This window comes from Schistocerca cancellata, chromosome 1 (genome assembly GCF_023864275.1).
Source record: "Schistocerca cancellata isolate TAMUIC-IGC-003103 chromosome 1, iqSchCanc2.1, whole genome shotgun sequence".
NCBI lineage: Eukaryota > Metazoa > Arthropoda > Insecta > Orthoptera > Acrididae > Schistocerca > Schistocerca cancellata.
Genome location: NC_064626.1, coordinates 1,065,201,407 through 1,065,273,495, shown reverse-complemented (window position 1 = coordinate 1,065,273,495; position 72,089 = coordinate 1,065,201,407).

Here is a 72,089-nt window from a genome sequence, read left to right as displayed (position 1 = left end):
GAAATCCTTGGGTAACAGAAGAAATATTGAATTTAATTGATGAAAGGAGAAAATATAAAAATGCAGTAAGTGAAGCAGGCAAAAAGGAATACAAACGTCTCAAAAATGAGATCGACAGGAAGTGCAAAATGGCTAAGCAGGCATGGCTAGAGAACAAATGTAAGGATGTGGAGGCTTATCTCACTAGGGGTAAGATAGATACTGTCTACAGGAAAATTAAAGAGACCTTTGGAGATAAGAGAACCACTTGTATGAACATCAAGAGCTCAGATGTAAACCCAGTTCTAAGCAAAGAAGGGAAAGCAGAAAGGTGGAAGGAGTATATAGAGGGTCTATACAAGGGCGATGCACTTGAGGACAATATTATGGTAATGGAAGAGGATGTAGATGAAGATGAAATGGGAGATACGATACTGCGTGAAGAGTTTGACAGAGCACTGAAAGACCTGAGTCGAAACAAGGCCCCCGGAGTAGACAACATTCCATTGGAACTACTGACGGCCTTGGGAGAGCCAGTCCTGACAAAACTCTACCATCTGGTGAGCAAGATGTATGAAACAGGCTAAATACCCTCAGACTTCAAGAAGAATATAATAATTCCAATCCCAAAGAAAGCAGGTGTAGACAGATGTGAAAATTACCGAACAATCAGTTTAATAAGCCACAGCTGCAAAATACTAACACGAATTCTTTACAGACGAATGGAAAAACTAGTAGAAGCCGACCTCGGGGAAGATCAGTTTGGATTCCGTAGAAATACTGGAACACGTGAGGCAATACTGACCTTACGATTTATCTTAGAAGAAAGATTAAGGAAAGGCAAACCTACGTTCCTAGCATTTGTAGACTTAGAGAAAGCTTTTGACAATGTTGACCGGAATACTCTCTTTCAAATTCTAAAGGTGGCAGGGGTAAAATACAGGGAGCGAAAGGCTATTTACAATTTGTATAGAAACCAGATGGCAGTTATAAGAGTCGAGGGGCATGAAAGAGAAGCAGTGGTTGGGAAGCGAGTAAGACAGGGTTGTAGCCTCTCCCCGATGCTATTCAATCTGTATATTGAGCAAGCAGTAAAGGAAACAAAAGAAAAATTCGGAGTAGGTATTAAAATCCATGGAGAAGAAATAAAAACGTTGAGGTTCGCCGATGACATTGTAATTCTGTCAGAGACAGCAAAGGACTTGGAAGAGCAGTTGAACGGAATGGATAGTGTCTTGAAGGGAGGATATAAGATGAACATCAACAAAAGCAAAACGAGGATAATGGAATGTAGTCGAATTAAGTCGGGTGATGTTGAGGGTATTAGATTAGGAAATGAGACACTTAAAGTAGTAAAGGAGTTTTGCTATTTGGGGAGCAAAACAACTGATGAAGGTCGAAGTAGAGAAGATATAAAATGTAGACTGGCAATGGCAAGGAAAGCGTTTCTGAAGAAGAGAAATTTGTTAACATCGAGTATAGATTTAAGTGTCAGGAAGTCGTTTCTGAAAGTATTTGTATGGAGTGTAGCCATGTATGGAAGCGAAACATGGACGGTAAATAGTTTGGACAAGAAGAGAATAGAAGCTTTCGAAATGTGGTGCTACAGAAGAATGCTGAAGATTAGATGGGTAGATCACATAACTAATGAGGAAGTATTGAATAGGATTGGGGAGAAGAGAAGTTTGTGGCACAACTTGACCAGAAGAAGGGATCGGTTGGTAGGACATGTTCTGAGGCATCAAGGGATCACCAATTTCGTATTGGAGGGCAGCGTGGAGGGTAAAAATCGTAGGGGGAGACCAAGAGATGAATACACTAAGCAGATTCAGAAAGATGTAGGTTGCAGTAGGTACTGGGAGATGAAGAAGCTTGCACAGGATAGAGTAGCATGGAGAGCTGCATCAAACCAGTCTCAGGACTGAAGACCACAACAACAACAATGTGTATAAAAGTTACAGTTTTTGTAATGGACTAAAGCTGTTTGTACGACCATACGCTTTTTATCTAAAACCAACTGTTGACTTAGTTTTGTTCTTACATTAACGTGATCTGGAATATTGGTAAAGGTAGATCTACCTTTACCAATATTTAAGATATTATTCAAAAAAGTGACTGGTTGCAGTTTTATGTAACTTATTAAGAGGTAACAATTTTCTTTTAGGCCTACCTAAGAGGCAGTCTCAACTCCTTCCAATCTGAATATGTAAGCGTGGACCAGATGTGGTTTAAATTCAAAGAAATAGTATTGACGCCTATTCAGAGACATATACCAAATAAATTAATAAGAGATGGTGCTGATCCCCTGTAGTACACTAGACAGCTCAGAAAACTATTGCAGAAGCAACGAAGGAAACGTGCCAAATTTAAAAGTACGCGAAAACCTCAAGATTGTCGAAGTTTTACACAAGTTCTAAATGTAGCTCGAACTTCAGTGCGAGATGTTTTAATGCTTTCCACAAAGAAACTCTGTCTCGAAATCTGGCAGAAAATCTAAAGAGATTTTCATCGTATGTAAGGTACACCAGCGGAATGAGAATTAATACCTTCACTGCGCGATAACAATGGCGATGTTACTGATGACAGTGCCACTAAAGCAGAGTTACTAAACACGGTTTTCCGAAGTTCATTCACCAAAGAAGACGAAGTACATATTTCTGAGTTCGATTCAAGAACAACTGCCAACACGAGTAATTTAGTAGTAGATATGAACGGTGTAGCAAAGCAGCTTAAATCACTTAATAAAGGCAAGGCATTTGGTAATTATTGTATACCAGTCAGGTTCCACTCAGAGTATGCCGATACAATAGTTCCAAATCTAGAAATCACATACAGCCGATCGCTCGTTGAGAGATCCGTACCTAAAGACAGGAAAGTCGCACAAGTCACTCCAATAAAAGAAATAGGAGTAATCGTCTCAATTACAGACCCATATCGCTAACGTATACTGTGTTCGAACATTATGAGTTATCTCGAAGAAAATGAATTATTGATAAACAGCCAACACGGATTCAGAAAGTATCGTTCTTGTGAAATACAACAATCTCTTTATTCTCACAAAGTAACGAGTGCCACTGTCAGGGCAAATAAGATTGTTTCCCTATTTTTAGATTTCCACAAGGCTTTTGACACCGTGCCTCACCAGCCGCTTTTAATCAAACTGCATGCCTACGGACTATCGTCGCAGTTGTGCAACTGGATTCGTGAGTTCCTGTCGGAAAGGTTGCAGTTCGTAGTAACTGACGGAAATTTATCGAGTAAGACAGAAGTAATATCTGGCGTCCCCCAAGGAAGTGTCATAGACGCTCTGCTATTCCTGATCCAGATAAACGAATTAGGAGACAAACTGAATAGTACTCATAGATTGTTTGCGTATGATGCTGGCATTTACCGTTTTATAAAATCATCTGATGATCAGAACAAACTGCAAAACAAGATTGTGAGAAAAGTAGCAATTGACTCTAAATAATGAAAAGTGTAAAGTCACCCACAAGAGTGCCAAAAGGAATCCGCTAAATTTCGGTTACACGATAAATCAAACAAATCTAAAAGCTGTAAATTCAACTAAATATTTAGGGATTACAGTTACGAATAACTTGTGTTGGAATGATTACATAGATAATACAGTGGGAAAAGCAAACTAAAGACTGAGATTTATTGGCAGAACACTTCGAAAATGTAACAGGTTTACTAAAGAGACTGCTTACACTACGCTTGTCCGCCTTCTTCTGGAGTACTGCAGTGCGGTGTGGGATCCGAATCAGATAGCACTGACGGAGAAGACTGAAAAAGTTTAAAGAAGGGCAGATGGTTGTATAACCGCAAAACAGGGTAGAGAGTACCTTGGACGTAATGAATGAACTGGGATGGCAGTCATTGAAACAAAGGCGTTACTCTTTGTGGCAGAATCTTCTCATGAAATTTTAATCACTAACTTTGTCTTCAGAGTGTGAAAATATTTTGTTGGCGCCCACATACATCGCATCGAATGATCATCGTAATAAAATAAGAGAAATCAGCGCTCGCACAGAAATGTTTAAGTGTTCGTTTTTCTCACTCGCTGTTCGAGAGTGGAACGCTACAAAAATAGCTTGAAGGTGGTTGGATGAACTATTTACCAGACACTTAATTGTGAATTCCAGAGTATTCATGTAGATCTAGATGAACAATGAAATCAAACTGACAATCTATCAAAAATTACCATAATTGTCACTGGTCTTGACATTGGTTGAAAATAAACTGCATCCGATGAAGAACAATCGACATCGATGTGCCCAGAATCGTTTTTGCCAACAAAAAGCTTTCGATTCCAACTATGCTAAAAATGTACCTTGAACAAACATGTTATCTTTCCAAATGCTTCTTTATCCACGTTGACAACGAATATCAACTATCCAAATATTTTTCTGATTTGTATTCCGGCGGCTGTTTTGAATTTACCTGTTCTGAAAATACACTGGTAAGATTCGGGTCTGCTGCGCAGCCGCACGTTCAGTAACGTACGTTGAACGGTGTGGTTCGCAACCAGGACTGGTTCGATAACATTTTTCGCATAAGCAACATATCATTTAGCACCTCCCACCTCGCCCCCTTACCCTTAGCTGCACTTCCTTTATTCATAACGTTGAGCTTTTTGTAGCCTTTATGTTAGTACATTCCAAACATCCTTCATGAGAAATTGTTAACCTAAGGCACATCTTTATTAGCTTCAGTTTTGAAAACCTCCTTGCCCGCATCTCGTGGTCGTGCGGTAGCGTTCTCGCTTCCCACGTCCGGGTTCCCGGGTTCGATTCCCGGCGGGGTCAGGGATTTTCTCTGCCTCGTGATGGCTGGGTGTTGTGTGCTGTCCTTAGGTTAGTTAGGTTTAAGTAGTTCTAAGTTCTAGGGGACTGATGACCATAGATGTTAAGTCCCATAGTGCTCAGAGCCATTTGAACCATTTTTGAAAACCTCCTTTCACCACTAGCTAAAAATATAAATAAAGTCAGGAGGGTTCGTAATCTAACAAAAAATACTGGGAAAAATGTCAGTAAAATTGCATTTTGTGATACAAGACAATGAGCCTTGTGGAGAGCTTTGAGGGGGAAGTATGGCCGCCTAGATCAAAATTTCATGATTTAGTTCCTTCCCATTTTGATGTCAAATTTATCGCCAGCACTTAAGACATTCTTAACAGCCATTCATGGGGCTTTTAGTTTTCCTCCATACTGCGTCTGCAGATCATGAATATCGAACAGGAAGTTGCTCTTACTACGACCGTCCATAAGTCCAGACCCACCGTTTGGTGAAATTTGAGTAAAATTAAACTCCTCTAAACTCCGTCCGAACAGGAGTCGGAGGACCCAACGGTACCGACCGATCGCCGTGTCTTCGTCAGCAGATAGGCGTCACTGGATGCAGATATGGAGGGGCATGTGGTCAAAACGCCGTTCTCTCGGCCGTTGCGAGTTTTCGTGGCCGAAGCCGCTACTTCCCAATCAAGTAGCTCCTCAATTGACAGCATAAGGGCTGAGTGCACCCCGCTTACCAACAGCAGTGTACAGGCCAGGGTAATCATCCATCCAAGTGCTACCCAAGCCCTATAGCGCTCAACTTTCGTCATCTGATGGGAACCGGTGTTACCACTGCGGCAAGGCCGTTGGCTTCCGTAAAATTAAATAGTGTCTTAATAGAGTAGTTTACATTTCAAATACATTTCTAGTAACTAGGGCAATATTTGATACTGAAGTCAGTTCCAGTTTCAACAGTAGGGTCTACCTTGCAACGAAGGGAAACTGCCACTAACATATTGGTAAGAAACGATGGATTGATACTGTTTTTAATATGCTTCTGGCACAATATTGGTATCTGAAGAATGTGTGTGTGTGTGTGTGTGTGTGTGTGTGTGTGTGTGTGTGTGTGTGTGTGTGTGTGCGTGTGTGTGTGTGTGTGTGTGTGAGAGGGAGAGAGAGAGACAGAGAGAGAGAGAGAGAGAGAGAGAGAGACGAGGAGAGGGGAGGGGAGGGTGGTGGAGAGAGGCTTTCGTGTTATTATGTTCAAGAACGTTTTAATTATATCACGGCTCATCAATTCTGGTTCAATAAGTGAAGTAAACTTATACTAAGAACGGTTCACACACACAAAAACACACACACGCACATACATACACTTCAAACATTAATATTGTCCCAGAGACACATTAAAAATAGTATCAATCCAACACTACCGACCAATATATGCGTTGGTTATGAGGAAATATTGAATCCGGTTATTCGCAGTAGTGAACTCCTTTTCTCCACCCTCAATTCGTTGGAATTTTACTGAAAATAACCGAGATTTCTTCAACGGACAGTCCTATCCATGATGAAAGAAAGATGTATAATAGAATAGCTTTCTTGTACGGGAGAAAAAGAAGCAAAAAAGTACAATGGACAGAAACTGAGAGACTTTACATATACGGGTGGAATATGAACTTACAGCGCCATCGACGTCTGAATAACAGCCGGCGATAAAGACAAGATAATTATCAAAGTGGTAGTAGATCACAGTAGATTCTACAAAGAATAATGATTTAGCAGCCAGTACGGAAAATATCATTAGGAAGACCAAGGAAGAAGTCGAGTGATCAAACGTAAACTAACCACAGACAATAGAAGCAGTGAAGAAGAGGACGTAACAGGCAAATGCCAACATTTCAAGAAAAAAGTGAACTATCGATTTCACTATTTTTGTGACATCTGATTACCACCTCCAAGAAGTCTGTTTCACCTAGTAGAATGGTGGGCCAATTGTTTGGTTTTAAATAATCATCGCATCTTGGACCCTATCGTGATGTTGTGACACGAATGAATGGCAGCTGTAAGTTAAATCGTCGATCTCCATTTATGTCCGTTGTTCTATATCTTAACCTCCTCAGGACAATATTTTATGTAGTGTGCGTAAGACATCGAAAAACATGGTTTTCTTTTACACAATTCCAAATTGCTCACCTCCTCCCAGTACTTGGCATATATATATTTTTATCATCTGAAATGTATTTCATGGCTGAGACTTTTATAAACTACTTCTCTATAGCTGCACTTTATCAAGGGTCTTGAGAAGGATGCAACTTTCAACACTTCGGATTCTCAGCAAGCTGTTGGCAACAAGCCGAGAGCCAACCGGCAGTTGGAGAGTTGTGGCTTCGTGTGAGGTCCTTCTGCGAGCAGAAACACCTGTCATGTGAGAGAACCAGAAACCGGCGCTAATCCTCGCCCACGTGTTGGAGGTCTTCGTTTTTCTGAACGCGAAATTACCTCTCCTTTCTTCTGACATACTATATCTCAGGAAGTCATTTCGAAAGAGTTTGAGTAAACGGATATACTGCTAGACATTGTAGAATGGAAAAGGAATCGTCAGTAGGGGTGAGATAGGGGGGAGATGCCTATATTAAACCACCATTGAGATTTTGTTTATTATAGCCCAAACAGTGAATAACACAATTATTTAAACAATGAAGTTTTCCGGAATTTATTGCAACAAGTCGCCTTTTATTTTATTCTCCAATTTTTATTTTCCATGGCCTTTAGCGATCCGTCATTAGATGGCACACATTTATTGCATGTTTTCAGCGGTGTGGTGGTTGTGTAGCTGCGGCAAGATATAAAAACGACGCAAGCGCTGGATGTGGCGAAAATTATTTACGTTATGAGAGTGACTAAACGCATTGATTTCAGTTACTGGTGTTCTGAAAAACATAATACATGTTTACAGTAACGTTAACATAATAGCACTTCCCAAACATTGGAACAGGAAGCAACTTACATGTGTTTTACGAAACGTAAATAAACCGAAGAGCATAACAGTTGATATGTTCAAATAAATTTGTGTTAGAGCAGAGACTATCTTTGTTCAGCATTCGCATTGCACATTGGCGACAGTAAATATATGCATTATATTCATTATTCTAAAAATAACGTGTATTTACATTGCCAAATGGACATGTGCTATTTACAAAACCTATCAAATAAATTGTTTATAATTATATTCCATTTACAATTTTGGTATTTAAATTACGTTTAACATTTATGTTTTTGCTTAATAAGCATTTACCATAAGTCATGAATTAAACATTATAACTTTACATGAGGGTTCTTTTAATGAAATAATTAGTTATGTGGACACTTAGATGGGTGGTATATGGGTGGGAATTTGTGTGTGTATGTGTGTGTGTGTGTGTGTGTGTGTGTGTGTGCGTGCGCGTCTGTGCGAGCGTGTCTGTTTGTGTGTGTGAGTTTTTATCCTGGGTTGTTTACTTTTTCAAGTTTAATAATTCTTTGAAATTTTGAAAAATAGATTATTTGGTAAGTAAGTTTGTTCGTTAAGATGATGTGGGATGACGTAATGGCAGATCTCTAACTGTTCCAGGAGATCCATCTTTGTTCCTTTTCTACAGTGCGTAGAATTTGGAGGTTTGTCTTGCTGTGAGTATTTGAATGACTATTTTGTGCTAGGTGGGCTTCAAAACTTGATTTATTTAGATTTTTTAAGCTAATTGCATCACTATGCACTTAACATCGAATTCCAAACTTCCTTTTGTTTGCTGTATGTAGTAGCAGGAACAGCTGTCAGTTCCATATATATATATATATATATATATATATATATATATATATATATATATATATATATATATATATATACCAGTGGTTAGACACTGGACTCGCATTCGGGAGGACGACGGTTCAATCCCGCGTCCGGCCATCCTGATTTAGGTTTTCCGTGATTTCCCTAAATCACTCCAGGCAAATGCCGGGATGGTTCCTCTGAAAGGGCACGGCCGAATTCCTTCCCAATCCTTCCCTAATCCGATGAGACCGATGACCACGCTGTCTGGTCTCCTTCCCCAAACCAACCAACCAACCTATATACCAGATTTGTGAGAGGTAGTCTGGCTGTTTTAGTGTAATGAAGTATTTTGTTTTGTTTCATGTTGTTTGTGTGGAAACTGAGTTTGTGTGGTTTAAACAGTTTGGCGAGTTTATATGAGATGTTACCAAGGAAAGGCATAGAGATATAAAATGACAAAAAAAAAGCTAGCAGGAGTTTTGCGACATAGACCAAAGTTGGTAGGCGTGTTTCTGCATCTGAAAGATGATGTATGTGCAGATTTAGAGCCAGTTGCATAAGACTGGCGTTAGTAGCTCCAAATGCATATCAGGTTTGCTTTGAATGCGTGCTGTAACGGTCGTGAGCGTTAGTTACCTTTGAGATTGAACGTGGTGAGTTGACGTGAGTGAAGAACGCCTTTAAGGCGATAAAGACGCCATTATCAACCCTGAGTTTGTTCGAGATCGTGTACGAGGGCTACGAGAAGCTGGAATTTCCTTCTGCGATATTGCAGCAAAACATGCGAGGAATGTAGCCACTGCACATTATTGCTGGCAGCTGTGGTCACGAGAATGTACGGTCTGCAGGAAACGGGGCCCCGGTTGGCTACGTCGCACTACCGTGAAGAAGGCCATAGTGATCGTCGTATGGCTCTGGCGAATCATACTGCATCTGCAGCAGCAATCTGAATAGCCGTTGGCAGCGTACTGGTACAACGAACTGTTAAAAATCCGGTACTACAAGGACAACTCCAAGACAGAAGCCCTGTAACGTGGATTCTGCTGACCCCAAAGTTATGTCAAGCGAGAGCTCACGGGGGAAGGTTGGAGATCTGTTGCATTTTCTGATGAAAGCTGGTTCTGACTTGGTGCCAGTGATGACCGTGTGTTGGTTAGAAGGAGGCCCCCTGATGTCCTGTAACCGACCTGTCTGCATGCTGGAGACACTGAACCTGCACATGAAGTTATCGTCTGGTGTGCAGTTTGGTACGACAGCAGGAGCCCTGTCGTGGTTACCCCAAGCAGCCGGACTGCAAATTTGTACGTCAGTCTGGTGATTCGACTTGTTGTGCTGCCATTCGTGAAGAGCACTCGAGGGGGTGTTTCGCAACAGGATAAGGCTCGCCAGCGTACTACTGTTGTAACCCAGCATGTTCTGCAGAATGTCGACGTGCTGCCTTGGCCCGCTCGATCACCAGATCTCTCTCCAATCCAGCACATACGGAACATATTCGGACGACAACTCCAGCTTCATCCACTGTACTGACCGATCATCGCATGGAACTCCATCCCACAAACTGACATCTGGCATCTGTGAAACAACGCATGAACACGTTTGGATTCAGTATTCTTGCCGCTACACCGGTTACTAATGTACCATCACTTCACATTTACAAAGCAGAGTCGAGATATTCCTTGTATCTTACAGTTTTTTTTGTCAATGTTCAAATTTTCTGACGATTCCCCTACTGGAACGCATTCAAGTTTTGCCAAACTGGTCTTTACGGTTCCGTCTCAGAAAATATCTTCAGCTTGCGTACATGAAAAAGTATTAATTTGCCGGTATTGCGTGATCATTGACAAGCATTGTTGAACACGCATCCTCTTTGTGTATAGTTGGTCTTCAAAAGTAGTAACGATAAGTTCATTCTTGTTTTACCCCTTTAGTGGATGAGAAAGGCTAGGAACCGTTAAACGTACTTTTGTTTGTCATATGGCTACTATATTATATAAATTGCCCTGATTTCTTCTACAAGTCTTGCGCCAAAAAGTCCTTTGAGGCCGGCCGCTGTGGCTGAGTGGTTCTAGGCCCTTCAGTCCGGAACCGCGCTGCTGTTACGGTCGCAGGTTCGAATCCTGCCTCGGGCGTGGATATGTGTGATGTCCTTAGGTTAGTTAGGTTTACGTAGTTCTAAGTCTAGAGGACTGATGACATCAGATGTTAAGTCCCATACTGCTTGGAGCCATTTGAATCATTTTTAGTCCTTTGAGGGAAACAGTAGCGCAGAACTTCTCCAAATCAATAAATAATAAGTGTGTACCAATGCTTCTCCTCATACGCTTCTCTATCGATTGTTTTAGTATGGAAATATTGTCTTTACAGCATATTTCCTCTCCACACTTGCTACTCTAAACCGTTTATAAGGGGCGATCAAAATGTTTCCGTTTAAAAGCCACACCAACTCCTTGCCTAAATGTCGCTGCTTATACGCCCGCATAGGAGTCGCGCTGGGTTGCGTTTACGCTACAGCATGGACTTCAAACGGAAAATTTTTGATCACCCCTTAGAGTATTTTTCAATATTGCTCTTTAGTAAACGTCTCTATGAATTGGCGACACGCACACCCCATGTTACCAACTCAAAACACAGTATTTCTTAATCTGTTTGTATTTGTGATGTACTGTTCATTGTGGAAGAACATTTGTCTCTGCACAACATTTCTAAGCTTCGTTACAGATCTTTATACATGGTAGCACACATTTAGTACAGCACACTGCTCGTGCCGAATCGATTCCATTCGTAATAGGTACATATTTATTATATGTGTTGTAATGCCCTGACCAGTGCACGTTTCTATCCTGGCCTAGTTACCCTGCCTGTGTGACTCACTCTTTTCACGAAACATTTTTACCACCGCACGTGTGTGCGCAAGAGCAAAGTAATTCATTCTCGTACTTTGTTGACACGCTTTCGTATTTAGCACATTCACAGTGTTAGGTGCCACAACGCGGAAAACAATAGACTTGGAACTCACATCGTCTGCTGATTACCCTGATTCAGATTCTCTGTGTTTCCCCTAACTATTTCATCGAATGTAATAGTAGTTCCAACAGGACAACGACCAATTTCCTTTCCTATCCATGTTAACTTAGCTTGTACTCCGTCTACATGTCTACCTTCGCTCTAGCACATTCGAACAGTCGACTACCGTAACAACGCGATGAGAACAGAGTTTTACTCTCATGCAGTACAATGGGAAACAGGTGAGGGAGAGTAAACACTACGTACGACCCAACATCGTCAGTGATTTCCGTCTCTTTCGCGAATAATACAGAAGAACAAAACAGAGAGTTCTGAGTATACTGCAACTAATAAGAAATGGAATATCTCTCACCAAAATAAGTCTATGTGAATCACAGGATTTAACTGATAGAACGTGCTTCTGGTTTACCGTACTACACGGATGAAAATAACGACATAACACAGTCGAAGTGTCTGATATGTGCTGTGACAGAAGGGTGCTGCGAATTAAATGAACTGTTATGACAAGAAGGACAAGGTTGTCCGTAGAAGCAGCAAGGGATGTAATGTGTGGAACACACTACATGAAAGGGTCAGGATAATAGTACAAATGTTGATACGCCACAGAACAACTTTCACGCTACTAGAGGGAGCTGTAGTGATTGAAGATAGTAGCAGAAGAGATACTGCAATATACACAACAAATAACTGAAGATGGTTTATATGGGCTCTACTGTGAGACGAAGAAATTGGCAGAAGAGATCGTGGAGGGCCGTATAACCAGCCAGAAGATTCTTAATAGGACAAAAAGGGGGAAAGGACAGATTTATGTTGCCGAAGAAAGAGCAACGTACAACCTTAGAGGGAATAATAAACTACTATGGGGAGTATTCTCTCGGTTTATTAATCTACATCGAAGCTCGCCTGGTCTGTTTGAACATCATATTCTTCCGTCCAAACAGGCATATTATCTTTCAGCAAAATAATTATCTCTGCAACACTTCTAGAAATATCCTCAAACGCTGTAAGAGCAGCGCCAGGGCTTCAGCAAATTTCTTTGTTTCTAATCGTAAGGATCACGATTCGCCAGCAGAACATGGTGACCTAGAGGTCAAATGCGATGTTGAAAATCGAGAGGTCCCAAGATAGTATCCCGCCCACACCACGAAAACTTTGCTTGCCTTTAAAGTAGACTTCGCATCTCAACGATGTGAGGGGTCATCTGGAACCAAACGTGGTTCAGATTGCTCGTGAAATTGCAAGTCCCCCCCATTCCCTGGTTGGATAACTAGGGTGGATTAGGGACGAACAAATCCAACTGAAAGACTTCCACCCGGCCTTTGAGCCATACGCAGTTAATTATTATGCACTGAAGAGCCAAAGAAACTGATACACCTGCTTAATATCGTGTAGGGTTCCCGCGAGCACGCAGTAGTGCCGTAACACGACGTGGCGTGGACTCGACTAATGTCCGAAGTAGTACTGATGGTAACTGACACAATTAATCCTGCAGAGTTGTCCACATATCCGTAGAAGTACGAGGGGGTGGAGATCTCTTCTCAACAGCATGATGCAAGGCACCCCTGATATGCTCAATAATGTCCATGTCTGGGGATTTTGGTGGCCAGCGGAAGTGTTTAAACTCAGAAAAGCGTTCCTGAAGCCACTCTGTAGCAACTCTGGACGTGTGGCGTGTCGGATTGTCCTGCTTAAACTGTCCACGACCATAGGAATGCACAATGGAATGGAATGAATGCTGGTGATCAGACTGGATGCTTAGGTACGTGTCTCCTATCAGAGTCGTATCTAGACGTATCAGCGGTCCCATATCACTCCAACTGCACGCGCCCCACACCATTACAGACCCTCCAACAGCTTGAACAGTCTCCTGCTGAGATACAGGGCCCATGGATTCACGAGGTTCTCTCCATACATGTACACGTCCATCCACTCGATACAATTTCAAACGAGACTCGTCCGACCACGCAACATGTTTCCAGTCATCAATAGTCAAATGACGGCTTTGACGGCCCCAGGCGAGGTGTAAAGCTTTGTCTCGTGCAGTCGTCAAGGGTACACGAGTGGGGCTTCGGCTCCGAAAGCGCATATCGATGATGTTTCGTGGAATGGTTCGCACGTTGACACTTGCTGAAGGTTCAACTGGCTCTGAGCGCTATGGGACTTAACATCTATGGTCATCAGTCCCCTAGAACTTAGAACTACTTAAACCTAACTAACCTAAGGATAGCACACAACACCCAGTCATCACGAGGCAGAGAAAAACCCTGACCCCGCCGGGAATCGAACCCGGGAACCCGGGCATGGGAAGCGAGAACGCGACCGCACGACCACGAGATTCGCACACTTGCTGAAGGCCCAGCATTGAAATCTGCAGCAATTTGCAGAAGGGTTGCACTTCTGTTACGTCGAACGATCCTCTTCAGTCTTCCCTGGTCCAGTTCTTGCAGGATCTCTTTCCGGCCGCAGCGATGTCGGAGATTTGATGTTTTACCGGAGTCCTTAAAATCCCCGCTTCATCGCTACCTCGCAGATGCTGTGTCCCATCGTTCATACACCAACTATAACACTATGTTAAAACTCACTTAAATCTTGATAACCACATATTGTAGCAGCAGGAACCAATCTAACACCAGACACTTGTCTTATATAGGCGTTGCCGACCGCAGCGCATTATTCTGCCTGTTTACGTAGCTCTGTGTTTGAATACGCATGCCTATACCAGTTTCTTTGGCGTTTCAGTGTACGTTACAACTAAATACATTTGGAATTCAGTCTGTGTATCTTACGTCAGTTTTATTTTAACAGTTGCGGGAAGTTCTGCAGTCAGTATGTGTGCAGAGATAGGTGTAAATCCGTGTACTAAACGGTGGTCACAACAATGTGACTTCACTGTTAGAATCACACTATTCTGTAAGCATCGATGGAAGCTAATCGACACCCTACAGAGCCTTCATTACCAACAGGAGGAAGAAGCGACGATCCAATTGTCGGCTTCCACATCAGTGATTCCTCTTTTGAAGCGTTTAAACAGAGGGAAAAGTAATCTTTGTTATTCTTCACCTATCAGCAGGAGGTTGGTATCTGCTGGATAATCCCACATTCCATCATTGATCTAGACGAAATGGAAGAAGATGTAGTTAGGGGGAACATTTACGGTGGAAGAAGCTACCAATTTCGTAAAGCGAGCTAGAGTTCCTGTCAGACGACTGTGGAATCAAGAAACAGGGCAACAGCTTATGTACTAATACAACTTACACTACCAGTACATCACTTCCGATTGCAAGAGGCTTCACAACCGCTATCGTAATTCTTAGCTTTAATCGTAGCACCTTCAAGAAACATCTGCGCCATATCACATTGCGAGTTCTGTCAACAAATGAGCTGTCCCGTGTCGAATTCAGCAACGTCGTTACTATTATAGATCACGGTTTCCAACTCTCGAGACCATTACCCCAGAGCAAGATCAGATGATAGCCCCACTAAAGCTTTTACAAACTTTGAAGACAGGTTCCTTATACCAAAATAAAGAAAAAAAGCTTCATTTAAACGTTTTCAGGAAATCTTTCGTTTTCGAGTTATTGATGAATAATTAAAATTTCCGTGATCGGACCTCATTAACACACAAACTCATAATTGCTCTAAATGTCCTCCTCCTCTTTCTAAACACGCATGTGCTCTTCGGATCATGGATTGTCGTGCCCTCTTAAATATTCCCTAACGATTACGAGTGGTTTCGGCAGGCTTCCATGACATATCCATGAAGAGTTTCCGCATCCTGGTTGTAATGTCGTCAGTCAAACGACCACACCGCCGCCTGAGAGATCGATCCGCCGGATGCGATTCTCTCAATAGACGGAACAGAAGTACGGTTGTGTTAGCCAAAGAGTACACAGCCAGTCGCAGAACTTCGCTCGCTGCGAGGCGCCGCTAGGCCACTTCATGTGTAGCAGCAGTGTAGTGCAGTTGTGCCAGTCTACAGCTCGTAACAGTGGTCAGCCAGTGCCGATGTTAGCCAGTCATCGTCTGCAGCTTTGTCATTGCTGCCATCAAGTCTTTGCAGCCCATTGCCAAGTTAGTCTTCAAATTCACCGGATTCAATATTCAAGATTACGAGAGATTAATTCGTCACTGCTAGATTTGTGACTTGAAAATTATGTTATTCTACAGACGCTTAGTCTAGACGCGTCTTCTATAATTGTCAACCAACAGATCATGGACTACAACAAAGTTAAGTAATAAATACTTTCTTATTTTGTACGCCTACTAATTAATTGTGTTTTCCTGTTGTAGCTACCAAGCAGTTTTGGCATAGTACAATCCACATTGTAAGACGTATGCGTTGCCGGCGATGGGCGAGGCATGGCAGAGTCTCTGACCAGAGAGTAGTATGTAGTTAGTTGTTGCTTGTCGCTAGTCGGCATTAGTAAGCAGTAGTTTTGAGTTGTCTGCAGTTGTCTGCGTTAGTCTGCAGTAGTCGACAGTAGTCGGCGCGTGCCTGCGCGTGTCGGCAGTCTGCTCTGGTCGGGACTTTGGACGATGAGTATTATTGTAGAAGATAAAGAAGCAGCCTTGCGCATATCTAGTAATTTATATTAATTGTCATTAATTTCTTTAAAAAAAATGCCCCCAATAATAATTTTTATAATATAAAGTAATTTTTTAAAGAAAAGCATTCATTTCAATTTAAAGAATATTTCCAATGCATTCCTTCCAAGATTCATATATATATATATATATATATATATATATATATATATATATATATATATATATATATATATATGTATGCCAGCATTGCACGAAGCTGTGCCAAAAAATTTCTACATAAGAGCAGATATATATTTGCAGTTTTTATTGAGGTAAGAATTTTTCTTTTTTTTTAATTCAGAACACAGGGCCGAGGCGCAGCGCTGCTGTCGTCATAAAATGTACTAGGTTACTGAATTTTTTTTTATTATTTCCGGGTTTAGGAATTGAATTTTGTGGTTACATTAAATCTGAATGCATTTCTGCACAGATATTATAAATGGGAGCCAATTTTGTTCAGAGGTTACATTAAAATTAAATTTGTTCAGAGGTTAAAATATTTAAAATTCATTTAATTATTATTTTTTTCTGAGGTTACATATGGTTCATGGTTCATATTATAAAAATAAATATTTTTTGTGGGGAGATTACACTTGGTTCTTGGTTCATTTAATTTATTTCTGTGGGGAGTTTACACTTGGTTCATGGTTCTTGGTTCATAATATAAAAATATTTCTGTGGGGAGGTTACACTTGGCGACATCCGGCGAGGATCGTATTTCTTGGTGAATCTTCTGATAAGTAGTCATATATCTGCTCTTATTTACTTAAATGTAGTTTGCATCTGGCGCAACGCATTTACTAATTAATTTGTCACTCTTTCTTTCACAGATCATCGGCAATTTGTTGCTCTTTCTTGTAATTCTGTTTCTTGCATTTTGCATTGTCCTTGTTTCATTTTGTGCTTGATTGTGATTTGTGAAAAATGCCGCGAAAAACTGTTAACAGTACATCGCGATGTGTAATGAGTGAAATAGCCGACTCGAATAATTTGACCGATAGTATTTGCGACACTCAGTGTAATGATGATAATCCCCTAATTGTAGACAATCAGTGCGTACCGACCACTAATATTGATTTTGATCCTAGTGATGAACAGACAAATTCAATTGTGTCCTCTGTTAATTTAGCGACAATTGATGGCGCGGCACATTCCATTACAATGAACGCTGCCCAGTTTGACACACCCGGTTTGCAAAATTTACGTAACGAACAGACAAATGTTTCTAATGAAAATGAATAGTGTAATCAGAATACGTCAAATTTATTTAATTCCGGTGTAGCGACCAACAGTGCACATCCGATTAGCAAACCTTTTTGTGAATTACGGAATGATCAAATGGTCACACAAAACGTGACAATTGCGGGTATGCCATCAAACAGCACAGAGAATAGAGTAGGTAATATTGGCTTGTATCAAATTACGGCAGTATTGCTACAACAGAGTGAAAATTTCAAACAACTAAGTGAACAGTATAAACAACTTAATGAAAAACAAGACAACCTTAATGAAAATTTCAAACACCTAAATGAACAGAACAGACAGCTTAGTGAACAGATTACAGCCGTTGCCGCGCAATGTCATGATACTAAGGAACAATTACGTGAGGAAATTAAGGCTAGTGCTAGGATAAGTAGTGAAGAAATTAGATCTGTTGCTCAAGAATTAAGGAATAGTCAGGCAGCTGCAACAGAATCACTTAGAGACGAAATTAGTGCAGTCGGTAAACAATGCTCTGAAAACGCGACACAGTTACGCGACGAGTTTAAATTAATGTCAGCAGAACTTTCGCGCACATTGGATGCAAAGGTAGACGCGAAATTTGAACAACAGAACAGCCAAATTGACGAACGCTTTAATCACCACCTACAAAACAGTGAAACGCCTTACCGTAAATTTATGCAGGAACAAAATAAAGTAAAACGACAAGTCATGGAAACAATTACTGCACAGAGACAGGAAGATAAGCGTACATTGTTTACGAAAGCGAAAACATACGTAGACAATAATATTGCTACTGTATCAGACGAAATTAATACTATCAAACAGTTGAACACCGAATTGCGTGATGAAATTTCCGATCTTAAAACAAAAACAGATACACATACAGTAGACTTTTAGACAGTGACGAACAAAATAAAGTAAAACGGCAAGTCATGGAAACAATTACTGCACAGAGACAGGAAGTTAAGCGTAAATTGTTTACGAAAGCAAAAACATACGTAGACAACAATATTGCTACTGTATCAGACGAAATTAATACTATCAAACAGTTGAACACCGAATTGCGTGATGAAATTTCCGATCTTAAAACAAAAACAGATTCACATACAGTAGACTTTCAGACAGTGACCGACAGACTTGAACAATTAGAACTAATACAGAATTCCGATGTCATCAAAGCAGACGTTAAAAAATTGAACGAAACCACACGTAAAATACAAAAACAAATTAATGCTTGTGACTCTAAAAACGATGATCGGGTAAAAATACTGACTGAAAAATATGATGAATTGGCCAGTCGTATTGACGTTATTGAAAGTAATAATGACAGCAAATCAGACGATACTTCACCGATTTCGTTTAATCAAACACCTGAATTCCAAAATTGTACACGCTTTGAACTGGATACAACATTTTATTTTTATACTTTCACCGCCATTGCCTGTAATGCAGAAACTAGAATTGGACTGGATACAACAATTTGCTTTTGAATTTTTACCGGCATTGCCTGTAACGCAGAAACTAAAATTTATTTGCAGCGCGTAATAGACCTCAGGGGATTCATTACGCTTCGATGAATATGTGCCGTAGCGTGCACAGGGCCCCGAGCCGTAGTAGTCCTATTTCATCTTTAGTTTTCTGCACTGCTGCCTTCTCTTCTATTATCCTTTATATCTATCAAAACAGCTCTTCAACTATCGATCTATCTATAATTAAGAATGAGTAAAGAAAACCCGATAAGACAAGTTTTACCGAAAGTGACAGTTTTCATTAGGCGCTCCAGAAACGACAACCACGAGAACTTTAATACCAGACAAAAATTTAATCATCAGTATGTGCAAAATTATCAGCAACAGGAACCACATTTTGGTAACAATAGGGGTTTTTCCCAACAACAGCAACAAAACCAACCGGTTAGCATACCTAACCAACAATGTAATGTACAAGGTCAACCAAGCTTTAATGTTTCGCCGCCTACGCGTATACCGTCAGCTCCAACAAATAGTAACGCACAGCAACAAGGAAATAACTACGTACAGAAAACACACCATTTCAATTCCTATCGCAATGCACCGTATAGAAATGACTATCATGACAGACGTAAAAGTAATGAACACAATTTTCAGCGTACATTTAATAACAGTCGGTCTTATCAGCAGCAGAATCATCCACAACATATTATCATGAATGAACCAGACAGTAGGTATCATCCCGAACGTAATACGTCAGGAAGAAATAACAGAACAGTACAAATAGTTGAAATTACACAGCATCCTCCCGAAAATAATAGCACATCAGATAGAATTTGACTAGATACAGTACAGGTTGCATCTTCCAGTAACGCAAGCACTACTTTTGACACTCAGAATGTTGTTCACGAAAATGTTATTACTTTTGACGACATCCGATACACACTTTTGCATTGAAAGACAGAATCACAACGTATGTAGACGACATTCTTATTGCAGAAGCTAACTGGTCCGAACACAATCTGATTCTTGAACAACTGTTACGAACTTTTCGTGCACAAGGACTCACAGTTAGTCTCAGTAAATCGCACTTTGGCAAAACCTCTATAAAATTTCTTGGACATTTAATTTCAGCAAAAGGCATTGCGCCTGACCCGGAAAAACTTCAAGCTTTACGTGACATTACTGTTCCTACGACGAAGAAACAACTATGCAGCTTTTTGGGTTTAATTAACTTTTTTCGTAAATTTATTCATTACTCTGCTTTAGACACCCCTAGATTATGTCAATTGACAGGTAAAAACACTATTTGGTCCTGGGATAAGCAAGCACATTCTGAATTTATGAACCTGAAACATGCTTTGTTGAATGCACCACTTTTATCACATCCAGATCTTACTAGAAATTTTTCCATTGTCACCGACAGTTCTTACACCGCTTTAGGCGTACACATTTTTCAGGAAATTGAAGAAGATGGTTCTACAGTAATTAAAAAAAAAAACGCCTTTGCGAGTCGCATTCTGTCACCTGCTGAACGCAATTATTCTGTTACAGAACTTGAAACATTATGTGTTGTATGGGCATTTACGAGATTTCGGCATTTCCTTTATGGAAGACATACGACCGTTTATATAGACCATAGAGCGATACAGTTTTTACTTTCCGCTAAATTTACACACGACAGATTAAGCAGATGGAAACTTTATTGCTACGGTCGCAGGTTCGAATCCTGCCTCGGGCATGGATGTGTGTGATGTCCTTAGGTAAGTTAGGTTTAATTAGTTCTAAGTTCTAGGCGACTGATGACCTCAGATGTTAAGTCGCATAGTGCTCAGAGCCATTTGACCCATTGTTTTTGAAACTTTATTTACAAGAATTTAATCTTACAATTGTTCACATTCCCGGTACACAAAATATTGTAGCAGACGCACTATCCCGTTCTCTTAGCAACAATCAGCAAGACATCGCAACCAACTTCTGCAAAGCAAATTTCAGCGTCATGTACATTCAACAAGTTGCATTTGAACATTTCATTTCGTCGTCATTACAAGACATAGCACAAGAGCAAAGTAAAGATTACGTGTGGAAAGAAATTAAACACCTTTGGCAAGATAGGAATAATGTTACCATTAGAAACCATTACACTGTACGCAATGATATTCTGTTTCGCCGCTCTCACCCTGACAGCAACAATTGGTTATTATGCATTCCTGACGAACTTGTTAACAAATTAATCTGGTATACTCATTTAAGTTACGCACATTACGGAGCCAGAAAATGTTTTCTTATACTGAGACAGAACTGTTATTTTACCAACATGGAGAAACGTATTCGACGAGTTTTAGCGTCATGTAAAATCTGTCAGAAAGCTAAATCAGACACGACTTCACCTATTCCTCCATTACATCCCATTGTACCTGTTAAATTGAGACATATGGCCGCTGTAGACATTTTTGGTCCGATTCCCAGAACTAATAGAGGTTTTTGCTACATTTTTGTCGCTGTTGAACTCACTTCAAAATTTGTTACCTTCACTCCGTTACGCAAAGCTACTGCTAAAACTGTCTCGAAAGCATTTTTAAAACATTTTCTATTTCATGTAGGGCATGTGTTGAAAGTAATTTCCGACAATGGATCACAGTTTCGATCTGCTATATGGACACGTATGTTACGAGCTAGAAACATTTCTCCGATCTATATATCCAGGTACCATGGTTCTTCGAACCCTTGTGAACGATTAATGAAAGAAATTGGTAAACTGTGTAGAATATACTGCCATAAAAAACATATTGATTGGGACAAATACATACTCTCATTCCAGGATGTAATTAATTCCATACCAAATGAATCTACTATGCTATCTCCGTCTGTTATACTGAAAAATGTTGAACCACCTAACAAAAGTAAAGAATTAGTAACCTTTCCTACATCTCGTCGACTACGACACCATGAAATAATTGACATTGCGCTGAACAACATCAAACGTGCCGCAGAGCGCCGGAGAAGACAGCAAAAACAGGTTTGTACACGCCGTGACTTTCACTAGGACAGAAGGTATTAGTACGCACACATTATTTATCCAACAGAGGAAAGAGTAGATGCAGTAAATTTGAGCTTCTATACGCAGGTCCATATCGAATTCGCAGCATTCCTCACCCCAATGTAGTACACGTCGAAACTTTGAGAACCAGAAAAAGCAAGGGCAATCACCATGTCTCCAACATCAAACCCTTTATTGAATGAACATACTTTATGATTTATCACACTTTAATGCCATTTCCTAATTTTTTATGACCACTTATGCAATTATATTTATGTGACTACTTACTGATGATTATCGTATTTTTTCTTGGCAAGTGCCCGGCAAGGTAAGGTTAGCAGGTCGCTTTTCTTGTCGTTATATATCAGACCGTGCATATTTTCCATTTTTCATGTATGTATGATTGTTTTCCTGTATTGTTTGTATGCAGTATGAAATATTTAAGATATAACAAACACCAGTTGACTTTGACATTTTTGCCTTATGATATCTCAACATCGTGACTATTTTTACTTTTTTTTTTTTCCTGCTACATTGTGATACTCTGTGTACATTTTTGCCTCTGAACACTGTCTATGTTTTTGACATAGTACGTTTTCTGTCATGCTATGCTGTAGGCTCAATTATGTTACTATAAACCAGTTTTTATTTAATGGGTATATGATTTAAATGCAAGACATTAATCTTTGTTCATCATTTTCAGAAAGAAATAACGTGTAAAAGAAATAAATTAAACAGAAATGGGAATTTCACCTACGGAATGAACGAAAGAAGATGCAATTCCTCGTCACGAAGAGTAAATGGATCAGAATTAACAAGCATTAACAAGAATATACTATACACACCGTATGATAGCAGTCTTAAGTAATTTTTTCTTTCAGAATACGAAGCGATTGATGCAGGCTGTCAGACAGAACTACACATCTTAGTTTTAGTGATGAAATATGCTAGAAATAAGGAATAGTTGTATAATGAATAATGAAGTGACTTTTTTGCAGATGATAATGAATGACGATGAATAGTGTTGAAGAGTATGCTACTATGGATAATGAAGTTTTTCTTTACAGGTGATGATAATAATGGAGTTATAGTGATATGGATAATGACGTTTTTCTTTGCAGATGATGATAGTAATGATAATGAAATTTTTCTTTACAGATGAAAATAATGATGAAGTTTATATATTTACTGTTAGTTAAGAGATGCTATGTAGTTATTTAAGCATTTGTTGCAGTTCGTTTTGACAGTATGTCTTATGTCGCATGGTATGATGACTGAAGGACAGCTAGAGAACATATATATTTTATACACATTTCACTACCTGTTAATTCGAAGTTCACTACTTTTCAGCATAATATGCGTTTCTTCTTTCAGTTTAATAATCCATTTTGTATGTTTTGCAGGAGAAATTATTCACGAAATTAATAGGCTATAAGCAGTTAATCATTAAACCTGTTCTAGTACTTGCATTTTTTCTTACCCATTTGTGTGTGTCATTCATAAATGTGATCACATATACTCCACTTGTTTCATAACCTTGCTACAGCTGACTCATGACGAATGACGTTACACATCTTCATTTGCAGCAATAACTCAAAAGCAAATATTGTTATGCCCTAGTAATTAATTATCGATCCCAATGCAATGCAGTGCTAGCACCAAAAAAAAAATGTATTACCAGTCCCAAATAATGCTACCAGTTTAAGAGAGTTCTGAGTAATACTGAATAATGTTTTCTAGTCACAGACCTTGAATAATAGTTACAGTATGTTACATTTTCAATATGTCCTATGAATGCATAAATACTATGCTAATAATTTCTGTAAATAATATTTTGTTATACTCTATAAATGCTATGCCAATAATTGACTCTCATTTTGAATGATAACTTCTGAATAATACTGAATAAGGTTTTATAAAAATATACTTTGTAACTGGCCAATGAGTGCCAATAATTATTTTTAATATGTCGTATGTCACTTGAATGATGAAAAATGTTTTGTACTATTCAATACTTGCTATATGTTTTGTAACTGGCCAATGAGTGCCAGTGATTACTATAACTAAGTGAATTATGTTAATACTATGCCATTCATTAGCTCCTGTTTTGAATGATGACTTCTGATGATTTATAACTGGCCAATGAGTGCCAATGTTCACTGTAATCAGATGATTTATGAACATTATTCTGTAATACTTCATACATGGTACAGAAATGTTCAGTAACTGGGCGATGAGTGCCACCAATTACTCAAATCAGTTGTTAGACTAGTGTAATTCTCAATGAAGACTAGTATGTGACTTAATGTACTTCACCTTCTGACCTAATTACCAGAAATTACTGCATTATCCGTTTGTCCTGCCTATCCTCATGATCATGGAGCACTATATTTGGTTTTTGCACTAATTCTACGTTGGTGTACCTTACAAGAACGTGGTGTTGACACGACATGCTGTCCACCACCATGAGCGATGGAGATGTTATTATGGTCCCACTGTTTGGTGTACCTAATGTACTACCAAAATGATAACATGGAATATTACTACGACATTTCAGTGTCTTGGCTACACTGATTAATACTTCAACGAAAAGAACGGATTGTCTCACTTGGTGTTGTGCTTCTGTAGAAAGATATGGACTTTCAGTGCAGCTGCGTGCAACCTAAAGTGCTACAACCATGATGCAATCCTTCCCTTTACTATCATAGTTCTTGTAAAATAGTAAAAAAAGTATATACAGTGCGTGTGCACTTTTGTCATTTTGTCAACATGATTTGTATTCATTGCATATACATTTTGTAATTTGCTGATATATTCTGTACTACAGTGCGTGTGCACTTTTGTCATTTGTTAATATGATTTGTACTCATTCCGTATACATTTTGTGATTTGATGATATGTTCTGTACTACAGTGCGTGTGCACTTTTGTCATTTGTTAGTATGTTTTGTACTCATTGTATACATTTTGTCATTGCTTGATATGTTCTGTACTCAGTGCATGTGCACTATATTTTATTTCATGTTCTGCACTTATATATATGTATATATTCTGTGATTGTAAACTTAGTTAATTAAGAAAAATTTGTTGCTCATGGCAAGTCCAATTGACTCACCATCGCTGCCAAAATTTCCCCCCCCCCCCCCCCCCCCCCCCCCCCCCAGTGGAGAGTTATGTAAGACGTATGCGTTGCCGGCGATGGGCGAGGCATGGCAGAGTCTCTTACCAGAAAGTAGTATGTAGTTAGTTGTTGCTTGCCGCGAGTCGGCGTCTGTCGGCATTAGTCTTCAGTCCGTGCTAGTAAGCAGTTGTCTGCGTTAGTCTGCAGTAGTCGACAGTAGTCGACGCGTGCCTGCGCGTCGGCAGTCTGCTCTGGTCCGGACTTTGGACGATGAGTATTATTGTAGAAGGTAAAGAAGCAGCCTTGCGCATGTCTAGTAATGTACATTAACTGTCATTAATTTCTTTAAAAAAAGAAAAATGCCCCCAGTAATAATTTTTATAATATAAAGTAATTTTTTTAAAGAAAAGCATTCATTTCAATTTAAAGAATATTTCCAATGCATTCCTTCCAAGAATCAAATATATATATATATATATATACGCCAGCATTGCACGAAGCTGTGCCAAAAAATTTCTACATAAGAGCAGATATATATTCGCAGTTTTTATTGAGGTAAGAATTTTTCTTTTTTTTTTATTCAGAACACAGGGCCGAGGCGCAGCGCTGCTGTCGTCATAAAATTTACTAGGTTACTGAATTTTTTTTTATTATTTCCGGGTTTAGGAATTGAATTTTGTGGTTACATTAAATGTGAATGCATTTCTGCACAGAGATTATAAATGGGAGCCAATTTTGTTCAGAGGTTACATTAAAATTAAATTTGTTCAGAGGTTACAATATTTAAAATTCATTTAATTATTATTTTTGTGCGGAGGCTACACATGGTTCATGGTTCAAATTATAAAAATATATTTTGTGGGGGGGTTACAACATTTCCACCTCCTTGGCTACCTCATATTTGCTACCTCATATTAATGGACTCGGTTATGGTGGAAGATCGAGAGCCATCACTGGTAGTCTGCCGTATAGACCAGTCGTTTAAGGTGCCACCAGAGATTAAGGTCGAAGAGGTGCAAGTCATGGAACTGGTCTTCCACTAACTATCCATCCATCATGGTAGACATCAGCCATTGCATCTCGGCCACTGAGACTAAAATGTGCTGGAGCTTCTTATTTGCAGAGGTACATCTTCTAGTAGCTCTAAGATGACGTTCTGTGTAAATTTCCAGTAGACAGCACATTTAATATATGCTGGGAGAACGTATGGCCTTAGGAGACAATGTCCTACGATTCCAGACCGCACGTTAAACTGATGTTGATGTCTAGCCTATAGTTTAGCATGAGAATTGCGTTCGGCACATATGTGTATGTACATGATTACTCTGCAATTCACATTTAAGTGCTTGGCAGAGGGTTCATCGAACCACAATCATACTATCTTCCTACTATTCCACTCCCGAACAGCGCGCGGGAAAAACGAACTCCTAAACCTTTCTGTTCGAGCTCTGATTTCTCTTATTTTATTTTGATGATCTTTCCTACCTATGTAGGTTGGGCTCAACAAAATATTTTCGCATTCGGAAGAGAAAGTTGGTGACTGAAATTTCGTAAATAGAACTCGCCGCGACGAAAAACGTCTTTGCTTTAATGAGCTCCATCCCAACTCGCGTATCATATATGCCACACTCTCTCCCCTTTTACGTGATAATACAAAACGAGCTGCCCTTTTTTGGACCCTTTCGATGTCCTCCGTCAATCCCACCTGATAAGGATCCCACACCGCGCAGCAATATTCTAACAGAGGACGAACGAGTGTAGTGTAAGCTGTCTCTTTAGTGGACTTGTTGCATCTTCTAAGTGTCCTGCCAATGAAACGCAACCTTTGGCTCGCCTTCCCCACAATATTATCTATGTGGTCTTTCCAACTGAAGTTGTACGTAATTTTTACACCCAGGTACTTAGTTGAATTGACAGCCTTGAGAATTGTACTATTTATCGAGTAATCGAATTCCAACGGATTTCTTTTGGAACTCATGTGGATCACCTCACACTTTTCGTTATTTAGCGTCAATTGCCACTTGCCACACCATACAGCAATCTTTTTTAAATCGCTTTGCAACTGATATTGGTCTTCGGATGACCTTGCTAGACGGTAAATTACAGCATCATCTGCGAACAACCCAAGAGAACTGCTCAGATTGTCGCCCAGGTCATTTATATAGATCAGGAACAGCAGAGGTCCCAGGACGCTTCCCTGGGGAACACCTGATATCACTTCAGTTTTACTCGATGATTTGCCATCTATTACTACGAACTGCGACCTTCCTGACAGGCAATCACGAATCTAGTCGCACAACTGAGACGATACCCCATAGGCCCGCAGCTTGATTAGAAGTCGCTTGTGAGGAACGGTGTCAAAGCTTTCCGGAAATCTAGAAATACGGAATCAACTTGAGATCCCCTGTCGACAGCGGCCATTACTTCGTGCGAATAAAGAGCTAGCTGCGTTGCACAAGAACGATGTTTTCTGAAACCATGCTGATTACGTATCAATAGATCGTTCCCTTCGAGGTGATTCATAATGTTTGAATACAGCATATGTTCCAAAACCCTACTGCAAACCGACGTCAATGGTATAGGTCTGTAGTTCGATGGATTACTCCTGTGTGACCTGCGCAATTTTCCCATCTGCAGGTACAGATCTATCGCTGAGCGAGCGGTTGTATATGATTTCTAAGTAGGGAGCTATTGTATCAGCGTAATCTGAAAGTAACCTAATCGGTATACAATCTGGACCTGAAGACTTGCCCGTATCAAGCGATTTGAGTTGCTTCGTAACCCCTAAGGTATCTACTTCTAAGAAACTCATGCTAGCAGCTGTTCGTGTTTCAAATTCTGTAATATTCCATTCGTCTTCCCTGGTGAAGGAATTTCGGAAAACTGCGTTCAATAACTCCGCGGTAACAGTACAATCGGCACTGCGCAGCGAAGGTATTGACTGCGTCTTGCCGCTTGTGTACTTTACATACGACCAGAATTTCTTCGGATTTTCTACCAAATTTCGAGACAATGTTTCGTTGTGGAACCTATTAAAGGCATCTCGCATTGAAGTCCGTGCCAAATTTTGCGCGTCTGTAAATTTTAGCCAATCTTCGGGATTTCGCGTTCTTCTGAACTTTGCATGCTTTTTCCGTTGCCTCTGCAACAGCGTTCGGACCTGTTTTGTGTACCATGGGGGATCAGTTCCATCTCTTACCAGTTTATGAGGTATGAATCTCTCAATTGCTGTTGCTACTATATCTTTGAATTTGAGCCACATCTCGGTGTGTTGGTGGTGGAAATTTGCTACTCAATTTCTTCCAAACTTTGCTTCGTCTGTAACCAAAGTTAAGGAGATAAACAATAGATTGGCAGCTTGTGCAACAAACCAGCGGATTAAATTCCCTCGTGGTGGGTAACCGGCAGGCCTAAGGCCCAGAATACCTGGCTTATGTCGTCTGGATCCATTTAAAAGCAGGACTCGATGGGACGACCACCGACGTCAACAGAGATATGTTACCTCCGTACCGCGTTTCGTTACACACGGATCACTAATCTCTGGTCCTCCAGCGTCTGCAGCAGCTGTAACCCAACCCAGAAATTCTTCCCCGGATGCCATACGGGTCTCGTAAATCAAGAATTTCATTTGACCCCACAGGTAGTAGTCTAGCGTTTCAAGAGCGTATAAAGTGCAGCTGAAGCAATTGGGCCACCACAGCCTGTTCACTGTTGCCCATATCGTTGGCCAAGATGGTCTCGGACCGCAAGCGAAAAACGAGATGGTGCGCCATAATTCCCTCAGCGTCACCCGACTTAATTCGACTACATTCCATTATCCTCGTTTTGCTTTTGTTGATGTTCATGTTATATCCTCCTTTCAAGACACTGCCCATTCCGTTCAACTGCTCTTCCAAGTCCTTTGCTGTCTCTGACAGAATTACAATGTCATCGTCGAACCTCAAAGTTTTTATTTCTTCTCTGTGGATTTTAATACCTACTCCGAATTTTTCTTTTGTTTCCTTTACCGCTTGCTCAATATACACATTGAATAACATTGGGGAGAGGTTACAACCCTGTCTCACTCCCTTCCCAACCATTGCCTCCCTTTCATGTCCCCCGACTCTCATAATTGCCACCTGGTTTCTCTAAAAATTGTAAATAGCCTTTCCCTCCCTGTATTTTACCCCTGCAACCTTCAGTATTTCAAAGAGAGTATTCCAGTCAACATTGTCAAAAGCTTTCTCTAAATCTACAAATGCTAGAAACGTAGGTTTGCCTTTCCTTAATCTATTTTCTAAGGTAAGTCGTAGGGTCAGTATTGCCTCACGAGTTCCAACATTTCAACGGAATCCAAACTGATCTTCCCCGAGGTCGGCTTCTACCAGTTTTTCCATTCGTCTGTAAAGAATTCGTGTTAGTATTTTGCAACCGTGACTTATTAAACTGATAGTTCGGCAATTTTCACATCTGTTAACACATGCTTTCTTTGTGATTGGAATTATTATATTCTTCTTGAAGTCTAAAGGTATTTCGCTTGTCTCATACATCTTGCTCACCAGATTGTAGAGATTTGTCAGGACTGGCTCTCCCAAGGCTATCAGTAGTTCTAATGGAATGTTGTCTACTCGCGGGGCCTTGTTTCGACTTAGGTCTTTGAGTGCTCTGTCAAACTCTTCACGTAGTATCATATCTCCCATTTCATCTTCATCTACATCCTCTTCCATTTCCATAATAATGTCCTCAAGTACATCTATATACTCCTTCCACCTTTCTGCTTTTCCTTCATTGCTTGGAACTGGGTTTCTGTCTGAGCTCTTGATGTACATACAAGTGGTTCTCTTTTCTCCAAAGGTCTCTTTAATTTTCCTGTAGGCAGTATCTATCTTACCCCTAGTGAGATAAGCCACTACATCTTACATTTGGTTGTATACATGGAAGAAGCCTGGACATACTAGAAGGTATCAGATAGATTATATAATGGTAAGACAGATATTTAGGAACCGGTTTTAAATTATAAGACATTTCCACAGGCAGATGTGGACTCTGATCACAATGTGTTGGTTAACAACTGTAGATTAAAACTGAAGAAACTGCAAAATGGTGGGAATTTAAGGAGATGGGACCTGGATAAACTGACTAAACCAGAGGTTGTACAGAGTTTCAGGGAGAGCATAAGGGAACAATTTACAGGAATGAGGGAAAGAAATACAGTAGAAGAAGAATGGGTAGCTTTGAGGGATGAAGTACTGAAGGCAGCAGGGGATCAAGTAGGTAAAAAGACGAAGCAGGCAAAAAGGAATACAAACGTCTCAAAAATGAGATCGACAGGAAGTGCAAAATGGCTAAGCAGGGATGGCTAGAGGACAGATGTAAGGATGTAGAGGCTTATGTCACTAGGGGTAAGATAGATACTGACGATAATGTATAGATAGTAGTGTGGAAAACATTCCACATAAAACTGACGAGCAGCCGTCCCATTGCACCGAGCTTCGTCGTACACTAATATCATGTTGGTGTATTCTGCAAAACGTGTAGTTCACCATGTGCCATAGCAACACACTAAAAACGAAATGTACGTGCAGTTTGCATTTTGTACTTTGCTGAATAATTGGTACTATGCAGTAGTGAGCATGAACAAAGACCACAAGAACAACAGTGGGCACAAACCTCTCTGGGCATATCACAAACTAAATGGTATGTAAATAACTTGCAGTGTGCTTGGGACATCAGCTGATCTGTGAATGACGTACGTAAAACCCTAGCGGGGCCCCTCGAGGAATACGGGCCACGCGACGGACTTCTGACATCACACTAGTCAGTTCGTTCTCCAGTTCGTGAACGCTTGGCTCCTTGCAAGGCCTTCGGGAAATCAATGTGTCAATAAAAAGATATTCGCCAAAGATTTTAACTTTGTCGTACGCTATCGAGAGCTAAAAATTAACTCGTCTGAAATAGTTACTCCCTCTCCACCAGAGACTATTGCTGGCACTCGTAAGACCTGCAGAGTCATGTACTGTGACGTACACGACTCAGCCTGTCTTTGTCGTAGGCCTCGTACTGTAGTCAGTGACGCCAAAATTGGGGGATATTTGAACGTGTGCTGTGGCATCCTGAATGTAGCGCGGAAACGGCACGTTTCCGGACATGAGTTCCTGTGCTGAACGAAACCTTCTTGAGTTCCACTACAAGCCTTTAATTTAATTTCATCCTGTATATGTAGATGTAGATGAATACATTAGTCACAGTTATAATACTTGCTGTAAAAGTCCTCAGAAGCAGATAATAATAATAAAAAAGGCAAACACACCGCAATACGGCCGCATAGCAGAGCACGTGGCACCGTGACATGAGCTCTCGAATTCATCACGCCTTTATCCTGGACTACGAACCGAACAGGACACAAAGTAACCCTCCTGCTGGAGCCTTCAACCTCTCGACTGACTAATTTGATAGCGCCCGTTCCCCAGAGCGGAACCTTTGACGTGCCGCCGCCTCTTCTGCCTTTGCGCTACGAGCAGGAATGAAAATTCTGTGACCCCCCTCCCCCATTTTCCCACTACGCAGCATTGCGAAAAAAGTGTAACGCGTTTAAAAAAGTGCGTAAAATAATAGATGGGAGGCGGTTCGTAAGCAGCGGACGCGGGCCCAAGAGGGAACGCGCAAAGGGAATAAGCCGGGCAGGGCGCGATGAATATTTGATTGAGAGACGGCGTCTGTCTGGGCCACTTAGCGCTCCGATTACCAAAATTTGTTTTGAAAAGTCTTTTTGGTTCGAGGATTAGTCGCGCCGCCGTCTAATAACACACGGCCGAGCCGCTCTGCGCCGCACCTTCCAATTACGAACGCGCTTTTAATAATTAAAAATCGCCCAGTCTACTGCTAAAGGGTGTGTGTTTGTTTATCACTCAATTAGGCGTATTTCCTTTACGCGGCCTCGCCTGTCAGCTCCGTGTGAGGACGGCTAGTTTGCCGAATAAAAGAGGAGGAACCTTACACAGGGAATTTGTTATCCGGCCTTCGCGAACGTGTGTGTCTCTAAAAGGAAACGGCCCAGTATCAAATGTGAATAAGTAGTACCTCGAGCCAGCAGAGTAAGACGAGAAGATCAGACGATGCTCAAACTGAGAGTATTAACGTAATTTCGTTAGGCGAAACAGTATCTTTAGCCTTGCTAATAGAACCGAAGCTTTCAGAAGCTCATATTTGCATTTTCCTTATGACGTTTAAATGATCTTGTGGCTTCCATGCTTACGAAAACGATTAGCTGCTTTTAGGTTTAAAGTCGCCATCAGTTTTCCGAAAAAGAAGACAAGAAGGGGATTTCCCGTCGATGACTAGGTCGTTAGAGACGGAGAGCAAGCCCGGATGGACGAGGATGGTAATCGGTGCTGTCCTTTTTATAGAAAACATCCTAGACTCCAACCAGGCAGCTAGTACACATAACAGCACAGCCTTAGCACTTGAAGAAGGATACTGCATCAGTCATCGAATCTTTAAGCATAAAACGGAAACAACTCGACAGAATTCTTGGCAACATTACATTAATCAATCACGCCCGGAAAACCTAGGAGGTCATAGCTTCACGTTGCCTTATACGATTTAGGAAAACCGCGTGAAAAACCTGAGTTTGGATAGTCAGATGGCTACGTGAGCCGCCATCTTCCCGAATACAGTGCCGGAAAGAAAAGCTGCAACACCCTCAAGAACTATTCAGCGGCACCAGGATATAATATGTGTGTAACTGAGAGTATGTAGTGCTAGTGATCCATTTGTCACTGTCATCGCCGGTCTGATGACGCTTAGCAAGCGTGTCTGTATACCCTGTCTTTTGACACTTCATGCATACGAGTATGTACTCCTGTTGGACAGATTCAGCCATTTGAATGATGTGCAGTGACCCAAGCTCACTGGTCGCTCCACACTGGTTTGTATTGTAGACGATCGAGGAAATAAAGTATCAGTGCTCTAAAGTGAAGTCGGTTAATAAATACCTAAAAATGTATCACTATGGGCCTCCAGGAAAGCTGGATGGACGTACCGAAAGATTGCAGCGCATGTGGGGCACAATTGAAACGTCCCCTTTGAACAATTATACATGACTGTGCTTAATCTGACACACAACATTTTTAGCGCAACGCAATCTGACTTTCAAACATCCCTACAAAAGAATGGCCCTGACTAACATGAACCTATACCTTTCACAAATCACTTACCTCCGAAAAATCTTCATTACTCGAACTACTGCAATACAGCGAGCGCCACTACTGCCAGCTAAATAAAAGATTCAAACTACTGAAGGCACTAACTACTGATAGGCATAGTTAGCAAATGAAAGATGTTAATAGAGAACAAACAATGTATTTACCTTAATAGTGTTGAAAAATCATAATATACATAGCAGTTCATGACATCCAGTATTAGAAATTTCAAAACTCCGCCATTTCTCTCCCCACATCCACCACTGCTGGCGGCTCACCTCCAACTGCGCAACGCTACGCGCTGTTCACATCCAGCTGCTGCTGCCCAACACTACAATGGCAGACAACAATGCAAACTAGCCACAGACTGCACACAGCACAGACAGTGATTTTCATATAGAGCGCTACGTAACGTTGCCAATAAGAAAACATAAACAGCCTACTTACATAAAGAAAACATAAACAGCCTACTTACATAGCCCCCATGCTCCCCACAAAAAATTTTACAAATTGTTTTGGGCAGTGGCCAATAATGATTTGAAATTTTTTTTCAAAATTATAATAACAAAGATATCAAATGCACACACTTATTTATACAATGTTGGTCAAAAGCTAAAATTTTCTCACAGTCCATAAAGACAGTCCAGGTTGTTCATCACAGTAAAATTTCAGTGTTTTTGTTTTTCAAAGTCTGAGTAGTAAAAGACAATGCACACGGAAGTAGTGGATTTCCATGCAGTCTTGAAGAAGTAGTGCTGTCCTTCCAACTGAAAGACAGTGCTGACTCTTGACATGCTGACAGGTAATGGGCCACAACAGAGCAAACCCACAGCAGAGTCATTCGACGTTTTGAAGAAGATTGGGGAGGGAAACAATGAGAGAATTGATGGAGCCACGCTTGTGGATGAATGTCGTTGGCAGAATTCTTAAACGTTTTGAATTTACGTGTAGTAATGAACAGCTTATAGTCAAAATCATCGTGTCGGCGAGTAGCATATCGGTCATTGTTACATCGTGTCGGCGGTTCCATCTCAAAATTCGGTGTACCTTGCCAATTTCTTTCATAATTTCCGAAGTGCCCTGAGTTATTATTTTGTGGCTGTTCCGTATTTCTACGTCCCTTTTCCCGTATTGGAGCGCGAGTGGCCTCTGAAATACGTAATTCTTGTATTACCTGTTTCAACTGATCTTGTACTTCCCAGATTTCTCTTTGGTGTTGCGTATTAATTTGATTCTGATTTTGTTTGAATTTCCTAATTTGTTCGCACTCTTCTGTGTCAGTGATGGCTACAGGTCTTGTGTCATTCAGATCATCATCTACCTTTGTAGATAAGTTAGTGACCTGATCCGAAAGTTCGGCTACTTTCTCCGATAGTGAACACATTTCCTCAGTGTGTTTTTCTGAACCAAGTTTCAGAGTGTCCATTTGTGTTGAAATCGAATCTACTGTGTCCTTTAAGTTTTCCTGAGTTTTTGCAAGTTGCGTAACCGAATCGGTAGATGCAACTGAGTCAATTTTAGCCCACAAGGTCTCATGATTTTCATGAACAATGGTTTGCAGTTCTTTTATGGCTGCTTCGTGATTCTGTAATGCATTTTCATGCCACGAAAAAATAGGTTGAAAATGCTCACAAATTTGTGTTTTTACGTCATTACAGACTTTTTGACATTTCGATTCAATGTTATGTAACTCAGTAGTTAAATCTTCAAGTGTTTGTTCAAGTGTGGTGTCTAACTTCCGAAGATTTTGTTCCATTGTGTCTAACTTTTGAAGATTTTGTTCCATTGTGTCTAACTTTTGAAGATTTTGTCCCATTTGTTGCATTAATTGTAATAACAATGCATTAGTGTCTGGAATCTGTTCCTCTGCGCTTTTCGGCAGTGCATTTGCACCAGCAACATTCACATTTTGACAAGCAGAAAATGTGTCTTGACTTATTTGAGAAAACGGTGAGGACGCAAAACCTGAATCTACAGTATTTGCAAAATTGTGTCCTACCATTTCGGATTCCTGAGGCGAGCTGTTGCCGAGCGATCGATCGATAATGCTTCCCTGTTCACTAATTGTTTCACTGCCTACGCCATTGTTTGCCGCCCGCTCCATTTCCCTATGCACAATTACCAAATTACTATGTTGAACATTAGTTAATTTATTACATGGTGGCGCTAACACACTGCTTTCGTCTTCACTTTCATTTCTCAGTTTACTTTGGAGCCTAGTATTACGTTTTTCACACGCCATTATTGTCACAATATTTCACAAAACAACACAGAAAAGCACAATTTGAAGAGCAAAAATAAGAGAACACATTAACATAGAACTGAAAATAATATCTAGTTAATTGCAAGCGCAGCTGCGAAATACTTGGTGCAAATTTACATGCATGCCACAACTGTTTTACTGTGCAACAATGAAAAACCACAACTACCAAGGAAATTCTCTCTATAATTACACGTAGCAATAAACAAAAGCTACACTAAATACACAAACTACAAGAACAAATCAGAAGATTCCAGTGAGGTATCCTCGGCTAAGGGTCGACATATGAAACGTCCCCTTTGAACAATTATACATGACTGTGCTTAATCTGACACACAATATTTTTAGCGCAACGCAATCTGACTTTCAAAAATCCCTACAAAAGAATGGCCCTGACTAACATGAACCTATACCTTTCACAAATCACTTACCTCACAAAAATCTTCGTTACTCGAACTACTGCAATACAGCGAGCGCCACTACTGCCAGCTAAATAAAAGATTCAAACTACGGAAGGCACTAACTACTGATAAGCATAGTTAGCAAATGAAAGATTTTAATAGAGAACAAACAATGTATTTACCTTAATAGTGTTGAAAAACCATAATATACATAGCAGTTCATAATATCCAGTATAACAAATTTCAAAACTCCGCCATCTCTCTCCCCACATCCACCACTGCTGGCGGCTCACCTCCAACTGCGCAACGCTACGCGCTGTTCACATCCAGCTGCCGCTGCCCAACACTACAATGGCAGACAACAATGCAAACTAGCTACAGACTGCACACAGCACAGCCAGTGATTTTCATATAGAGCGCTACGTAACGTTGCCAATAAGAAAACATAAACAGCCTACTTACATAAAGAAAACATAAACAGCCTACTTACACAATATATGGTTGATGTGCTGCTGCTTTCAACAGTGGTCTGTGGAACATTCCCGTACCTCTAGTTTCTGGATGTCTGCCTTGTACAGAAAAATGTCAAGTTCGGTGCATTTTGCTAGCAGCGGTAGCTGACCACTGATTCCATGACACCGCCAAGCGTGGCTAATCTACTGGTGAGAAAGAATTGACTGGAGAGGGGAATGGCACTTTGCCTTCAGTGACGAGAGTACGTTCGTTCAAAAATGCTTCAAATGTCTCTAAGCACTATGGGACTTAACATCTGAGGTCATCAGTCCCCTAGACTTAGAACTACGTAAACCTAAATAACCTAAGGACATCATACACATGCATGCCCGAGGCAGGATTCGAACTTGCGACCGTAGCAGCAGCGCGGCTCCGGACTGAAGCGTCTAGAACCGCTCGGCCACAGCGGCAAGCAGGGTACGTTCCTATGCAAATGGACGTAACCGTGTTTGGTGTATACGAGGTGATCTACCTATTCCATAGTGCATTCACCCACAACACAGAGCTCCCAGGCTCCGTGGTGTGTGTGTGTGTGTGTGTGTGTGTGTGTGTGTGTGTGTGTGTGTGTGAGGGTGAGACGATCAGTTATAACTCGCGGACACATCTGTCGTTTCTGCAGGGTAAAGGAACCAGTGCCCACTACATTGCATAGGCTGTTATCCCGAGCCGGCCAGAGTGGCCGAGCGGTTCTAGGCGCTACAGTCTGCAACCGCGCGACCGCTACGGTCGCAGGTTCGAATCCTGCCTCGGGCATGGATGTGTGTGATGTCCTTAGGTTAGTTAGGTTTAAGTATTTCTAAGTGACTGATGACCTCAGAAGTTAAGTCCCATAGTGGTCAGAGCCATTTGAACCTTTTTTTTTTTTTTTATCCCGATGCTACCGTCGGTTCATCGGCAGTAAGATGATCTGTTTCTCGGCAGACAATGCACGTCGACATAGGGCTGCTGCGACGCAACTTCCTCTTCGTGGTGTACAACTGCTACGCTGGCCAGTAAGATTAATATCTCTCACCAATCGAACACATATGTGACACAGCGAAGGGGGAACTTATTAGTTCTCTAGGTTCTCCAACAGCCATTGCCGAATTGCAACAAAAGGCGCAGCATGTCGTTCGGCGCCTTTATGATCGTTTGCATGCAAGCATACACGTCTGCGTTGACGCCAGATGGAGGTGCACTGTGTACTGATGCAAGTATTCGGGCGCCCTTTACTGTGACGTGTGCCTTTCATTTGGCCTGAACATGTTATCATATGCTCCTAGAATAATGAACTACCTGTTATCTCACTTGTCGATAAAATGATCTCGTCCTTAAGGGTGTTGCACTTTTTTTTCGGCTGTATACATATCCATCGTCTTCTTACCTCTGCACCTCCTCTCTCGGCTTAACTCAAGGAGCAGAATGAAATAATACTACGTTTTCTTCTTAGCTTTTATCCCGCGCTAGCAGGGTGCGTTTGTTGAAACATCCGTCGCCATTTGCGTCTGTCAAGGGCACCTTTGTACGTGGCACTGATGAATTACATATCCTTCTAGATACGGTCCATCCATTGTGTCCTGCGTCTGCCACGAGGTCGTCAGCCAATTGTGTCCAGGTGCATAGCTGTTCTTGCCACCGAGTCTGCTTTTCTGCGCATGACCTGCCCGTTCCATCTTAACCTGCTTACACGTAGTTTGTCTGAGATGGGTGCATTTTCCAGGTCGCCGTTTAACGTCGACTTCTGTTGCATGGTCAAATGGGGTAAGCTCAAGGGACCATCGGAGCATTCGCATTTCCATCACGTGTAGAGCCTGCTCATGGTTTGTTGTCGTTATTCAACACACTGACACACAAAGTGCGACTCGGCATACTTCAGTCTTATACACCTTTCACTTAAGGCGTAAAGGCAAACGGCGATCACACAGGACGCTAGCCACCTCGCGCCATTTCATCCAGGCTGTGTTAACACGAGCACCGACTTCGATGGTCCCATCGGTTTGAATACAACACGCCGTGTATTCTGCCTTCTTGATATTCAGTAGGATGCCAACTTTGCCAAGTCTATGATTCCATTGCTTCGTCTGTTCCTGGAGATCTTCACGGTATTTGTTGCCAGTAAAACAACGTCAGTATGCAGGACTGAGCAAGAGTGGAGTGACTGTAGGTCGTATGTCACAGTGGCCATACAAGGGTAAACAGTACAAGTGACAGTGCTGAAACAATACGACCTAAAACCTGAAAGTCGCACTGGGAGAGTAACAAATACACCACCCTGATCAAGTCCGTTTGAAACAACTTGACGATGCGAAGAAGTTTTATTGAAGATAACAGAGACTTCCCAGCATATCAACTGTAATTACAAACAGATTTAAGAAGTCAATTAACACACCGTTCATACATTTTCTTTGCTACGTTATTGTCTTGAAGTGGAGTGTAGTCGAGAAATGTGAATACGTCTCCCGGACAACATATCTGAAGTGTTGCAGAGAAAAGTGAAATTTAATCGCGCAATATTTTGTGATACATCACGCGGCTGGCGCCAGTACCTGTTGCTTGTAGTGTCATCTTTGCCATAGATTAGCTTTGGACGGCCGCGAGTCGGTTGTTCATCGCGGGTTCGGCTATTTAAGTCTACAACGTCAAGGCAGCAGCTCGGACTGTGTGGTCTGTCGGTTGCGGTAACAACATGGTAGGGAGACTGGCCCTTACTTGATGTGCTTGCTCATTGCGGGTAGTAATACTGAGCTGTTGTTATTACGTTTCAAGGAAGAATCTTACTTACGCGTGTATTGCAGTGTTTAAATGAATTCTTAAGGGTTGAGATAATTTTTTTACGAGCCTTCGTGTTTTAACGTTAGGTTTTATTCTTTTGTGTAATTTGAATGTGCAGTCGCATGTGCGCCGTTGTAGTTGATTTATGTCTCAGTTGTGCGTAGTGCAGTGTATTTCCTCCGGTACGGTGGGACGTGGCACCGGGGCTTGACGACTTGACCGTAGCCAGTGGAACTGTGTTTCCTTAGACCGGGCTCCAGGTTCCTAGCCTTCTTTCTCGATCTCGTTCTTAAGACGAGTATTGCTGTTCTCTTTGTTCCTGGCTCTGTCAGGTCGTTAGGCTTTGTAGCTCGTTCCTCAGCCGCCTTGGCCGATGCGCCTTTCGCTCGAAGTATGAATTCAAACTCGTAAAACTGGGTCACTCTGTAATTAGTGCCCGATCAGATTGCTGGAGGCTCCGCCTTATTAATTCTATATTCCATTATCAGCCATTTGTATCGTATTTGTACCTTGTATGCTGATTATTAAGTTTAATTCTTCTAAAGGAAGGTATCATGTGCGTATGTTCTCAGGGAATGTTTAGATGACGAGGCGCTGTTTTTTATTAATTGTTTGTTTTTTAGTTATAGCCTACCTGTGCTGGCATCAACTGGATTATTCCTTAGTCAGTAGTTCGTGTGCCCGATGTCTTCATTACCGAGCATTCAAGTTTTAGAAGTTGCCTTATTGTTACTTGTGTGCGTTATGTTATGCCTTAATGTAACGCCTTGGTATGAATTTATATTGCAAAAGAGAAGTACAGGATAGTCTTGCGGGTTGAGATTTAGGTAAGTTTTGCTTGAATTAAGTACACACATCAAAATCGTTTTGCATCACCTCGGTTCCGAAAATTCCGGAACCTCTAGCGAAAATTGGAACAGAGATCAATATAAACATCATTTCCGCTCTTTTTCTTGCTCATGAAAACCACACATTGCATGTTGTACCACCATACAGTGAGACCTTCAGAGGTTGTGGTCCACATTGCTGTACACACCGGTACCTCGAAAACCCAGTAGCACGTCCTCCTGCCTTGATGCTGGCCTGTATTCGTCGGGGCATACTATCCACAAGTTCAACAAGGCACTGTTGGTCCAGATTGTCCCACTCCTCAACGGCGATTCGGCGTAGATCCCTCAGAATGGTTGGTTGGTCACGTCGTCCATCTATCCCAGGCATGTTTGATAGTGTTCATGTCTGGAGAACATGCTGGCCACTCTTGTCGAGCGATGTCGTTATCCTGAAGGAAGTCATTCACAAGATGTGCACGATGTGGTCGCGAACTGTCGTCCATGAAGACGAATGCCTCGCCAAAATGCTGCCGATGTGGTTGCATTATTGGTCAGAGGACGCCATTCACGTGTCGTTCAGCCCTCACGGCGCCTTCCATGACCACCAGCGGCGTATTTCGGCCCCATACAATGCCACTCCAAAACAGCAAGGAACCTCCACCTTGCTGCACTCGCTGGACAGTGTGTCTAAGGCGTTCAGCCTGACCGGGTTGCCTCCAAACACGACGATTTTGTTATGCAGATTTCAACAGAGGTTTAAGAAAAATTTTTATTGTGCTTGTTAAATTGATCGATTTTATTCTATTTAAATTGTGCGAGCTAATAAACATTGTTTAGCACAAGCTGTGTATGTTTGGTAATTATGTCCCTGCTGCTTCCTGTTGTATTATTGGACGCAAATAGCACGTACCAATTTGATAAGCAGCAGCGTCTAAAATATTTAGCAGAAAATTCTGAAGCTGAAGCAAGATACTCTGAAACTATCCTTTCGTCCGTGCTTCGAAGCTCCTGTGGCGTCACGCAAAATCACTCTCGCAGCCGCGGCTAGAATATATGCACTCTTGGCAGTTTGCGGCACGTCCGAAAGAACAAGCACCACGTATAAAATTGTATAGATACACCTCGTCCGCCGGCCATTGTGGCCCAGCGGTTCTAGGTGCTTCAGTCTGGAACCGCGTGACCGCTACGGTCGCATGTTCGAATCCTGCCTCGGGCATGGATGTGTGTGATCTCGTTAGGTTAGTTAGGTTTAAGTAGTTCTAAGTTCTAGGGGACTGATGACCTCAGCTCTTAAGTCCCATAGAACTCAGAGCCATTTTTAACCATGTTCGAACACCTCGTCTGGCAATACGGCTATTTCAATGTGGATGCATAGCCCCCGTTCGTCCCCCTGCGGGAAGATGAATGGGGGGGATGAATGGCGGTCATAACGTCAATGGTGAGCAGCAATTGGGAATTTCAGTCGGGCTTGAAGCGTGTCCGGATGGCCGAGGAGGTCAAGGTGATCGTTCACGAGAAGCGGAGAACTGGAGTCTTGCTCCGGTCACAAATTTTCAAGTGCAGCTGTTGAATTACTTCAATGCCCGAAGAAGCTAAGGCCTAGAAATTTCCCTTTAGTTACTAAATTTTAAACTGATTTTGGTGATTCACTTTATTTTATGTTTTTGTTAAGTTGCTATCTACTGCAGTTTTCACAGGCCTAATGGTGCTCGCTTCTGGGGAGCCCAGTTACAGTCAAGCAAATGGTGTGCGACCTGCAGCTGTTTTATTTCAGCCCGCATCTCGTGGTCGTGCGGTAGCGTTCTCTCTTCCCACGCCCGGGTTCCCGGGTTCGATTCGCAGCGGGGTCAGGGATTTTCTCTGCCTCGTGATGGCTGGGTGTTGTGTGCTGTCCTTAGGTTAGTTAGGTTTAAGTAGTTCTAAGTTATAGGGGACTGATGACCATAGCTGTTAATTCCCATAGTGCTTAGAGCCATTTGAACCATTTTTTATCTCAATACTAGAAACAACGGCTGCTGTGACCTCGATAAACCGTGACTGCGTTTGTTATGCCTAAAATATCTTCCACAATAACCGAAAGATATAATCGGTAAGCGTTCGACAGCACGCGCTACCTATGTTCCAAAAAGCCGCGCGTAAAAACGGGATGCCTCCGGTGTTCATACTTCGTGTGCTATTGGTGATAGACGGGTATGGTCAAGTGTGTCGGGCTAGTGAACATTCGTATACCCAACAGACGATCATCTTAATGTCACTATTCTAAAATACAGGGTCAAATTATGAATATTACACACTTCCTCCTGCCTGGCCTAATGGAGCGAACCTGATAGTTCTTTTTGAATTTGATGTTGTCTATGGTGGGCCTTAAGGGGCTAATGGAGGCACCATTAGTTCGGAGGCGGTACCTTGGAAAACCCATAAGAGAGGGTTTTTTTAAATAGTTTTTTTTTGCATGAAAACCGACCTGCGAATTCCAAGCCGGCTATGTATATCAAATGCCTGTAATTTTTACTATATATTCCTAAGATCCCAACTTCGAACAAACTTGAAAATTTTTATATCTTTATCTGTTTACGAGATAGAGTGGTTCAAAGTTACCCTACTTCTACACGTAAAATACTCACTCAAAATCCGATAGGTGCGATATCTAAGCAAACAGCGCAAAATGCTCCCATAGGAGCACAAAAAAGGTGAATATGCTCGTGTTTAATGACTGTGACTGAAAAGTGGGGTACCAGCTGCCTCATTCCACATTCCTCAGCACCTTCAAAAATTTTCCCAAAAATTAGACATGCGAACATATTCGCACTCTTTTTAACATGCAGCTCTCCTCTTACTTCCACAACCGAGCGAGGTGGCGCAGTGGTTAGACACTGGACTCGCATTCGGGAGGACGACGGTTCAATCCCGCGTCCGGCCATCCTGATTTAGGTTTTCCGTGATTTCCCTAAATCACTCCAGGCAAATGCCGGGATGGTTCCTCTGAAAGGGGACGGCCGACTTCCTTCCCCATCCTTCCCTAATCCGATGAGACCGATGACCACGCTGTCTGGTCTCCTTCCCCAAACAACCAACCAACCATCTTACTTCCACAAGCTCCCCAAACTGTAACTCACTCACACCTACTAGTTCATCGCTGTAAGTCGCTCATACCCACACCACCCACTTGCCCGTTTTCATTCACTCCCAATTCATTACCATTATCTCTTTGTGTCTCTCTGTCAGTGTCTCCTGTCTTACGGCCAAAGTCTTCTTCGTTCTGACTTACTACTATCCCCCCCCCCCCCCCCTCTGGCTGCCACTGTCACTGTCACCCTCTTGCTCTGTCTTACTGCTAACATCTCCTTCATTCCACGCTACTGCTGCTGTGCCATCTCACAGTCACTACCTCTCTTTTCTTCGTTGTTATTGTCGCAGACTCTGTCTATCGTTATCACTGATTCTCACTCACCTCCAGTTTCTCCGTCTCTTCATTCCCCTCTCACTGGCACAGTCTTCTTCACTCTTTTCCGAGTACGATTCTGTCATTGTCAGCTATGTTTCACTGCCACTATGCCCATTGTGTCTCTCACACTGCCTTCATCAGTACAAATTCAGCGCCCAATTCTACTAATAGGTATCTATAGTTCAGTGGCTCAACACAATATTATAAAGAAAATAAGATGAGCTTTAATGTCACGTAAATCGAGGACATTAGACCAGGGAAAATTTTCGGCCGGGACAAGAACGGAACAGAAACCGTTTCTGTATACGTTTATCAGAATACTGGTATTCCTCTTAGAGATCCCTTCCACTGTCATCTCTGGTACAGGGAAATCAAAGACTGTTAATCTTACTGGATGGAGGTTACCTATCTCCGTCTTGTCACTTTCTACAATATCAAGAACTTAACTTTGTTGCGTTTCCGCATGCGGTCATACAAGGTTCGCTCTCCCCTTCCTTAACTATCTCTGTATTTTGATCCATCCGTATAGTGACAACCTATAAATAGACTCCAGTGTTACAGTGCCAACGATTAACATCATCCTAAGTTTTCAGGTCTAAATTCGACACCAGTTCCCGTTGGTTGCTTCCTGTGCAACTCCGAACAAAGTTGCATTTCTGGGACCAAACAGCGAGGTCATCGGTCTCATCGGATTAGGGAAGGAAGTCGGCCGTGCCCTTTCAAAGAAACTATCCCGGCATTTGCCTGGAGCGATTTAGGTGAATCACGGAAAGCCTAAATCAGGATGGCCGGACGCGAAATTGAACCGTCGTCCTCCCGAATGCGAGTCCAGTGTGCTAACAACTGCCCCATCTCGCTCGGTCACTAAATTGTATTAGGTAAATATTGACCCACATAAAACAGAGTACACCAATTCTTGAAGCACACTCATTATTACGCTAACACATGAGAGGGCAATATGCATCATATTATTTATTTATTTGTTGTTTTACTTTCTTCTGTTATCTGTATAAAAGAAGAGACCGAATGTTGCACATGAACTGGCACGAGTAAAGCACAAAATATTTTGTCATAATTAAAAATAATAATAACTAAAAAATAGTCTGCATACTACCATTTGGCCATATGGTGCGCAGCTATGTTTTCATCCGGTCTCCAGAAGGCACACACGATGATATGTTATACTATGCAGCATTGGTGGATCACAAATTTTGTAATTTGTAGTTCTGGACTACGCTACACTATACTACAGCGCACTACACTACGAGACACTGTGCTACACTACTGCACTTGGTATTGTTATCGGTCGTCTGGATGGTTAGCCCCTGGCGCGTTGAAGTGCAGGATTCAGAAGGGCTGTGCTGCTGTGGCGTGCAAGGTGAAGAGACTGGCAGACGGCTGCCAGTGTCTCAGGCAGTCCTCCGTGGTCCTGCCCGAGCCTCGTCTCCTCATTGCTTCCACAAGGTTGTTGTAGGTGGATGTTCTTCAGTGGCGCGTCTCGTTATCATGATGTAAGGCCTCTTCTTGGTTGTCAGCCATGTAGGCTTATAGTTCATAAGCTGAAGTCTTAGCTGTAAGCGAGTTGGTTTGTGCCACAGTTCAAATGGTTCAAATGGCTCTGAGCACTATGGGACTTAACATCTGAGGTCATCAGTCCCCTAGAACTTAGAACTACTTAAACCTAACTAACCTAAGGACATCACACACATCCATGCCCGAAGCAGGATTCGAACCTGCGACTGGAGCGGTCGCGCGGTTCCAGACTGTAGTGCCTAGAACCGCTCGGCCATACCGGCCGGCATGCCACAGTTCGTCATTCCTTATTATATTATAGACTGTTGCATTTCTAAATGCGTTCCTGTCCTGGTAAGTAACATATTGTCTTACGGCACAATCCCAGACGATGTGATCTGGGGTACCGATTGTTCCACATTCACAAGTGTCTGTGGTGCGCTGTCGTATTTTTAGTAAATAGATGGAATACGGACCATGTCCCGACAGGTAGTGCACAGTCCTGGCTCCCTTCATCGGAAGCAAGTGTCATTCTTGCACTTTCTTTTATGGTGTATCTCTGTAACCGTCTATGAGATTATTGCACAGACACGCAGGTGAAACTAGAATGTCCTGGAAATAAAATTGTAAAAGACATCACCAAAGGCTGTCCAGAGGGCCCTGTTTGTGGTCCAGAATAGCCATTACTGAACCAGCTTCAGAGTATAACAAACACTAGAGGCTGCCTCGCCTCTCCAGACGATCTGCTAATTACAGTATCTGCTAACACAAGGGCTAAATTAAAGGAAAACTGTAGTGTAGTTCTTCAAACACTAAGCAACTGGTGCGTAGAAAACAAAACACTCTATATGTTACTATAAGGACATTATCAAGGACGGTAGCCCCACAATCAAAATAAATGACTAACCTGCGATAACAAAAGAATTATAGAAGTACCTTGGAATTAACATCGACGAAAAGCAAAACTTTCATGCACATGTAGAAATCGTCTGCTAGAAAGCCATTAAAATCTTAAATAAAGTAGCAACAGTTGGCCAAAGGAGTGTTCAGTTGCCACTAAGCGCAATAATAACGTTCGACAACACAATCTTACTTGCTGCTGTGGACTACTGGTAGAGCGCTTGGGCTCATAGAAGAAGAAAGTTAAGGACAGCACAGGATCTACGGCGTGCACGGAGGAGTCTATTCCTGCGCCAGACAGAACAATACTGACTGAGGCGCTGCTGGTGATATTACCCTTGCTACCTGTAGGCCTTTCAGTACCATAGGAGGGGCACAATACTGGTTCACAAAGCGCAAGTATGATAAGGTACATGAGCCGTGTTGAATAAGGAAATGAAAGCATGCATTGATAGAGAATGGCAAGAAATCTTGGACAGCAGAAACAGGGAGGAGAACCTACCAGTTCTTTCCTAACATAAAAGAAATCGTATACAGCAACAATTTCTTTAGTTCCATTGCATTCACAGTTTGAATACTGAATGGCAGGAGACCTGATTTCTGACACGGCCACAACGTTGCAAGTTTAGATTTCCCAGTTAGGAGACTGGCTTGTGAAAGCTTTCCTCATCGTGCGCCCAGACAGCCCCAAGTTCTAAACTGACAACCACTGACATCTTCGTTTCCATCAAAGAATCCATGCATTAGTAAATGTCTACCTTGTTGACCCACGTCCTTCGATACGTAGCTGCCTGCTCCACAACAGGCTGCCACCGCGTAAACAAACATCCCAACTCAAGCTGGAGCAATTTTTTTTCCTTTCTTTATTTGGAATTAGGTATTTAATGTATCATACAGTCATTCTTGGAGCACCACACATTATTTGAAGACATCACAACGGTCTCTCAACAATTCACATTCTAACTTCACACGTTTTAATTTGTGATTACGTTATTACTAAATTAAACATCATTCCATTATTGAGAGTACAATAACTGGAACAAACTAAGTCGACACAATAAATTAGTATAATGTTTTGAACATGTGGGCGTATCGCAAGGAAAACTCTTTCTTCTCCTCTACTTAGAACACATTAAGAATATACAGATCATGCCTCTCATAGATTCAATGTTTTTGGGATTGTTCACAACACCAATTAAGAATAGATGAACTGAGAAGCCACCTGATTGATTCCAATATTTATTAAGACAAGACATCTGCTGATCTACCGCTCAGTTAACTAAGATTTAGAGGACTTCCTATTGTAGGGGCCTGTTCGCGTCGCCTACTGTAGTAGATGAAACGGGCTAATGATAGGTGAGATGAAGAGCAGCTCCCCCACCGGGACGTGGTCTGTAGTAGTGGTGCTGACAGGAATCGAACAGCGGTCTGTCAGAAGGACATCCCTGGGGAAAACAGCCTCTTGTTCATAACAGTTACAGTGGCAGAATTGAAGTTGCAGGGGTAGTCTGTGGCCTCTTGTGACGTAGTGGGCAACAGTTGCTGGAGTGTGCGTGTGTCAGCAGATGCCTGCCGGTGAAGCGGCACGTGGTGATGGCGGCTGACGGTTTAGTGCTGCAGCCATCAAAGCACACGAACGCTGATGCAAAACAGAAGTGGGTAATGGTGATGGACAACAGAGGGCAGTCCCGGCTGTAGACCTGCTACGTTCGTGGTGGTGTAAAGCCAAACAGAGCAGGCGAGATCAGATTGGGGCATCCGGCATGGCTGAAGACGACTGCCGTGTGCCCCTTCTAGGTGATGCACAACGACACACTACGTCCGCATGGGGCGATAGACAGTGACGGTATATCTGGGCAGCAAGATGGCCCAGCTCAAACTTATAGTTTAGCAGGGAGGTAGCCGTCATCAAAGCCACAGTGTGAAGGTGCCAAGTAGACTGCCTACAGACTTAGCCCAGGCAGAGACCTACAGCTATTGACAGAAAAGTCTATAGGCAGCGCCAGGCCGCCTCATCTCAGACTGCAATGACTCTTCTTCTCGTGGCTGTCGCCGGGTGTCGACTTGTCACTGGGCCATTTGTGCACAGCTGAACACTGATGAACACTACTGTGACTCAGGACCTAATCTGGGTGTTGTGTATGAGACCCGGTAATTAAGGAAGGCAGGATTGGGTTACGACTGTGGATGGGGCCTGAATCGCTTACTATTGGTTTGCTTTGCAATTTCACTCATTTATTTTAATAAATAATTTTTGAAAACAAACCAATGAGGTCGCAATCAGACTTTTAAGGCAAGTAACCAGAGTCACAGCTGAAGGCCTTTAACGCAAAAAATTGCAATTATTTAAAATTTAACGAATACATAAAAGACAGACAGCCAATAATTTTGATGACAAGCCATAGTGGTCGCAATCAGAATTTTAAACCAAGTAGCCACAATCAAGACACTTTCATAGGATTTGTCGACCTGGAAAAAGCGTTCGACAATGTAAAATGGTGCAAGCTGTTCGAGATACTGAAAAAAGTTGGGGTAAGCTATAGGGAGAGACGGGTCATATACAATATGTACAACAACCAAGAGGGAATAATAAGAGTGGACGATCAAGAACGAAGTGCTCGTATTAAGAAGGGTGTAAGACAAGGCTGTAGCCTTTCGCCCCTACTCTTCAATCTGTACATCGAGGAAGCAATGATGGAAATAAAAGAAAGGTTCAGGAGTGGAATTAAAATACAAGGTGAAAGGATATCAATGATACGATTCGCTGATGACATTGCTATCCTGAGTGAAAGTGAAGAAGAATTAAATGATCTGCTGAACGGAATGAACAGTCTAATGAGCACACAGTATGGTTTGAGAGTAAATCGGAGAAAGACGAAGGTAATGAGAAGTAGCAGAAATGAGAACAGCGAGAAACTTAACATCAGGATTGATGGTCACGAAGTCAATGAAGTTAAGGAATTCTGCTACCTAGGCAGTAAAATAACCAATGACGGACGGAGCAAGGAGGACATCAAAAGCAGACTCGCTATGGCAAAAAAGGCATTTCTGGCAAAGAGAAGTCTACTAATATCAAATACCGGCCTTAATTTGAGGAAGAAATTTCTGAGGATGTACGTCTGGAGTACAGCATCGTATGGTAGTGAAACATGGACTGTGGGAAACCCGGAACAGAAGAGAATCGAAGCATTTGAGATGTGGTGCTATATGCGAATGTTGAAAATTAGGTGGAATGATAAGGTAACGAATGAGGAGGTTCTACGTAGAATAGGAGAGGAAAGGAATATGTGGAAAACACTGATAAGGAGAAGGGACAGGATGATAGGACATCTGCTAAGACATGAGGGGATGACTTCCATGGTACTAGAGGGAGCTGTAAAGGGCAAAAACTGTAGAGGAAGACAGAGATTGGAATACAACAAGCAAATAATTGAGGACGTAGGTTGCAAGTGCTACTCTGAGATGAAGAGGTTAGCACGGGAAAGGAATTCGTGGCGGGCCGCATCAAACCAGTCAGGAGACTGATGACCAAAAAAAAGCCACAATCACGGTTGAAGACCTTTAACGTCAGAATGGCAATTATAAGAATTTAAACAAACATACATAAAATACAGATAGCAAATAATTTTCGAAAACAAACCAATGTGGTCGCAATCAGAATTTTAAGGCAAATAACCACAATCACAGCTGAAGGCCTTTAATGTGAAAATTGGCAATTATTTAAAATTTTACAAATATACTGTCAAACGGAAAAGGCATAGCAAAAGTTAGTTAAAAAAAAACAACAGGTCACCAGACAGGTGAGACAAATGATGGTATCTCAATAATACAAAAATAAAATAAAACACAAGGGCCAGTGACAGACGGTGCTCCAGGAATCGAGCTCTTAGTAGGTCACACCAAAAACACTTTCGCGAGCGGAGAGACAGGCATCTAAGAATTGCATTCACATCACAAGATGGCAGCTCGGACTAGTGGCAGTCTAACGAGCGACTAATGATAATCTTGGTGAGGCTACCTGACATAAAAAAAAATGCAAGATGTAAAATTACGTCAAAGCCGGAACCAGCGGTCTGGGCTTCGCCCGCAGAATACTGTGCTTAGAGCGCTCGGAACAAGAAGGAATTACTTCCACCAAGGTAGAAGAACGCCATCCAAACTACAGTCAAGAAGCTGTCAAACTTACACACCTCACCAGACAGCGGCGGCAAGGCGAGGAAAAGTACACTACCATTACATACACTACCCCCAGGTAACTCGGGCGTTAGCGGCAACAAGACAGACAAATACCGCTGGTTGAACTTAACAATGTAAGAAGCTGAAAATAGTAAATAGTAATTAGAAGCTCAGGAAGACTAATCATATCCGCCTTCCCCAGGTACTCCACTCGCTGCTTTTCGCCTTGGTGACACTATGAGCAGCAACACGAACCCAAGTCACTGGAGAATAGCGAGATATCACAGTGGTGGAGGTTTCTCCACGCGAATTGCAATGCACTCAACTGAAACCTGAAGCATCCGGTTTCGACGAGGTCGTGCACCCCCGTGACCACTGTCCTATCCGGCAGTCCATACAAGCCGCCAGCGGTCCCAACGTGTTGTCGCTCTGCCCGGACCTTGCTGCTCCTGCGTCCCCAACTGAACTCTCCACTCACACCTCCTGGAAGATGCACGAGGTCGCTCCAAAGATAGGGCAGCAGAACTACATATCGATAAGTGCCGCTGCTGCCACTTGCGGACAGGCAACGCTTACGAAAACGAGTGGCGCCAGTTAACACGAGAAGAAGAGAAACAATGCAACCATGCCAACTAAACGATACGGTCTGGCAGAAACCTACACACGTCACCAATGCGAGCCACAGCACGTCTCAGTGTATATGATACTGGATGGCTACCATTTCTCCAACGACAGCACTGTTGGCCTAAATGTCACAGCGGGCTGGAGCGGCTGGGTGGAACCATTAGGCAACTATGACTTCATTCGATCAGATCTTCCCGTCTGACCAGTGGCTTCAGAAGCCCTGCCAGGGCTATAAGGTGCCACAACTTTCGCTTTCAGAGACGCTGATTGGCTGCCTTTGCATCGTCAGCACTGTAAATAAGTGTTCTTGCGTACTGAAGATGTGCTGTTGTGCATAGCACCTAGTTACCGAGCTGAAGGGCGGTTCTCTCCTTATGAAGTTGTTCTGCTGAGTTGATGCAGCAGCAGTTCATTCCACCAGGTGCAACACCAGCTGGGCAGCCTACCATTTGCCTTTGATAGCACTATAGTTCTGACGGTGTACTTCCCAACGTTGTCGAACGGAGTTTTGAGTTCATGGTAGAAAATTGGACAACGGAGTAGCGAATTTCTTTAACGTTAGTTAACTAATTGCATACTTCATTTACACGCTTTCTAATCAAATAATGCGAAATGAGACAGTTTACTCGCAATGTATGCGTCCCACTATGTACCTACATGTACGTATTTTGACGTTGATACGTTCATCAGAATACTCTATGATCTGAAGATGGCAGTAGCCAAACCCGGTAATAGTGAAACGTAAAATTTGTGTGATCGAGACGGATCTTTACAGATAAAGAGACACAGAATGTTCACGGACCCATTTACAGACTTTATTTCTTCAATTGATATAAATGAGTCTTTTGTTCGTGCATATCGTTGCATTTTGTCCGTTTACATATTATTGAACGGTAAGGCAACTTGCACTTAATTAAGATTAACATATTAATGACCCAGTAGTTCATGTGTGAATATACGGATCATACATCACTACTGATGTAAAAAGGGTAATACAAATTTAACAACAAAGTAAACGTATTTGTCTACTAAACTACATGTGCTGTTGGTGTTTAATTAAGTACTCGTCTATAGAATAAAAGATTTGTGGAGAAGAAACGATTTCAGACTAGGTTTGAAATCTTATTTGGTACACACATTGATTTTATGTTATTAGTTGAAGACATGCCTCCAAGATGACTGCTTGAACACACTGTGCTACTGTCAACGTTGGCTTTTGAGCAATCAGACCTTGCTAAGCAATGATTTACACCAGAAATTTACGCCAAAGACATATGTAAAACATGTTAATATATAAATTTGTTTTCAAAAAGAGCACTTATGTGCAGATCAAAAGTTACTCAAAGTCATATGTTTGAAAAGTACAATAACAAGTTTCTTCCAATTCAAAATTTCATCAGTATTTACACCCAAAAATTTGGAGCATTCTGTCTCACCCTGACTACTATTGATGTCCCTTCTACTACAACTGTTGTTTGCTTAGTTGGCGTGGTGAGACATGTATTCTGATATTGCATGAATGATGAGAACAATTAATATAATTAATTGAATCACTTTTGTAGCTTTGTTCTGCTGTATAGCAACTGCCGAGTTTATGACCTTGTAAATTTAAATTTTTATTTTATTTTCTTGTATGTTTTAATTTTTGTGTGATCTTATCTGACTGTAAATGGAAATATTAGTGAAAATGTCTGTGACATTCAGTATCTATAATATTGTTGAGCACAGACTCAGTTGGCCTTTTGGCCTTTTCGTTAAAAGCGTCTCTCTATCTGTGTTCTACACTTGAAGGAACAGTTTGTGGAGTATACCAATAATGTACCCTGTTTTACCTTCAAAATGGCGGCGACACTTGGTTGTGTGCGTCGCTCCTTGCATGACCAACTAGTTAATCATGTCAGATACTATGTCAAATATAGTTGTTTCGTTAGTTTACTCACATCTTTCTTTCACCTTTGGTATTCTGTTCCTAATTTTAACGCTTTTCAGAGATTTTTCTCATACTCCCACTTCATCCGTCATCTATCCCTTCACTGCTACCGTCCGACCCACAATGAGTTAGCTTCGCCTCCCTCGTATGCTTCACATACCGTAACCACGTGAGTAGCCTGCAGGAGTTGACAAAACAAACCAACAAAACGAGTCTTTCATGTGATCGTCAGAGGAGCGTAATACTGTTCTGGACAAGTTATTTTCTCTAAGGCACTTCCATAACGAAAAACCCGCAACGAAGGAGCACTGAACACAGTGGCAGACGTAGATATTCATTCAAAAATGGTTCAAATGGCTCTGAGCACTATGGGACTTAACAGCTATGGTCATCAGTCCCCTAGAACTTAGAACTACTTAAACCTAACTAACCTAAGGACAGCACACAACACCCAGCCATCACGAGGCAGAGAAAATCCCTGACCCCGCCGGGAAACGAACCCGGGAACCCGGGCGTGGGAAGCGAGAACGCTACCGCACGACCACGAGATGCGGGCAGATATTCATTTATGTATGAAGAATTTTAATCATTCGTGGACTATTAGAAACGTGAGGTGGCATTCGAGGTCTCCGAGAATATGATCACTTTACAGCGATATTTCGTTTGTTATACCTATCTGATTATGCTGTCTTCTACCGAAGTAAAAGTGGAATTCATTTATAAAGTAACTGTTTGAAAAGACTGATTAACATTTATTTCTTTTGTTATCTGTGTTCACATTTTAATTGTGTCATCTGCAAGAAATATCAAGTCAGATTATGATAAGTGGAAGGTCACTGAGACATGACAGTAAAAGGAGTGGACCCAAAATTGAACCTTGTGGAGCTCCAACACTCATCTGCCTGGCGCTCACTTTACAGTATGGTCTGAATTATTCAGAACTACTCCATACAATTGTTTTGATAAATATGATTCAAAATAGTTGTTTGTAACACCATTAATCACTAAAACTTTACATATTTTACAGTTACCTTCAGGTTGAATATATCAAGGTGGTTAGGTCATGTGTCAAAATCTGAATGGAATTGGGAATGAAAAGATGGTCTGTGTACTCTGTATTCTTTTATTTCTTGGTGGTTAGGTCCATGCATCAAAATCTGGGTGGAATTGAGAATGAAATTATAGTCCAAATATGCTGTATTCTTTCTGTTATCTTAAGCACCCAGCTTAAGACACGTCCTTTAAAATGACCCAAGATTGATGGTGGTGGTGGTGGTGAGTTCCTATGGGACCAAACTGCTGAGGTCATCGGTCCCTAGGGTTACACACTACTTAATGTAACTTAAAGTAACCTACACTAAGGACAACACACTCACACCCATGCCCGAGGGAGGACTCGAACATCTGACGGGGTGAGCCGCGAGAACCGTGGCAAGGGGCCTCAAACCGCGTGGTTACCCAGCGCGCCAAAGACTGAAATTGGCCGATCGCACAGATAATAAAAAGAATACAGCCGACGTGGACCATGTTTTCATACCTAAAACACGTTGAGGCTGCAGACCTACCAAAATAAAATTTTTAACTGAGTGGAATGTTGCTGAACTAATGGAAAATGTCTGCAGAAAGACAGACGTGTTAGTCTTCATTTTCATATGTCTATAGACTATCTAAATGGGAAGCCTGCAGGTATGTCATCCCACAGCGAAAAGTATGTGGTCCTAGGTCAGTACCCTTGTACTTAACTTTCATTTACAAACGGACCCGTCGTAGAGACATCCGCAACTGAGCATTATACAGGAGGTTGAAAATGACAACGCAGCTGTAAGGTTCTTTTATTTAGAAAACGACCGGTTACGTGTTCTAAATAAAAGAACCTTACAACTGTGGCGGTGTTTTCAACCTCTGGTAACATCTATTTGGGAGGACAGCGGTTCAAATCCCCGTCGAGCCATCCAGATTTTGGTTGCCGTGATTTTGCTTAGCTGCTTGAGGCGATTGCTAGGATGGTTCGTCTGAAAGGGCATGGTTGATTTCCTTCCATTTCTTCCCTAATTCAGGTTCGTCCTCCGCCTTTAATGACCTCGATGACGACAACGGGATGTTAAACCAAAATCTTCCTAACCTGTTGCAGCATCGAAAACTGTTGTCGAGGTACATGCAGGCAGAAAATTCGTGAGTGATTTCGACCACTAATTTGGACTTGCAGATGATCCTCTACAATGAGAATAGTAGGTTCTATATTACTGATATCAGCAGTGTACGAATAAAATGCGTCACTGAGCCTACATCTACATCAACATGATTACTCTGCAATTCACATTTAAGTGCTTGGCAGAGGGTTCATCGAACCACAATCATATTATCTCTGTACCATTCCACTCCCGAACAGCGCGCGGGAAAAACGAACACCTAAACCTTTCTGATTTCTTTTATTTTATTTTGATGATCATTCCTACCTATGTAGGTTGGGTTCAACAAAATATTTTCGCATTCGGAAGGGAAAGTTGGTGACTGAAATTTCGTAAATAGATCTCGCCGCGACGAAAAACGTCTTTGCTTTAATGAGTTCCATCCCAACTCGCTTATCATATCTGCCACACTCTCTCCCCTATTACGTGATAATACAAAACGTGCTGCCCTTTTTTGGACCCTTCGATGTCCTCCGTCAATCCCACCTGGTAAGGATCCCACACCGCGCAGCAATATTCTAACAGAGGATGAACGAGTGTAGTGTAAGCTGTCTCTTTAGTGGAGTTGTTGCATCTTCTAAGTGTCCTGCCAATGAATCACAACCTTTGGCTCGCCTTCCCCACAATATTACCTATGTGGTCTTTCCAACTGAAGTTGTTCGTAATTTTAACACCCAGGTACATAGTTGAATTGACAGCCTTGAGAATTCTACTATTTATCAAGTGATCGAATTCCAACGGATTTCTTTTGGAACTCATGTGGATCACCTCACACTTTTCGTTATTTAGCGTCAACTGCCACTTGCCACACCATACAGCAATCTTTTCTAAATCGCTTTGCAACTGATACTGTTCTTCGGATGACCTTACTAGAGGGTAAATTACAGCATCATCTGCGAACAACCTAAGAGAACTGCTCAGATTGTCACCCAGGTCATTTATATAGATCAGGAACAGCAGAGGTCCCAGGACTCTTCCCTGGGGAACACCTGATATCACTTCAGTTTTATTCGATGATTTGCCGTCTATTACTACGAACTGCGACCTTCCTCACAGGAAATCACGGATCCAGTCGCACAACTGAGACGATACCCCATAGGCCCGCAGCTTGATTAGAAGTCGCTTGTGAGGAACGGTGTCAAAAGCTTTCCGGAAATCTAGAAATACGGAATCAACTTGAGCCTCCGACCAAACACAAAAATTGTACGACGACATCGAACTTGGCCACTAGGGGACAAGTGGAAAAAATCGCGGAGTCATCAGCGGAGTAGATTCCGCAGGCAACAGGCGTGCAGGGAACAGGCGGCGGGGTCTGGGCTTTATGGCCGAGGCTGGGGAGAGGCGAGGCGTCCAGATAGCGGCCAGCGGGGGCGGGGGTGGGAGGTGGCGCCGGGCTGCCCTGATAAGATACACGGCCGTAAATTAGCGCAGCAGCCGCGGCTCAAGGGAGGACGCGCTGCCGCTGCCGCTGCCTCTGCCGGCCATAAACTGCGCAGTCGTGTCCAGGTGAGCGCCCTTATAAAACATACTCCAGCCGCCCTCGGCACGCTTCCCGCTCTGACTCTGACGAAAGCGTTCAGCGCACGCCTCTAAGGGGTTGAAAATCCTGTGTTCAGTACAAGCCGTAATATTCTGAGAGCTGATGACAATCATCGTGGGCTCCAACGACCTACAGGGGCTGGACAAAAATACAGAAACATCGCGAGAAATGCGCGCTTGAACATGAATACAGTAGCTAATCAAGCCTGCAGGTTGCTCTGTTGTACACTCATGGAAAAAAAAAATCGAAGCACAAAGCAGGAGTTGTGCGATATAAACGAAAGTTGGTAGACGTGTTTCTACAACTGAAAGATGATATCTATTCCAATTTCGCGTCAGTCGCATAAGTGTCACTCTAGTAGCTCCACTATGAGGATGCAGATAGGGTTTGATTTATATACACGCTGTAACGGTCGTGAGCGTTTAGCTACTTTCGAGATTCGACGTGAAGATGATATTAGGTACGGATGCCTGTAAGGTGACAAAGTCGCCAATATGAACAACTCACTGAGTTTGAGGGACGTCGTGTAATAAGGCTGACAGAAGCTTCCTTCTACAATGCTGCAAAAAGACTTGGCAGAAATGTAGCCACTGTACTTGATTGTTAGCAGCGGTAGTCACGAAAATGTAAGGTCCCAAGCAGACCAGGCTCGGGATGGCCATGTGGCATTACCGAGAGGGAATACTATCGTGTTCGGCGTATGGCTCTGACGCATCGTATTGCATCTGCAGCAGCAATCCGACCAGCAGTTGGCGCCACAGTGGCACAACTAACTGTTACAAAGCGGTTACTTCGAGACACCTCTGCTCCAGACGCCTTGTAATGTGCATTCCACTGAGCGCAAAGCACCGCCATTTGCGACCGCTCATTGGAGGACGGAGTGGAGGTCTGTTTTATTTTCTGGTGAAAGTCGCTTCTGACTCGGAGCCAGTGATGGACGTTTGTTCGTTAGAACGAGACCAGGTGAGCGTCTGCAGCTAACTTGTCTGCTCCCAGACTTATGGTCTGGAGTGCAATTTCGTATACAGCAGGAACACTCTCATGGTTATGCCCACTCGCCCTGGCTGCAAATTTAAATATCAGTCGAGTGATTCGACTTGTTGTGCTGTCGTTCATGAATAGCATTCCAGCAGGTGTCTTTCAACAGGATAACGCTCGCCCCTATGCCGCTGTTGTAACTCAACATCCCATGCCAAATGTCTACACGTTGCCTTGACCTGCTTGATCAGCAGATCTATCTCCAATTGAGCACACATATGGGACATCATCGGACGACAAATTCAAATGACTCCGAGCACTATGGGACTTAACATCTGAGGTCATCAGTCCCCTAGACTTAGAACTACTTAAACCCGACTAACGTAAGGACATCACACATATCCAAGCCCGAGGCAGGATTCGAACCTGCGACCGTAGCAGCAGCGCGGTTCCGGACTGAAGCGCCTAGAACCGCTCGCCCACAACGGCCAGCCATCGGACGACAGTTCCAGCGTTATCCATCACCAGCGTTTACCGTCCCTGTCTGACTGACCAAGTGCAACAGACATGGAACTCCGTCACACAGTCATCCGACACCTACAAAACACATGGATGCGCGTTTGTATGCTTGCATTCAACATTCTTTTGGTTACACGGGTTATTAATGTACCAGCTTTTCACATTTGCAATCGCTTATAACGCGCATCTATACACTGTGAATTTGCATTGCTAATCACTTATGTATGTTACCTGGACAAATGTATTCCAGAAATTTCATTACACTACATTAACTGTTTTATGGTGTTGCGATTTTTTTTTTTTTTTTTTTTTTGTCGGTGTATTTGACCACAAACAGCATCTGTGCAACGTCCTCAATACGTTGTAATTTTCAGTCTGTTTAGCTCAGAGTTCTTTGGGTCAGAGTTGAGTGAATTCGAACGTCGGCAATATTTTTTGTGTTCGTATGATGGGTGTTGCCGAACCAAGGTAGCCGAAGTGTTTGATGAGTCAAGAAAACTTTTACCGCATACAGGGAAAGCGGAAAATCATAATCTGGTCACAACGGTGCTGAAAGCGTGTGTCGAATGACCGTGACAGATGGTCATTGAAGAGGATTATGACGAAAAATAAAGGGACGACAGCTGCAGAAGTCACTGCACAACATAATGCCGCACTCGTGAACCCTGTCAGCTCCAAAACAGGACGAAGAGAGCTCCATGAGCAGGGAATGGCAGTGCGAACTGGAACTCCAAAACTACTCCTCAATGTTGCAAATGCCCGTAACAAAAAAACGTGGTGCTGAATCCATAAAAACTGGACTATGGAGAAATGGGAAAAAATGCTTTCGTCCGATGAGTCTTGTTTTACACTGTTTTCAACTTATGGTCGAATTTACGCCCGAAGAGTGAAACATGGCGGGCGGGGGGTAATGATTTGGGGCACCCAGACCCCATGGACAAGGGATCACGCTACAGCCAAGGATCATATGTCCATTCAGCAGATCATGTCTATCACATGCTACAATGCTTGTTGACAGTGATGTGTACCAAGACGACAGCGCTCCTGTTGGCCTGTCCACACAACTCGCGTTGTGCAGGACTAGTTTTGGTATCACGAGAATGAATTGTCGCATCTCAGTCATTAGAGCTCAGTATTATTGAGCCTTAGTGGTCTGCTTTGGAGAGAAGGATGCATGATCGCTACACACCTTCATCATCGTTACCTGATCTTGCTACTATTTTGCAGGAAAAACGGTACATAAGAGTGTCTTGAAAACCATGCAGTATCTATACGTATCCACTCCGAGACGACTGAGAGCTGTTCTGAACGCCAACGGGAGTCCCACATCGTATTAGACGTGATAAAGTGTCCTGTTTTTGCTCATATTTTTGTCCATCCCTCTAAATAAACAACATAGAGTGACCAAGGCGCTGTCGTATGAAGCTAATGGAAAACTTAGCGATCATCTTTTGCAAAGTTATGTGAAGTGATATTAATCAGCCGTAAGCATGCAGTCATACGGTTTTTTTCGTAATACAACATTTGCTGCTGCAGCCATGATTTTTCTTCATTCTTTGCCTGCACGACGCGTTCTTGGCAATAATTCTCAATACAACGTGCGTTTGTCGTATATTATGGCATCTCAAGTATGATTGCAATGTGCCACCTGTAACATTATTCTGGTTCTGGTGACTTTGCTATAATGTAAATACGCGCGTTTGTGTAATTACTGGTGTATGTTACTCTATAGATACTGGCGTATTCCTTTGCAACTCTTACTTGTAGCTATCAAAATGTTGATCTGAATGACGTTGCGCGTGTTTCAGGTTATAAACTTCTGTCTTACGTATTTATCAAATAGATATATTTAAATAGGTCGTTGGTATTCGTAGAGAATGCAAATTATGGTAGAAGTAAATAAACATTTTGAGGCTTATTTATCGTTGCTTTTGAGTAGAATACCAGATATGTGAGCTACAGTTTTTTGTTTTAGTCATGTTGCTTGTGTGGTTTTCAGCAGTTTTAATGTGAGGTTGGACTGTCATACCTCATGTCACACGGCGTTTGAATGTTTGTTTCTCGGAAAAGCGCAGTTACCACAACATTAGCACAAGAGCATATGTAACTACACTTAGCACGTCGTCACGTCTCCCAGCCTTGTACTGGTTACCAGTCATTGTGTTAGCTCTTTGTTTTTCAAAGGGACCGAAAGAATCTGCTTAACTGAAACTAGTATACGTAAATAGCCCATACGCTTATTGTAGCTATTCTTTAGTTCTTAATTTTACTCTGGACAAACAGATGGACAAACACTGAGGCACACTAAATGCAGTAGAAAAGTATACTTTAATAACGTCGCCAGCCTCAAATTCCACATGAAAATGAATATCAAGAAAATATGAAGTATAAATTTGACAAATACGACAGTTAGTTACAAGAAATATCAGAAGTTAAAACATGATAGTTTGTGGGGTGCTGAACGGTGCGCCGGCTGTGGTGGCCGAGCGGTTCTAGGCACTACAGTCTGGAACCGCGCGACCGCTACGGTCGCAGGTTCGAATCCTGCCTCGGGCACGGATGTGTGTGATATCCTTAGGTTAGTTAGGTTTAAGTAGTTCTAAGTTCTAGGGGACTGATGACCTCAGAAGTTAAGTCCCATAGTGCTCAGAGCCATTTTTGCGCCCGTAAAAATTTCCAATCTTTTCTCAGACCAATCTCGCCAGTGTCTTGACTGGTAATGAAATGATGAGGGCAATACAAACATCCAGTCATTTCGAAGCAGGCGAAACTCCCTGAACATGTCGGGAATCGAACGCGGGACGCCGTGCTCGGGAAGCGAGAACGCAACCACGAGACCACGAGCTGCAGACACGTGAAAACATGTTGATACTTATCTGAATTAGAACATTCCATTACTACGATTAATATAGTTGTACAATGAATGTGGACTGGGCATGCTTTATGATCAACAAATATAAATTATATTTCTATCAGAAAAACGTACGATTTTCCAGCATCTGGTGCGTATGCCTGGTATTACTGTCTTTACAAAATATTGCGGCCTACGTTGTTTGTTGCTACCATTCAGAATGCTGTACATACCTCTTTGGTGTACCCCCTCACCCCCCAACCGATCACTCCAAAAAGTTTCGAAAGGTGATTAATAAAAATACATAAGAGTTAAGATGGTCATTTTAGTTTTTTTTTTTTATTTATTGTTCCGTGGGACCAAATTATGAAGTCTCCATGGTCATGGAACGAGTCAATACATGGAATTATAACACGATAGTAGAAACAGATAAAATGAAATATAAGAAACATATTCAGGCGATGAGTCTTAAGTTTAAATAAAGAAAATCAAAAATGTAACACTGGAATTTGCTTAATTTTTTAGCTCCTCCAGGAGCTCCTCGACAGAATAGAAGGAGTGAGCCATGAGGAAACTCTTCAGTTTAGACTTAAAAGTGTTTGGGCTACTGCTAAGAATTTTGAGTTCTTGTGCTAGCTTATTGAAAATGGATGCAGCAGAATACTGCACTCCTTTCTGCACAAGAGTCAAGGAAGTGCATTCCACATGCAGATTTGATTTCTGCCTAGTATTAACTGAGTGAAAGCTGCGAACTCTTGGGAATAGGCTAATATTGCTAACAGCAAACGACATTAAAGAAAATATATACTGTGAGGGCAATGTCAGAATTTCCAGACTATTGAATAGGGGTCGACAAGAGATTCTTGAACTTACACCACATATAGCTCCAACAGCCCGTTTTTGAGCCAAAAATACCCTTTTTGAATCAGAAGAATTACCCCAAAAAATAATACCATGCGACGTAAGTGTATGAAAATATGCGAAGTAGACGTGTTGAACTGTCACTTATTTCAGATACTGTTCTAATGGTAAATAAAGCAGCATTTAGTTTCTGAACAAGATCTTGGACGTGGGCTATCCACAACAGCTTACTGTCTATCCGAACGCCTAGGAACTTGAACTGTTCCGTCTCGCTTATAATATGCCCATTCTGTCTGATCAAAATATCGGTTCTTGTTGAATTGTAAGTTAGAAACTGTAAAAACTGAGTCTTACTGTGATTTAGCATCAAATTATTTTCCACAAGCCACGAACTTATTTCATGAACTACATTATTTGATACTGTTTCAATATTACACACAAGATCCTTCACTACCAAGCTGGTGTCATCAGCAAACAGAAATATTTTTGAACCACTTGTAATACTAGAAGGCATATCATTTATACAAATAAGAAACATCAGCGGCTCCAGCACCGACCCTTGGGGAACGCCCCACTTAACAGTGCCCCATTGGGACTGAACATCACTACCACTCTCAATACTGCGGAGAATTACCTTCTGCTTTCTGTTCTTAAAGTAAGAGACGAACCAATTATAAGCTATACCCCTTACTCCGTAATGGTCCAACTTCTGCAGTAATATTTTGTGGTCAACACAGTCAAAAGCCATCGTAAAATCAAAGAAAACACCTAGTGTTCGCAACCTTTTATTTAATCCGTCCAAAACCTCACAGAGAAAAGCGAATATAGCATTTTCAGTTGTTAAACCGTTTCTAAAACCAAACTGTACATTTGACAGCAAATTGTATGAATTTAAATGCTCCAGTAACCTTGTATATACAGCCTTCTCGATAACTTTAGCAAACACCGATGGCATAGAAATAGGTCTATAATTGTCAACATTATCCCTGTCTCCCTTTTTATAAAGTGGCTTCACTACCGAGTACTTTAATCGGTCAGGAAACCGACCACTCCTAAAGGAAAATTTGCGGATATGGCTAAGTATTGGGCTAACATACATAGAACAATACTACAGTATTCTGCTAGATACCCCGTCACATCCATGACAGTTCTTGGTCTTTAGTGATTTAATTATTAACTCAATCTCCCTCTTGTCAGTATCATGGAGGATCATTTCAGGTAACAGTCTCGGAACACTTTTTTCTAAGAGCGCTACGTGATTCCCTGTTCGGACTAGGTTTCTATTTAGTTCACCTGCTATATTCAGGAAGTGATTATTAAATATTGTACATATACGCGACTTATCAGTAACACGGACATTCCCACTACGCATTGATTCTATATCCTCGACCTGTCTCTGCAGACCAGCCACTTCCTTTACTACTGACCATATGGTTTTAATTTTATACTAAGACTTAGCTGTTCTATCTGCATACCACATACTTTTTGCCTTCCTAATAACATTTTTAAGCACCTTACAATACTGTTTGTAATGGGCTGTTGCATTTAGATTTTGACTGTTTCTAACGTTTTGATATAATTGTCACTTTGTTCTACAAGATATTCTTATCCATCTAGTCAGCCACCCAGGCTGCCTGTTTGTGCTAGTACCCTGTTTTGAACGTTCTAACGGAAAGCAACTTTCAAAGATAACGAGAAAAGTCTTGAGGAAAGCATTATATTTATCATCTACTGTATCAGCGCTATAAACATCTTGCCACTCTTGTTCCTTGATAAGGTTTACAAAGGTCTCTACAGCAACTGGATCAGCTTTCCTAAACAGTTGATAGCTATATTTAAGATGTGTTGCAGCACAAAAATCTTTTAGAGTTAAAATTTGTGCATCATGATCTGAAAGGCCATTCACCTTTTTGCTAACAGAATGCCCTTCTAGTAATGAGGAATGAACAAAAATGTTGTCTATGGTTGTTCTACTGTTCCCTTGCACTCTCGTTGGAAAGAATACGGTTTGCATAAGATTGTATGAATTAAGGAGGTCTACCAGCATCCTTTTCCTTGCACAATCACTTATACAATTAATGTTGAACTCGCCACATATAACTACCTTTTTGTATTTTCTATAAAGTGAACCAAGAACCTCCTCTAGCTTTAGCAAAAATGTTGTGAAGTCGGAGTCTGGGGATCTATAAATAACAACAGTTAGAAGTTTATCTCCATTAAATTTAACCACACCTGCACAACATTCAAACACCTTTTCAGTGCAGTACTTTGAAACATCAATTGACTCAAATGGGATACCGTTTTTCACATACATGGCTACTCCCCCACACCGCAAAGAGCTCCTACAAAAGCTGCCAGCCAACCTGTATCCTGGTAAAGGAAGCCTCTGACTTATCTCCTTATTTAAGAAGTGTTCAGATATACCAATAATTTCAGAGGTAACATCTATAAGCAGTTCACTAACTTTATCTCTAATACCTTGTATATTTTGAAAAAATATACTAATTCCCTCATTACTCGGATACCTAAGCTTTGTCAAAAGTGGTTCCTTTGTTAGAGAGACTTCCCTTAAGCAGGAATACCTATCAGCTTACTTCAATCTAAAAAAGGTGTAGCTCTAACACCCACTACTGCAGGAATTTTCCCATGAGTGATCCCACCACCCCCACCTATGCTGTCACCTATAAGCTTTGCCAACCTCCCATTCCCATACCTGTTGAGGTGCAGGCCATGTCTAGTGAAACCCGTCCTGCTGATAGACTCCACCGACACCATTGAAATGTGACTCATGATTTCTGTCATCAGCGCACCCCCAAGTCTCATGTTATTACGCCTGACGGCTGTATTAAGATGAGGCCGATCGTGACGCTGAAACAGTTCCACGAAATGCACATTCGTGTTGCCAGTCTGAGTGGCTATCTTTTCCAGGTCACCATCTATGTCATTCTCCCCATCCCTATCAATACTATTACCAGCTCCACCCACAATCACTACCTGATCCTCTTTAATAAAATCCCTACATAATCCCCCTATGTTAACAGTCACCTGAGCCAATCCTGCATTAGGCTTCACAATGCTGGTGACCTGGTACTCACTCCCCAATACTTCCTGCAATGGCCTACATCTCTACCATGAGAACTACCTAACAGCAGAACTTTCTTCTTTCTCTTCGACCTTGCAACTGTCCTAACCACCGTAACTGCTGAGGTCTGCTGCATACTTCCTACATCTACAGCTACTAGAGATTCCTCTCCACTAGACTCTGACAGTTGGTTATATCTATTGCAAACACCAATAGTAAAACTATCTGAAAGTCTTCTTCTCCTAGCAGATCTCTTGCCAACAGCCAGCTCCCATTCCCCAACCCCCTTCTCCATCCTCATCCTATCTAGCTCCTCCTGTGCGTTTTTCAACTGCACCTGAAGGACACAGATCTTACGCTCCTGCTCCTCTATCAACTTACTCTTGCTACATAACCTGCAGTTCCAGGAGAGGATCTCACCAGAATGCCCACTGGCTTCCCCGCTGCATTCCCCCCAGTGAAAATACTTCCAACAAGTCTCACACCGCAATTCACTACTCACGAACCTACGGCAAAGCCCACACTTCTCACTCATGGTAAAATTTACACTAATTGAAACAAGAAAACTACTTATCTAAGTTCCGCTACTACAATAAGAAGATGTTAAAAACCTGACTACAATAATCACAGACTTACTCTACAAGGGAAGTAACTACTATTGTTAACAGTATTAATCAACAACAAATGAGAATATAACAAAAGCCTAATAAAGAAAGAGAATCAAACGTCTAATGGCAGAGTAACGAAACTGAAAACAGTTCCCAAAAGGTTCTTCTGAAATTATTTCACCAGAAAACACCAAGAACACCGGTTTAAGACTACTGAAGTTCCTAAATAAAACCACTATACACACACAATTAATTAGTACTTAGCTTTCGATGCGCAGCTACAGCTGCAACTGGTCAGCGCGGAATGCAAACACAGGTAAGAGGCTAAGTTGCTCGATACGAAACACTCACAAATATCAGGTCACAACACAAGAAAGGCAGAGGTGAATGAAGAAACCACTAATAAGTCACTTATATAGTAAATAATATCACAAAAACCGTTAAAATATGTATCTGAAACCTAAAAATATATAAAAACTTAGAGAGCGATGTCACACGCAGTCACTCGCTTATGTCGTCACACCAAAGCTCTACGTAATCACTCCCCCACCCACCACCACTAGCGTACAACGAACAGAACGTTCATACAACCTTGTGAAACTGTCAGAAATGTCCTTCTTTGGCATGCTATTCAACTCGTGCATCAGATTGGCTTGGATGTCGGTTATGTCATCAAAACGTTGACGCTTCATGTGATTTTTTTCTGCAGCTTCTCGTTTTCTGGAAGGTTCTTACTGATAACGCCAAATCTCGTCAACCGTGATGGTTTTTCTCCAGGCAATAATTTTCCCTGTTTTTCATTTCAGTCATGTCGCTGCAGGTATCCATGCATCGGAATCTTTTTTCTTTCCACAGGAGTCAAGGTGTGTGGGCCAAACTTACTTCAAAATATTCTGGAGACGAGGTACTGGCAGAAGTAAAGCTGTGAGGAGGGGGCGTGAGTTGTGCTTGGGTAGTTCAGCTGGAAGAGCACTTGCACGCGAAAGGCAAAGGTCCCGAGCTCTAGTCTCGGTACGGAAAGGCAGTTTTAATCTGCCAAGAAGTTTCATTCTGGAGAATGTTTTGAACACTTCGGTTCGAGGTGTTGCTACAATGCGATTTGTAATGCACACATTAGTCGCACATCCACTACCTAACACTGCCTGCTCACAACTGGCTTGTCGAATTCACATCTGATGTTCACAGCTGATAATTCTAGTTGCCACGGTAGTTATTGTTCTGACGTCTCTTATAAGCCAGAAATAAAAGCAGTCTCGAAATTTTTTGGACTGACGGTATAGATAAGCCGGCAGCACGTATCGCTGCAAAATAGCGGTCCTGTGTTCAATTCTCGGTACTAGAACGATTTTTACTCGATAGGAGGGATGAAACGGTGAACACCGAGCCTAGTGATCATAAAAAATGAGCAGTTTTAAAGGAGAAGTAACGGTACTTGCTTCTAAATGCTACATGTCACAAGGGCTGAACTACAGTTCGACTTAAATTAGATGGCATATGATAGTGAACTGTCTGTATTGCCACAGTCAGCTATACACCAAAGAAAGACGGAAACCTTGCAGATTAAAGCTGTGTGCCGGACTCGAACTTTAAAGTGGTACCTTTGTCTTCTGCAGGCAAGTGCTCCAGCATGTGAGTCGTCCGAGCATGGCACACCACTCCCTCTCACAGCTTTACTTCGGCAAGCATTCCTTCTGGCTTCCAGACCGGCATGGGTGGAGGGGAGGGGGCCTCAGTCGAGTTTGGACGGTAATTCCCCAGTCTGGCTGCCTCTAGTCTCCGACCAACGGTGAGGGTTGACGTAGAATGTCCCAGAGAGTAAAAACACTCGCCATGTACTGGTGGGCATTATATTGTTGAAGCCCAGATTGACTTGCCATGAAGGGCAATAAAACTGGCGTAGAATATTTTCGACGCCCCACAGTGCTCCAAGATAACAACCACAGCGGTTCTGCTATGAAAGAAATGCATCCCAGACCATCGCTCCTGGTTGTCGGGCCGTATGACGGGCGACAGTCAGGCTGGTATCCCACCACTGTCCGTCCGCGGTGTGTCCAAGTACGTCTTCGGCCTGGAGTCTCATTGAGTGGGGCTGAATTTTCCTCAGTAACGCATCCCACCACTGGGGCGTTTCCAGACTCGTCTTCCACCTGGAATCTTACTGAGCGGAGTACAATTGTCTTCAGTGATGCTTCCAGTTTCTAAATGAGTCACGATGACCACCGAAGACGTGTCTGATTGATGATGATGATGCTGATTTTGGATGTGGGCGCCCAACAACATGCTCGTCAGTGCCCTGGCGAAAAGTCAACAAGTCATTTGAGACGTGGAACTTAGGGAAAGCAGGAAAAGGTGTGGACGGGGCCTAATCATTTACCGTTGGTTGCACAGTAGACACATACACTTTATTTAAGGAGATAATTTTTTAAAAACAATAATTTTAAAAAAATTACTATAACACAAACTATACTGACAGCTGAAGGCCTAATGAAGAAATAATTCAAATTATTTGTCGGCTGAAGGCCACAAGCAATCCTTCAGAACAATTAACAACTGAAGGCCTGAATTACGAATGAGGAAGACAATTACACGTTAAAAATACCAAAATAATTTTTAAAACAACCAAATAAAAAAATTGACTGTAACACGAGCTACACTGACGGCTGAAGGCCTTATTAAGAAGAACTCAAATTATTCGTCGGCTGAAGGCCACTCGCGATAGGAATAATTTAAACAAAATATTATTTTTTAAACAATTGACACAATCAGATCAAATAAGGAAGGGAGTGATACAGGCAATGCTCCAAGGATCGACCTGGGAAAGTGCCTCAAAAATAACTAAGGTGAGACAGGAAACCCAGTGTTATACTCATTTAACAGGATGGCAACTCAAACCAGTCGCAGTTAAACGCATGACCAACACTATCGCAAAATCTACCTAAAGTCCGATGCACAATAGACGATAGAATAACCCCTGCCAGGCAGACGGGCGACCTACATTCTTGAAATCGTAAAACGAGAAACATTATACAAGAGAACATGTTCAAACGCAAGAATAATCCGAGGTAATCACAACATGTTGCCTCCACGAATCCAGTGCTCAGACAGCGTTAAAATGGCTGCTCATTCAAAACCACACTAGATACACACGGATCCGCATAAACGGTTCCACAAACAACTCAAACAATACTAAAACAAGTCACTGTGGAGCAACAAGGACGAATTGCTACTCGACACAAACACAGAGAACCCAGAAGCCGTCGGAAGACCAAATACACGTCGTCCGTTGAGACGACCGACCGAACGACCAACCAACGGTCACTCTCGATCAAGTCAGGCAAGGCAAACGTCCCAGTATGGATCGCCAACTAACAGCTTGTTACCATGAGGTCACTTCGGCGGACGGACACACACACAATGGTGGTGGTTTCACTACTCGGATTTAACAATCCATTCAACTTAAACTAGCTGAATCCGGTCCTTGGCGTGGTCGTGCACTCTCGCGACCACATCCTTCCATCGGGTAGTGCATGTATTGCCAGCTGTCCCGGCGAGTCCTGGGGCTGCGCGGACCTCACTGATCCTCCGGAACTCACTGGTCCTCCGTCCCAACGGAACTCCGACACACGACGATCCGGAAATACTAGAGGTCGCTCCGAAGATAGTACCACAGTACTCGCTATCGATAAATGCCGCTGCTGCCACTCACGGACAGACAAAGCGAGCAAAGGTAGTGGCGCCAGTGAACGCTCTAACAAGGGAACCTCCCCATCACACCCCCCTCAGATTTAGTTATAAGTTGGCACAGTGGATAGGCCTTGAAAGACTGAACACAGATCAATCGAGAAAACAGGAAGAAGTTGTGTGGGACTATGAAAAAAATAAGCAAAATATACAAACTGGGTAATCCATGCGCAAGATAGGCAACATCATGGATAATGTGAGCTCAGGCGCGCCGTGGTCCCGTGGTCTTCGTGAGCAGCTGCGGAATGAGAGGTCCTTGGTTCAAGTCTTCCCTCGAGTGAAAAGTTTTCTTTCTTTATTTTCGCAAAGTTATGATCTGTCCGTTCGTTCATTGACGTCTCTGTTCACTGTAGTAAGTTTAGTGTCTGCGTTTTGCGACCGCACCGCAAAACCGTGCGATTAGTAGACGAAAGGACGTGCCTCTCCAATGGGAACCGAAAATATTTGATCGCAAGGTCATAGGTCAACCGATTCCTCCACAGGAAAACACGTCTGATATATTGTACACGACACTGGTGACAGCTTGTGCGTCACATGACAGGAATATGTTGTCGACCCACCTAACTTGGCTTGTGCACTTGGCGAATGGGTAAAAGATTCTTCTACCTTGCCCGATTTAGGTTTTCGTGTGGATGTGATAATCACTCCCAAAAAAGTGATGGAAACATAAGAGTTTGTCACATGAACTGCAACAAATGAATGCAACAGTTTCACAATCGCACAATTTTCCCTGTGCTCTGTCAAAACATATGTTTTGTTTCGATGTTTGTTTAGGTGTAGCGTCCTCATACTACGGCGCAGTTACCTCGCATCGGACGGACGGACGGACAGATAATAATTGTCTGAAAATAAAAAAATTAAACTTTTCCCTCGAGGGGAGACTTGAACTAAGGACCTGTCGTTCCGCAGCTGCTCAGGAAAACCACGGGACCACGGCGCTCGTGAGCTCACATTATCCATGATGTTGCGTATCTTGCTTATGGACTAGTCAGTTTGTATATTTTGCTTATTTTTTTCATAGTTCGTCACAACTTCTTCCTGTGTTCTCGATTGATCTGTGTTCAGTTTTTCAAGGCTTATCCACTGTGCCAACTTATAACTAAATCTGAGGGGGGTTGCGGTGGGGAGGTTCCCTTGTAAGAAAACGAGATGTCACAAACCGAATATACAAAACGCGAGCCGGAGCACGGTTCATCATTCTTGTAAGGAGGGACGAAGGCTGTCCCCACATGCGGAGCAGTTTATAACATAATGAAGTCTGCTTCAGGTCCCCGGCACTTTAGGGGTGAGGCCCGACAGGTCACAAAATTTCAGAACCCGTGTAACCTGGTGTCAGTATCGGAGAGGAGTGTGGACAGATCTAGAGGCGCCCCGAGGGCTGCCCTGGTGTCAGTATACAAGACACACATAGCCAAAACTTGCTGAACACCACAGCCGTCACAGATTTGGGATCCTCCTGCCGGAGAAGAAAACCATGTGATAAAGGACAATCTGGTGACCAGCGCGTCCTTCCATCGGTACGGTTGGCATGAAATCCGCATGCCTGTGTGGTCGATTCGACTGGCTGCAGTTGTTTTCTGCCATCTGCAGCCATTCGGTTTCCCAATGACGCGTAATTCGTCTGTTAGTTAACGACATTATGGTGTGCAAGGGAATGGCACTTCGATATTCAACACCATCCTGATATGCTTCTTTGGCTGCTTTGTCGGCTATGTCGTTGCCCTTTATCACAATGTGGCCAGGTACCCAACAAAAAATCACGCTCTTGGAGACTGACGAGAAATCTCATACTGTGATGCCTGAAAATTCACTCTAGTACCGCCACAAAGACATACAACGACAGAACTGCGCGTGTCAGAAGACGTCCCGGAGTGCAGTGGGATACCATCCTGACAGTCGCCCACAACACAGCCCGACGAGCAGGAGTGATGGTCTGTTGTTTATTTTCATAGCAGAACCTCTTTGGTTGCCATCCGCGACACCCTTAGAGCACAGCTTGTAACGTTGTTGCTTTAATTTGCTATGAAAGCGGTGCTGATAGACAATAAAAGCGGGTTAAAAGCTGTGAGCTGTCTGGGGAAGTTAATCTTGCATTATTAAGCAACTGTTTCACCAGGTATCCTGTCTAGCTTACCAACTTCCCAACCAGACGAACATTAATTATAATCTTTTAATAGTCATACGACAACCGGTGATATGTATATAAAAGAGAGAATTTAAATAAAAAGAAATAAATCAGTTTATATTTGGAAATTTATTTTAAGATTGATCATTGAAATTTCAGCATATTAAAATTGATTCCTAACTAAACTGGTGCCTTATTTAGGATTGTGAAAATGTGAAAATGTGAGATTGCAATCTTACGGAACACATCAATTATGGAGCCAAGATTGGGAGACTGCATACAACACTGCATTCATAAAACAACACACAAAGAACGTTGAAACGTATGCAAGAGAAAGTTAACCACTACCAACAGATTCAAATTTTCACCCAAAGAAATTACGTTCGTAGCACAATCCTGTCCATCATGTAATTACCACACACTGGTATACTAAATTCATATTAACTCTTTATGAAATCTTCACGAAAAGAATAGCTGAGGGCTACTTTGATGATTACACCACATGCTTCACGTGGTCAACTTGGTTTACACAAAGAGTGTAACTCCACAATAATTTTGATAATTAAAATAAATTAGATCGAAAAGCAATTTACAAAAGAAAAACCTCGAACTGGTTACTAAAGTCTTACTATTAACCTGATGGGTCAAACAGTTATATAAGCACGTGGTACTGGTCTCGCAAAGTACACCCCACGTGGGTTGTACATAAAGAAAAGTTGCTATATTCAAAAATATTGTCAAGACGAGACGTTATAATCACACAAGCATTCGCATTTAAGATTGATCTTAGTTAGAGTTACTGATCAACACGTGGTTCCACTTTACTCACAAAGTAGTGACAAAGCAACTACCGGAAAATAATCTGAACTTCACACGAGAATTACACTGCGCTGCAATTTAAGATAACATTAGATATTTTAGAGCTAAACCTGAAATAAAGGTGATTAAATTTTCAGTTAGGCTGAACTTAAGAAATCCATTGTCCTACGGACTTAGCAGACACGCGTGTAGCCGGAGATCTTACCACTTCAGACGCTCGCCACG